Below are 60,948 nucleotides of genomic sequence, written 5' to 3'. Positions count from 1 at the left end.
CTCCTTATACCTTTCCATGAATTTCTCATCACCCGCTAATTCTACCTTGCTTTGACTTTGCCCCATTTTTTTTTTATATACAAAAAATAATAACCCCTAAGTGCAAGTCCCTGGCATGAGACCTCGGGAGGACACTGGCACGGCCTTCTACTGTCCTCTAAAGAGACAGCGGTGTCAGTTTTCAGGGGTGAAATCCGTCCTTTTTCCCTTGGTCACCAGTATGTTGTTGCACCTAGGTCGGGTGTATGGGGCCGCTGATGCCCTCTCACTCACACCCGCTTTCCCTGCTGCAGCGTCGTGCTTCTCACCTGGTCCTTCCTTTATGACGAAGTGGTTCTAGTTCTTGTCCGGGGACCCGTCAGGCGCCAGCCCAGCCGTCCGGGAACAGTTCTAACCACCGGCCTGTGGCGAATTCACGTCGCAGGTCTTTCACTCACTCCCTATGAGCGAGACTGTCGACAGCTTTCGGTGTCGTTCGTCGGCGGACTGGTCGGCGCCCTCTGGTATCTCTCTCCGGATCCGGCTCGAAGGACCAATTTATGTTAGGAGAAAGCGCCGTAGCTTTCACTCCTACAATCTAGTTATGTTGGAGAAAGCGCCGTAGCTTTCACTCCTACAATCTAGTTATGTTGGAGAAAGCGCCGTAGCTTTCACTCCTACAATCTCCTGTGTGAGGAAGCGCCGCAGCTTACCACTCACACACTTCCACTTCTAGGACCCAGGAATAATCGAGACAGCACACGTCTTTCTGTTTTACTTGCGCAAGGGTGCCCACTTCAGGTGCAACAGACAGTATCTGCGCCTCTGTTGAGTGTCACACCGGACAGTCCCTTGGCTTCTTTATTTATAGGGTAGGGGAGGGGTTACATGGGTCTTGTCTTTAAACTAGTCAATGCTGTGTGAGGCCTCCGTGAAACAGGGTTAATACAAAGCATTACATATCTCAAGGTGGGCCCCCTGCTATGTTGACAGAATCTGTTTCCTTTCTCAAGGTCTCTTATTCCTGCGTCACAATCTGGTAGGCCCCTGTGAGGACATCTTGTCTGCAACCCTTTCTGGGCCATGGGTTAGTTGTTAAGGGTTGCACGTACACATATAGGAGGATAATAATATGATAAAATACACAGATACACTCTAACAATGTCTGAACCAGTAAACACTGTGTTCTCCTGCACAGCTCCCAGTCTCTATCGTACACTGCAGACTCACAGAGTCTGTGTCAGACACAGTGTCAGACACAGGCTGCTGTACCACAGTCTTGCTGTTGGAGTCTTTACCTGAAAAGCAAAATGTTGATGATGACAGCGCTTTGAGAGTCACAATGGAAAACACAGATCCTGAAAAATATTTCTTGCCGATTTTAGAAATATTTTGGAATGGATGTCATGTTGTTCTATCCATCCATAAAATAAGTAACTTCTTGGAGAATAGTTGACATTCTTGTCTCTTTTTGTTGTATAACTATTTATTAGTATATATTCAGTAACACTTTACATTAACTGCACCTACATTATACATTTACAATGCATTCATATAACATTCATAATCACCATGTAATTCGTATACCTTAATATCCTAACATACCTTAACAGCTTTAATATACATTGATAACATTATATGATAACAAAGATTATATTATAACTGTAACACTGGCCCAAGAAGTGGAACGGAGATCTAGATTTGCACGCAGCCAGAAGTTTTATTGGCAGCACTAGTACGTAGCAATGAAAGGGGCTAAGCGAGGAGAATGGTCGAGGGGCAGAAGCATGTGTCCGAAGCCGAAAGAGGAACAAACACGGGACACGACAACACAGGGAAAGAGTACCAGGAGAAGCCGGTCTCAGCGGGGCAAGAGGTTCAGGTTCGGGAACGGGTCTGGGAAGAGGAAGAGGAACAGACAAGGTAAGTACACTGGGCGGACGGAACAGGTAGGAAGCAACGGGTAGACGATAGACAATAGATTGCTCGGTATGGCTCAATAGCATGGCTCAATACTTCGCAATGTCCCGATGGAGCTCAGTGCTTAAATCCATTCCGTCATTAAGCGTTCTACGGAGCACCTGGCTGGTCCCGCCCATGTGGGCGTGATCGAGACGGGCTATTCGGTGGGTTCCGCCTGCATGGGCATGACAATAACAAACATTATATGATAAGAACAAACATTATAATTGTATAATCATATGTTTCATGTTAGTGCATGAAGGTAGATGAATTTAATTAATTTCAATGTAAAGAAATGAAGTGTGTAAAGTGTATTTTATATTTTCATGATTTTCGTGACTATCAATATCCCTCTGGCTTATGTTGACCATTTTGTTTGTCTATTTTTTAAACATTAAATAAGAAGTGTGCACCGCAAAAGGAATTACTTGGTTTCATGCGGTTTCTACTATTTATTTTCTTGTGTGTTGAAAGGAAAGTTTTTCCTTTCTACCATAGCACTACAGCAAAAAGCAAGACATCATGGCAAATGCAATTATGCTTTATTCAAATAAACATGATTACATTTATTATTATATTACAGTTGATTAGCATAATATCTTCAAAGGTTTCATGATTTAATCTGCAATCGTCTGGCCTGAAATCTTTTCCTGCTACACTGAAAACTCTCTCAGCCTGTGCAGAGAAAGCTGCAGCCAAAGGGTTGGCATCCTCTGATAAACATGGTTGGCTCAGGTATCGGTGACATTATGTGAAGCTTTCATGGCAGGAATAGGCACTAGTTTGACTTTTGATCCAGGAAAAGTGTTTGGGACGTTTCTTAGGTTAGAAACTGCAGTCACTGCAGCCAACACTGACTTTTAAGGAGAGACACTCAGCTCTTCCTATGAGCAGATCCACCATGGTGCACAAAATGACAGTATAATTATTGTTTTAGGTGACACTTCAAATGTTGCATTATTTCATTCTGAATAAAATTATAATAGTGATACACAACAATGTTAATGTGCTTATGTGTAATTCATATTTAAATATTTGGCTGTATAGCTAAAAGCTATATTGTAGCTATATGTACTGTATGTATATGAATTTATTTGAATTCAAATACGTATTCATTCTGCTTCCTTAAATTCAAAAATGAATTGTAATTCTGCATCCTGTTTTCAACAGCGATTCAACTTTATTTCAGATGAACAAAATTAATTGAAATTTAAGGTCCATTCTCAAACCAGTTCTGAATGGTGCATATCCGACTCTTATATTATAGCATGTCTTTCTGAGACAATATACACTGACTGTTGAGTTAAAAAATTTTAAGAATATATTTTCTTTGTCGCCTAAGACTTTTACGCAGTAATATATATATCAACTCAAAACTGAAATGTAAACATTTTCCTTTAATTTATTTGAAAGAGGCTGCAATGTGTAACATTTTTCCAAATCTGAAGATTCCATATGGCTGAAGATTTCTGACAGCAAGCAAAATGTAACAAACTGTGAAATAATGTGATGCAGCGCATGTTCATGTATAAATGTAACAAACTGTATAATGATGTGATGCAGTGCATGTTCATGTATAAATGTAACATCAGGAGGGGTCCAACACATAACTGTATACACATAACTAAATCCACTTCACACAAGTAAGATGATACTTAATGCCTCCTATTAATTTGTATTCTTGTATACTTATTTTTACATATTTCAGCTATTTATGCGTGTAATAATAATAAAAAGTTTATAATTCTAATTGGAAAGCTTTTATAAATGTTTTTGTTTAATGCTGTATATAGAAAAACATTCAAGGACCAATGCTCGCAATCTACATCAACTATGTTGGTTAATTTTATATTGACACAGAGCTCAACTGTCAAAAATGTTTGTCAAAGGACAATATTATTGACACTTTAATAAAGCAAATATGAAAATAGTTGGAATCTCATTTATCTGTGATTATGACAAAGGTTCCATTTCCAAATGCGATTTCATTATAGAACAGAGCAGCGCAATAATACACTGCAGAATCTGACGGCTCCACGTTAGAAATAGTGAGGTTAAAACTCCCCTCTGCATTCAGTAAGGAGTAACGTTTTATGTTTTTATATTCCTTGTAAAATTCACCAGGTACGTAGAGAAGTGCTTTCGCGATGAGCTGGGGCTTCTGACCAGCAGCTTGCTAAAACCAAACTGCAAAAGAAATATCTTCTGGACGGAAGCATGTCAGGGTCACACTGTCTCCATGCTGGACCCTCATCAGGTAGCTGGGCTGAACAACATCCACAGCCAGTGAAGTGTCTGGAAAAAGAGAGAAACACAAATGAATAAACAAACAAACAAACAAACAAATAAATAAATATCATAATAATAATCAGAATACCTATTACATATGATGAAGATTAAATGGCCAAATACTTATTACACTAATCACATTGTACAGGATATATAAAAATCCCCCCAAAATATGATTTAATAGTATAGAACCCTACTAATGAAAATGAGAAGACCAAAGAGTCTGAACATCTTTGCGGTTCCACTGTTTAGAATAAACTGCTCTGCTGCTAAGTGAGAGATCATGGTCGTGGTCGGGATGAAAGGGCAGGAAACAGAGAGGAACAAGACACACATCAGGCTGATCTGATTGGCTGTTCACATGGGAACTTACGTAATAGTGAAAAAGCATCCTAATGTGCACTTATGTATTTGTACATAAGAAAAAACAGAAAGAATAAAATATAAGAAAAAAAGGAATCTTTTCTAATGTCTTACCTGCCTCTGCAGGCATCTGCTGTAATGTCCTCACATGCTGCATTCATGTCAGCCAGCAGGGCCATCTGAGCATGTGGCTAGCGATCGTAAGCCTTCTAACTCCATGCTGAGCAGAGCCCCTCGATCGGGTTAAGGAATGGGGAGTAGGGGTCCATGATGTTCTTTCATTGTCAGAAATTGCACCACTGTACTGTGCCCAGTCAATACATGCTTGGCAAATTAAGGTTCATGAGATGCACCTATGTAATATTACAAAAAAATCTTGAGGAAATGCAGAGTTCTGGAGGAGATTCTCATACTGTAGATGATGGCATGTGTTTATGTGCCATACTGAAGAAACTGTACAAATTGCTAGACATAAAACACAGGACTGGCAACTTTCAGCAGAAAATAGATGGTACGTTTTAACACCTTGATAAAAAACTTAAAATCCATAGTATGTGGGACAACCTTACAGAACCTTTAGTAGTCATTGTTCAGAACATTAACACGGATTAAAAACAATTACTATGAAAGTGCATTATTCAGTTAAGTTGTCCTTTTGTGAAGAGAAAAACTGTCTTTGAAAAAGCGAAACAATAGAACTAAGCTGCTGCGTTGGCACCCCCTCGTGGTGAATTGAGGATAGTTCTGTCTGAACCAGCTCAGCAGGAGATTTGGTGTCAGCTGTCGTGACAAACTTCCTGCTTAGTGAAGGAATCTAGCGGTTTGAAGGGCAGACATAAATAAATAGACGGTATGTACTTTTGATATATTGAGAGTCAGCCGAGACACATTTGGGGATGGCAAGAGGTTCAATATTTATTAACTTATCAGCTCCGGGAACAACGCACAAACACTCAACTTCCCTCTCTTGCCTTCTTCTACTTCCCTCCAACTATATGCTACTACTGCCATCTAATGGTTGAATCCAAGCTACTACAGTATTGCACAACATGCAACCCCGGAGGATGGTAGAGACACAGAAGGCAACGTACTGTACGGGGTTTATTGTTGGGAACACGCAAACAGGACTGGAATCAGCAAGTACAATCGAGTCCAAAAGCCAGTTCTACAGGTGGCATGCGAGACGCAGGACAAGTACAAGGGAGAGGTCCGGGTGGATCAGGATGGGATGGGATGGGATGGCAGCAAAGCAGGCAGATGGACCGGATCGGGGTAGACAGGAGGAAGACCGCCCTGTACTTCTTATGAAAACCCTCAACAGTACCTTGCATATAATGCAGCGCCAAGCAGAACTAAACAGGGAGTTGACGTAACTCAGGTGTGGCTGCTGCCGCTGCATTCTCCCGAGGGGGGCGTGACAATACAATGAATAATGAACATCTTTAAATCGGTAAAATACGATTTACGGATATATCATTATTCGTACGCCATAATTATTTAGAAATTTGACCGACATTTTCTGACCAATAATTGTACATTTTGCTCGATTAACCCTCTCTTACTTGATAATTTCAAGTGCGCTCTCATCTCCACTGCTGTCAGTGTATAATTCTCCTCAAGTCCCTCGGCCACGTCGCGCGAGCTGGAGGCATGTTTGGCGAGTCAGATTATCATGAGAAGGAAGAGATACATTGTGTTGTTCATATGTCATTGAAGAGACCTTGTTTCATGAACAATGAACTTTTATTTAACCACCAACATCTTCCATGCAAACCCACAACCTGCTCTGTGCCGTCGGTCTCCCTACCCCTTGTCTTTACCTCCTCCCAACCCTCCAGGTCTCTCTGCTGGTCACCAAAGGTACTGCACTACATATCAACACATCCCCCTTTCTTTAAAGCAGAGAACAAACATGCCTTAACATACCAAAATATTATATTGGCATTGTCAACGTCAGTATTCCCATTTTCATCATATCATTACTGTTTTTTTTTTTACATTTCACAATGCTTTCAAATAACACAAAACTCTTTAAAAAAAATAAACGCCCTAATTTTCACACCCTGCCAGCTAACAGCTCGTTCTAAGGCAATAACCGACACCATTGCTGCCTTTATTTGTAAAAATATCCAGCCTTACGGTGTAATAGATAACTGCTCCACATCTTGGAGCTGAGGTATCACATACCACATAGGAAGTTTTTCACCAGGAAATGAATCCCTGTTCTGTATGACAAAGTGAGACCGATAGCTGAGTGCCTAAAGAGCCGCAGTAACATATGATGTGATAGTCACTGCACACTACATAAAAGTCTTTATTCCTGAGCATGTGTTACTGCATTACCGAAACTGAATGTTTGGTGTACATAACGGAGATGGGTTTTTTTTCTTCAATGAAGTTGATTGTAATGAAAGTTTTTATCCGTGTTTTGTTGCAATGTCTTAGCAAGTTCACCTCTTTTTCCGTCCATGGAATTTTCAATGTGGTGATGTAATCCATCTAGCAAGTTCAAATTGCCCAGCTGTCTTGGCCGCTTTTGGGACAGGTGTGCACCACAAAGTTGTTGTTGAAAGTGATTACAGTTGATCTTTTTCTGCGGAGAGGAGATGCTTGAACAGGGTCAGTCAGAAATGCCCTTTATTGACATGTTCTTTAGGGTGCTTGTGGCAAGTGCTACAAGATGACCGACCTTGAAAGTGGTGACACCTTTGCTGTGATGGTCATACCTCCACATTCCTGGGGACTGGAGGAGGTATGTGGTATGGATTGTGCTTAATGTCATCCCTCTTTGCAGTTTATCTGCATTTCCCTGTTACAGTACTTGATGAGATGGTGTGTTTGATATTTCACTCAGGTGTGTCAAGAAGTGGAAATTTTGAAAAAAACCACGGCACAAGAACGTTGTGGGCTTCTCCCATTCTTTTGAAGACGATCTGTTCATGTATATTTTCATGGAGTTGTGCAGTAGGCAGGTGAGTCCCTGACTTTTATAGACGTCTTACTAAGGCAAAGACTTTGTGATGGATCAGGCTGCCCCTGTTTCTCCCTGCCCAGACACTTGGTGACATCCTGAAAGCTCGCGGGACTCTGATTGACCCCGAAGTCCGCTATTACATTCAACAGCTGATATCGGGGATAAAACACATCTACCGGCAATATTATGTCCATAGGGAAATCTAGTTCGATATGTGTACATGCACTCACGCTTTACTCAATTCTCTGTTTAATAATGCTGGCATTTCACATGGCATTGCGAGTGTAGCTCGTCTGGATTTCTGTGTAGTGTTCATTTATCAATTTGGTAAAGTCTGCAGTTTGGCAAAGTATTTGAGTCTATCCTTAATGCAAATTTGTTTGTCTTTCAGAAAACTTATTTGTCAGTGACAAAATGAAACTGAAAATCGGGGATTTTGGACTGGCGGTCAAGCTGGAGCCGAGGGACAAGTAGGTGTTTTTTGCAGAATTCCTGGCTAAGCTTTCAAATTTGTTTATACAGCAAGCTAAAGCACATGTGCGCTTAACGTTTTCCATTTGTGTGTGTTGTAGAAAAGTGTGTGGTACTCCATGTTACATGGCTCCAGAAGTGTGGAAACGAGAGGGCCATGGAACGGAAGCAGAAGTCTGGGCACTGGGCTGTGTCATGTACGTATACCCTATCAACCCTCCTCCCGGCCAAAGATCAGCATGGCTAATAAAATCTGTCTAACATTTTAAGAAGACATGCGTCTAACATACATAAATATGTTTTTTTTTTCTACTTGAAATAGAAAAGAAAAATGAATACTGGCACACAGTTGAGAGGAATTGCTCTTTTGGAAGCACAGCATTTTTATGTCAAATGTGAAAGACCTCAAACACCTTTGCTGCCTTTCTTACTACAGGTACCAGCTTCTGGTTGGGGAAATCCCATTCGATCACGACGATCGCTGTGAAATGATAAAGAACATCAAAGAAGCTAAATTTATTCTACCCCAGAACCTCGGTATTGAAGCTGGGAAACTGATGGGCAAAATATTTCAAATCGACCCACGGGATCGCCCGTCACCGCAGAATATCCGTGGCCACAAGTTCTTCACAAAGGTTGGTCCACTTGCAAACTGGTGGGATGTGGATGATTAGCTGGTCTGCTGAGGTCACTGGTATTTACCCTTCCTATAAAATTACAGTAACAAAAGATGGATGGATGGATGGATGGATGGATGTATGGGATTGGTTTGCTTAACTGATGCATGTTAAACCAACACCCTAGGGTTTCACTCCAAAGGCACTGCCAGCTAGTAGCTGTGATAAAGCGCCGCAGCTTAAAGCAGTAAATCGATTTGTGAAGATTTTCAACTGGTTCATGCACCTGCTACAAGCTGTAGAGGAAGTACTGAGTAAGTGCAGTGAAGCCCTACCATTGAGTACCTCCCCCAACTTCCTGTTCACGCCAGTTCCAGCTTTATGGATAGGGATGAAAAATGGAAAGACATACACAGAAAATAAAATGCACAACCAAACATAAAATACACATTAACTGAATCTGTGAGCTTCAGTTTTATACCCTTAGTTTCTCTGATTAAAACTAGATTTAAATTCCTCTTTAACCAATTTACCCTATTTTAGGTTTAGTTACTGTATGTTTAGACTTTCATAGCTAAATTTAGAATCAATAACCAATTATGTCAAGATTAAATTGTAATTGGCCGTAGATTAGACTTAGGGATGTTTTTAGATTTAGGTTCACCAGTTCCAATATGTTTTTTGATTACCCTTCTTAGTCCAACTCCACTCAGGTGAAGAAAGGGTAAGTATATAACAACTTAAATGAAATACAAATTAGTTACGTAAACTGCATAAAACAATTTAACAGTCCTACCACAAATCCGGTAGTTAAATGAATATGAGTTGTCAACACAAGAATCGGTTTAGTTCCTTGGGTGACTCACCATCGACATCCAACGATATTCGAATGCAGCTCCAGGAAGTTTAGGTTCCCGCTAAAAGGACCTGACCTGCGTAAGCAAACAGGTATTATAATACACTACAATATTTACTATATCAGTCACTCTGTCTAATCATTACAGTTATAATTAATCAAATATATGACACTATATCAAAGAAAATACTTTTACACATAATGTCCTTTTTTTTGGAGGGGGTGGATCAGGGGGGAGGGATTTTTTTTTTTATTTGATTGATTGTTTGAACTTTCAAATATGTAAGAAAATACATATTTGAAAATACATACCGAAGAGAGCAGACCTACTTAGTACGCCTCCTCAGTTCTTCCAGTTTGTTGCGTTTCAAATATATTAAATGTAAGAAAGTACAAGAATGTAAATTCCTTGATCCATGTGCATCTCATAAATGCCTTCCTAACCATGGATTTGGATACTGATGTTTCATTCGTGAATATAAAAATGATACTATTTGAAACCAATATTCTGTTTGTCATTTCCATTCTAAATGAACAACCAAGATTTTAAAATATATATCTAGAAAGAACGTGTATTAAAACATGTTGAAACACGAGGAATTTACAAAATGCAAATCTACAAACAAGTACGAGAACCAATTTTTTTTTTAAGTGGGCTAATCAACAAATAACCTTTCTTTAACAGGTACTCCGGAGAGATAAGTATTAGTTACCTTTCTTTTACAGCATAAAGAATTGTACATTCACTTCAATACCGAAATGTATTGAATTATATAATACACTCAAAATACACATATTTCTAAACCAAATTACTAAATTGTGCCTCTTTACTGCACACACGTTTAGCGAATAAGGAAAATGTACCTCTGGTCAAAATGTGCTCACGCGGCTGCTCCGTGCCTCATGGGTGACTAGTAGCAGGAAAAAACGTTCAGCCATCACAACCAATGTTGTCTCGCTCTCTGAATATTTCTTTAATATTTCGGTGTATCTCCAAAAGAAAAAACCTTTTGCTCTTTGTAATACAGCTTGTTCACCGTCTAAGAAAACTACGTGACTACATTTTTTCAGGCAACCTGGAAAAACCGGAATATTCCTGTTCTTCACTTATGAGAGGGCGTGGCTTCACTCAAGCCAATTGAGTTTAACCTCTTAAATCCCAGATGGTTTTAACTACACTATTTTTCTGCATAAAACGCATGTTACATATTCAACTGTGTCTTTCTCATCTCTTTAGTGTTGTGTCTGTCTTTATTTGAAAAATGTGCATCGTTAATGTGTTTGGCACTCTCCTAAACGTCAATAACCAGAGACAGACAAATGGGAGTAAAAGACAAACAAAAAAAGTATCAAAATGACAGTGTTGCATTTTTTTAACACAGAAAGAGTCATTTCAGCTTTACTGCCACCTATGAGTTAATGGCTGCCAGTGTTTGTGTTAAAAGTGTCTGCAAATAAGTTTAACTCCGGTATCTTACTGAAAACGCGCCGCCTTCTTGCCTGCTGTCATTCGGCTAAGATATAGGCGACTCTGGTAAGTAACAGGTAAAGTTGTCGTTTAAAGTAATGCAAATGTGCATTGCCGGTTAGTAATTGTTTTACTATATCACGTTACGTCATTTATAGTTGTAGTACAGTGCATTCTGAATCCATCCTAACTAGCCATCTAGCTCATGTGAACATGAAGCAGTACCGCCTTCCAGCTTGGTTTTGCAGAGGGGTTGGTTGCAAATGCAAACAATCCCTTAATGTCCGTGTGTTGTGTTCAGATGTGAAAATAAAAGATAACTGTCAAATTCACTGTTTATGTCCTATTATACAAGATAGCACTGTAAAATAATTTGCTATGCATATGGATGCCCTGCATTGGTGCTGGGACCCCGTGGGCCCCAACGGAAATCTCGCGGGAGCGGGCGGCTAAAAATAGACAGCGGATCCCAAGATTATTGGCAGGATGGAGAATGTAACTGATGTAATTTATTTTGTGTTATATATTCGTGTTTGTTCTGAGCCATTGTATTAAGTTGTGATGTTCAGCTAGTTTGAATGTATTTCTTTGAAATTGGGTTCAGGGTTATCTTTTGTTTTTAAGCTGATCTTGTTTGTTTATAATGATATTTAAACATTTGTTGTATCAATTTGGTTATTGTTTTTTTTAATAACTGCAGATATTTGCACATTTGATTAGTTTTTGGGCTCAGTTTACATTTTTTCGTGATTTTTTGTTGAATTTGTTTTATTTATTCAGTTCTTGTTCTGCTGGAATAAGAATTGAATGCATATAAACTTATTTAATCATACAGTATATCCGTTAATGGATCTGCGGGTGCGGGCGGGATTGGACAGAAATATTGCGGGGGCGGGTGGGAGTGACAGAGACAGCCTGTGAGAGCGGGTTAAAAAAAAAACAGTCCTGCGCAGGGCTTTAACACTAGCGTTTGTTTTTAGTTCTTGATGCCCCCAGTCGGTAGCCCATGTATGTAAATATGTGGGTAGGATAACGGTTAAACCCCCCGATTCCCATGCAGCATTTGATCACAATTGATTGCATTCATGCTGGGAGGAGTCATCCTGTCTTAGCAGAGTCTCTGCTGAAGCTGTGTGTCAGCTTATTCTCCAGGTCTGACTAGTTTTTGTGTCGCTCCCCACACTTCTGTCACAGTAGATAGTCCTGACTCCCATGCGGCTTAATTAATGAAGCGGCTCTTTCCTTGCATCTAATAAATGTAGCAGCTATTTACTTGCATCTCTCACAGAAGCAGATGCTCCCTTACATTTGATCTACTACAGTTTTTTATAAGGTGTTTCCTTTGCTTTTGTCAGCCCTAATTCCCAAGTTTCTTTTGCAGTTTTTCCTGATATCTCTGCCACAGCTTCAGCTTCATTTTTTGCAGCCTCTCCTACACTGTCTGCTCTGGCTGCATCTTTGGCTCCTTCAACCTCCCTCCTATAGCTCCTGCTGCAGCCAAAGCCCCCACAGCTACACCCACTATTCCTACTACTGCTCCTACACCTAATGCCCCAACCGCCTCAGCTTCTGCAGCTGCTGCCCCAAATGCCCCAGCTCACTCTCTCTTTCTCGTCTCTTGATCTCAGACTCCTCTGCTTTCTCTCCCCTCTCCTCCATCTCTTCTTTTGTCTTTTTTCACCTCCATCGCTATAGCGTCTGCTATTACCTGGAGTGATTTATTTGTGTAATGACAGGGAATCCTTATTCCCTGGCCTGCTATGTAGTTCAATGGGTTGTTTGAGCAGCTTAAAAGTTGACACCCTTCCAGTCATGGAAGAAGGCTGGACTTTGGTCTGTCTCACCTCTTTGTTTTAGGGTTTTATTTTATCCTTGACTTTTGGTGTATCCTGCTTGTGTCTTGTTTTTTCTGTGATAGCATAACATGGCACAGGCAAGGAAAAGAGTATAAAGTCTATATTCCTAGTATTTCGGTTTTGATTTTTTGTCCCATGAGCTGGGCACACACAGCATATGTCGCGTGAAACATACATGTACATAAACACACATGTGGTGTTAAACACTTATGTGCATAAACATACACGTCATGTTAAACATACATATAAGCTGCTAAATATTCTGATATTATGACAGCTGATATTTGGAGAGGCAATCTCACCTCCTCTGTCCATGAAGTCCTGCGCTCTGACTGGGAGGCTCACTCTGAATTTCAGTTTGGGCTGGATATTTCTCCCCACAGGCAACAGCCTGCAGGGCCCAGAGAGGAGGCAGTGCCACCAACTGGCAAAACAGAGGTATGGCAGAGATGAAAGGTGCATCAAATCTTACAGCAGTCCTGACCAGTCGTGAAGGTCATTAAATATTAAGTGTGTATTTCTCAGAAACTGGAATGGAAATTTCACTTGAACTGCTTAATTACACAGGTATCGCACAGGCTGGGGCGGTGTTATAAATGTTAGGGAAACACACACACACAGACACACATAGATATCAATACATTTGTATTCATATCTTTATGGGGACTCATTTCTATTGGCAAAACCCTAATCCTAACTATGACAACCTTAACCCCTACCCAGCCCTAACCTTAACCATAAGTAATACGGGACTTTTGGTATTTTAGTTCATCAATTGCATGGACAGACTTTTTATAACATTGAGTTTTCCATTGTGGGAACTGGAAAAATGTCCTCACAAGGTCAAAGTAACAGGTTTTCTCTCTCTCTCTCTCTCTCTCACACACACACACACACAGTCTACTTAAAAGCTGAACTTACCTGTTAAATTACATTGGGACAGCTGACAGAATATTGATATTCTCAGAAACAGCACCTTAATCATTCTAGTAAAATGTCAAACAGTTTGGTGTCTGGGTGCTATGTGACCCAGATCATAACTGTAATACTCCTGTGTCCTGACATGCAGACACTCACAGCACGGCATCTGTGCAGGGGGCTGATGACAGCCATTGGCAGCTGATGATGGACACACTGCAGGCTGCAGAGAGCAGCTCGCCCACACAGCGATGGATCCGAGCAGCAGCTGGTGGCGTGTGCGGTGCCCGATATGAACCTGCACATGCAGCAGACACTTTTACAACATGTGGTTAGAGGTGAGACAACACAGATCACAGGCGTATCAAACCTTTGCAGTTCGTCCAGTTTGTGCAGCACTGTTGCGCCCCCTGTTGCTTGGAGGACTGGATGCGGTTGAGTAATGCTCCCTTTTCCACTCTCTGGTGCATATGTTAAGTATTGGTTAGGGGTCTGGTCGCAGTAACACAGGTAGGAAACTGAGTCAACTTTTTTTTTATTTGAACTAATAGGTGTTAGTGAAACGCATGACGTAATATGCTACTGGAAAAACATTGATAAAGCAGATAAAACAACAGCGGCAAATGGACACACTCACTGCAGTCTTCTGTTTTCTTGCATGACCTCCTGCAGCAAGAGGACCCCTCTGTCGGAGGGTCAGTTTCAACCTTCCCTAGCAGCTCACTGCTGCCATCTACAGGTGGGAAGAGTCTTTAATGAATTAATTTATATAACAATCAATTCAGCTGCACAGTTTCACAAAAAAAATAAAAAAATTAAACATACAGCAGGCAGAAACGGGTACAGAAGATCTTCTGGCCGATTCTTCCACTGAGGAAAGATGTTGTCGAAGCAGCATGTTCTCCCTGCGCAGCAAACAGCAGTAAATAGTGGCATTACTCGTGATTTGTGTATTCAGATACCATCCTTCACCCCAAAATCTGCCGATATTATACTTTGCCTTTTTTTTTTCAAGAGTGAATAACAAAATAAAATAAATCACATAAGCAGGTTCAGCTAAGCTCATAATGACCGATCCCAGGAACCAAACCTGAGCAGTTGCCAACACACCGCGGAGCCAATTTAGACTCACCAGTCAACCTATCCTGCACGCTTTTGGATTGTGGGAGGAAACTGGAGCCCCTGGCAAAAACCCCCATGCACATGGGGAGAGTGTGCAAACTCCACACAGAGAGGACCCAGGACCAAACCCAGAACCTTCTTCTTGTGAGGCAGAAGCACTAACCACCATGCTGCCCACGATCATTACATCGCATGTACAGTAATAATGCTGAGAGTTGCTTCTCCTTAATTACACTGCAGAGACGTAAACTGTGCCTTATTGGCCCTTAAGCTCATAATCTCTCGATTTTCCTTTGAGAAGAGGCTTGGTCAGGCACCTGACAACTTGTTGCAACAGTCTCCTACAGTATGTATTCCATACCTATTATATCAGCCATTAATGCCACATACGAGTAGAATTCTGCATACACTGTTATGGTCCATATAAATAACTAGATAATTTTCAATAATTAAAAATAAGAACCATATAGTATATAGTGTTGGCATGGTGGCCTCCCATTTCCAGGTATACAGGCCACTCGAACCCCAGCCATGTTCTGTGTGTGTGTGCCTCTGTGCCTGTCTGTATAGACTTTGCATGTCATGAATACATCACATTAGAGATGGATTTATACCAAAATTTTGACTTTGATACTGATACCAGCTTTGGGATCTTTCTATTAAAATTAAATCAATAATGTAAAATATTCCCATTTAAAAGTTATGTTGCCTTGAAATAAACAGGTTGATTTATCAATTGGGGTGGCATGGTGGTGCAGTGGTTAGCACTCTTGCCTCACACCTCTGGGACCTGGGTTCGAGTCTCCGCCTGGGTCACATGTGTGTGGAGTTTGCATGTTTTACCCATGGTGTCGTGGGGTTTCCTCCGGGTACTCTGGTTTCCCCGCATGGTCCAAAAACATGCTGAGGCTAATTGGAGTTGCTAAATTGCCCGTAGGAATGCATGTGAGAGTGAGTGTGCCCTGCAATGGGCTGGCCCCCCATCCCGGGTTGTTACCTGCCTCGTGCCCATTGCTTCCGGGATAGGCTCCGGATCCCCCGCGACCCAGTAGGATAAGTTTGGGAAATGGATGGATAGATGGATATACAGACAAATTAAGTAGGTTTTTACATATATAATGACAGCATGCAGTTTTTAAAAGATAGCAAAATTCTTCTTGTGTGCATCCATCCATCACTTTTGTTATTCACAATGTTCAGAGATCGCATTGTGAGGGCAACTTATGCTCCTCCCTCCACTCAAAGTCAGCTATTTGTGAAATAAGAGACAGAACATTTGAATTCACAGCTTGTCTTTTTGCTCCTTTCTGGGTTAATTTGGTGATTTGCATATCTTTTCAAGCATGTAAATGCACTGTCACAAAAATAGCACTTAAATGCTGCAAACTTGACATCTCAAAATGTTGAAAGAACAGTTGCTTATTACAATGAACTTACTTTGACATTGAGACATTGACATTCATGATCATGAAATAAAAAGCTTGCTGTCAGAGGTAGGGGAAGAAGATGTGTAATTGTATTTCAGACAGCTGTACAATTTTAAAATAGTGTCTATAGCAATGTTTACATATTCTTTAGTGTCAGGTTCGCCGCGGGCGCTGGGGAGCGGGTGATCGCTTAGGCAGGCAGAGGGAGCACCTGCTCGGGAGCCGCGGGCAGAGGGAGCGCCTGCTCGGGCTGCGCTGGAGCCGCGGGCAGAGGAGGCGGCGGCTCGAGCTTCGTAGCAGGGCTGGTCCACCTCTGGGAGCCTTGTATGGCCGGCTCGTCCATTACCCTCCAATAAAGTCCCTGGAGGGTGAAGTATCGATTCGCGAGGGCCGCGTGCGTAACTGGAACCACCAGCGGAGGCGCAGCGGTTGCAGCTGGCAGAGGAGAAGGGAGTGCCTCGGGCTGGGCGGCTGCAGGCGGCGGGACCTCCAGGTCCCGCACAGGAGAGACGGGCGTGGCCCCTTTAAGGGTGCAGGGCACCCGCGGGATAGCGTCCCGCACCACTCTGGCCCCTCTATTAGCCAGCCTCTCGGGCCGGAAGTAATACCGCTCGAGGGGTGGCTGCAGCTCCTCGGTAACCGGCTCCCGTTCATGGAGCAGGAGGAAGCCTGACGAGAGAGGAAGCTCCCAGGCTGATCGTCGGCTCATCGGGTCTCCTTCTCCTCTGCTTTCTCTTCTTGTGGTCCGTCATTCTGTAAGGATCGGCGGTTAACGGGTGCGGCGAACAGGTAGACAGACGGGCAGGAAACAGGCAAGGCAGGCAGGCAGGCAGGCAGGCAGGCAGGCAGGATACGGGGAAAAACGGGGATTTATTTCGGTAACGGGGACTTGGAAACATCTGACGCAGACTAACATCAGTGACAGACCAGGAACCAATGCAAGACACGGACTGAAATACACAAGGCTGGGCAAACATAATCAGACACAGCTGGGTACGATCAGGGAAGCACACGTGGATAATCAGGGGGCGTGGCACACATGAGGATCGTACGAGCTGGGCGTGACAACTTAGTAAGTCTTGTCAGTTCTCCTTATGAGATATTCAGCTCGTGCGTTTTTGAAAAGCTTGATATTATATTAATGTTTGGATGAAGAAATAATTCACTGTAAAAATAAATGTTTTCAATCCAATATCAGATTGTGGCTTCAGAGTTTAAGGAAAACCTGGACAAAGCTGTTGAAAGATGTGAGAACCTCCTGATACTAGCTGGATGTCTGCAAAGCATCACTGTCAGCAATAAAAACGAACTGGTGCAAGACATCATTAATTGGTTTGTCCTTCAGCACAAGGACACACTTTGAAAGGTGTGTTCATCATTATGTATTATCCATGTTCAAAGTTTTTAGGCCATTCAAAATTAGTGTTTTTTTTCCCTATTTTATAGGTTCCAGGATGGTCTTTGTTGCCGTGGACTACTGGATGCTATCCAGAGCCATCCAGGCGTATTCAGAACAGTATTTACAAAGATCAACGAAAAGCTTGAGAGTATTGAACAGCTGTTTACAGAACAAAGGTCTGAGCGAGGGAGCGACACATACGAAAATGAAGCCATCTGCCATTGGGGAGACTATCTCTTGGATGCTAAGAGTAAGTATTCCTCAACCACAATTAGAACCAAACTTAGAAGGATGTGGAATTCTAAAGAATGATAATTCTTCATAAAATCAGCACTCTATCCATCCATCCATCCATTTTCCAAACCGCTTATCCTACTGGATCGCGGGGGGCCCGGAGCCTATCCCGGAAACAATGGGCACGAGGCAGGGAACAACCCAGGATGGGGGGCCAGCCCATCGCAGGGCACACTCACACACCATTCACTCACACATGCACACCTATCGGTAATTTAGCAACTCCAATTAGCCTCAGCATGTTTTTGGACTGTGGGGGGAAACCCCACGACAACATGGGGAGAACATGCAAACTCCACATACATGTGACCCAGGCGGGGACTCGAACCCGGGTCCTATGGAATATTATTTAGTACTATATAACGTAGAATACAAGTATTATGATATTATTAAAAAGTATGCCAAATATCCATGATGTAATCATTACAATATAAACATTATAATGTAATCAACACAATGTAATCAACTGAGTATGTATTTGCACCTTTTGTTAGTCTGAGATTCTGTTAGCTACATTATGTTAGTCCTGAATCTATGAATATTCACTTTTATTAGCGTATATTTTATCACTGTGTTAAAGGACAAATATATTATCAACCTTTTAGTTAGACAATGTGTAAAAGGCTGAAACTGCCTAGGTTTACTACTGAAGGAAGGGATTCGCCTGAGTTCACGGCTGAGTATTTTTAAAAAACCAAGTGGAGCTGCTCACGCCACCATTATGTTCAGCCGAGAGACCAAACGGTAAAAGAAATGATGGACAAACTTATCACCTAGGGGTGTGGATTTAAGGGAAAAAACAATTATTGTGAATGGCTGAAGGAATGATGATGCTTAAGTGACGAGATATTGTTAAATGATAAGAACTTATAAAAATTTGTGTAAAACAGTACTGGACACACTTTTACGTGTCTAGCCTTGGTTGTAACTTCATTGTTGCAATAAAGACTGAATTCTGGATACTGCACAAGCGGACCTCTGACTTCTGATTTGGCGGAGAAGGAGAAATAACCACGACAGTCCCAGAGGTGTGAGGCGACAGTGCTAACCACTGCACCACCATGCCGCCCCCTATCAGCACTCTAACCACATATATTTAAGTACCATTCAGCCTTATTTACTTTATACATGAAGCCTGGCAAAAGCAGCCAGCCTTTACGGACACTGGAGGACATCCTTATTTTTGCCACCGGAAGTGACAGCATTCCAGCTCTTGGCTGTAACCCTGCACCTACACTTGATTTTCTTCATCATTCTTCAAGGTTCCCTCAAGCCAGCACTTGTTCAAACATCTTAAAAATATCATGCCATGCCTCATATGGAGATTTCAAATGCGACATGGACTTTGGAATTAAGAATTCGCCTGGTTTTGGAATGGCTTGTTTACGCGTAGTTGATGTTGCATTGTATGAAATTTTTACAGTTTAAAGCCCAGCAGTATTCTTCACTAACACTACTGGTTCACAGATTCAAGAAAGTTTTTAATAACTGAGGCTTTGTTATTGGTGCCAGCTTTTAGATACATGATTTTTCTGCTGTATCCACCAATTCTGTCACGCCCGGCTCGTCCGCTCCTCGTGTGTGCCACGCCCCCTCATTATCCACGTGTGCTTCCCTGATCTTGCCCAGCTGTGTCGCCCAGTCCCGTCTATTTCAGTCCATGTCTTGTCCGTCATGGATGTTAGTCGATGTCAGATGTTTCCTGGTCCCTGTACCGTGAATAAATTCCCGTTTTTCCCCGTATTCCGTCTGCTTGCCTGCTTCCTGCCCGTCTGCCTGCCCGTGCGATCACCCCCTTCACCGGCGATCACAACAAATTCCTCCTTGGATTATAATCCTCCACCTATTAAAAAATAAAGAAATCATTTAATATATATATATTTTATATTAATTTTGTAACTATATTAAGATGATCTGGTCAAATTGAAGCAGCAGTTTGATTTTCAGTAATAGAAATGTTCATAATATTTATGTAAATTGTTTATTACTAACTTGATTAACTTGTGATTGCCATCAATGTGCCAGAGTGCCCATGGCGATGGTACACTATAGCCTCCTCACTTGATGGTGTTAATTGTCAGGCCCCTTAAGAAAACACCAATGGGATTGACAGCCCTCATAACTTCCCTTAGCCTCTTTTTCTGCACCCTAAATTTTGAAAGACATAAAAAAGATGAATTGGTAATTCAAATTACTACAGACAGTAGTGAATGTACAGTATGTGCTGCAGTTACCTGCATACGTTCTGAGGCAAGCAAATATATATATATTTATAAAAAACTAAATTTGTTGTTTGATTATAGACAAATATGGTTGATGCTTAAGATTTATCTAAAACTTACCTCACTCCCATACTGCAAAGAAACCCTGACACGTTATTGTAGCCTGAATCTGGAAACTCTGTGATCACATTTGTCACCAGGTTATGCAGGTCTTCCTCAGATATTGATAAGTGCTATGGATTGAAAGTCCATGTTCTTCCATTCTTCTGTGGACAGTTCTTGTACTAATACCCAACATTTCTTCTATCTGTGGAACTGAGAAGTTATGGTCCAGGAAAAACTCCAGCTGATCTTTGGTGACATTCATTTTAGGTTGACCTCTAGTACCTGTATGACTTGGTGTTACAACAAAACCTGTGCAGACATTTTTGGGTTCACACTTCAAGAGCAGCTTTGCTCTTGACAAGTTTTCTAAAACTAAATCAGTTTCACGTTTCAGAAAAGATCTGATTAGAGTAGTTTCTATCTGTTCTATTCTATAGTAAATAAAATCACTGTCGTCAAGAATTGGATTCTCAAGGTAGCGGACTGTGTTTTTAAGGACATCTGCAATACTGTCCAAATAATCTTGAGGAAGCCCTTGGAATCTGTAACAATATAGAACATATTATTAATTAACACCAGTATACCCCCACACTGCTTAATTACTGAATTTACGTCTCCAATCACCAAATGCTGCCAAATTATGGGAAATAGATTTTCCTGCTATTATTGGGAAACTATTCATTGATATAGCTTATACCAACATTCCAGATTAACGGTGTGAAATGAACTTAAGAATGCAAATCCTTTTCCCAGGAACAAAAAGTAGACTAGGCCAATGGGTGAAGAAAACAAAGACAAATATAAACCTAATGTCAGTGTATTGTCATTGAGGTTTTGTACTCAGGCACCTCGCTGTAGACAAAAACAGAGACAGAAGTAAACACTGAGGCTCAGAGAAATAATCCTTATTCTTAGATGGACATCAACAGAGTTTGCCTTTCAGCGGGTACAGATTTATTCATACTTTATCCAGCGATGTAAAATATCTGAGCTGTGTCTTCAGGTGCACATTCATCCAGCTTCTAGCCACTTATGCTTGTCAGGGTTTTGAGGTGCTGGAGTCCATCCCAAGAGGCACAGCACTGGAGGACAGGATGCAGGTCCACTTCTAGGCTATTAAAGGTACCACGCAGCCTGTGTACATGCCATTGGACTGCCAGAGGAAACCCACGCCACGGTCAGCAGAGGTGGAATTTTAGGGGCCTTGATCAGGGACCCAATGGTAAAACCACACTGCCAACTCTGGGATTTGGACCAATAACTTTGTCACGGACGCAGTGCACAGACCTGCTGAGCCTCACACCACCGCTGAGACCATGAGCCAATTTACCATAACGATGTCTCATACAGCATAATCAGCGGCCCCATCTATGCAAAGAGCATGACAAGGCGTGCAGCACATCGGCGGTTATTCTGCTAGGATCTGTAGTGTGTTTTGACATTTATATGCTGGGCTTAAAAGCATCCAGCAGTCGGACAGCAGGGAGGCGTGGCAACAGACAGCCGCGGGGCACAAACACATCGGCTGTGTGTTTGCTGGAGCTTAAAAGGAGAAAGAAATCACCCTCATCTCCGTCATACATCAGAAGTGACTTTATTCATTCCCATTGTTTAAGGCACCTGGAGGATCTGACAATGCAGACAACTGCATCTCACGATTATCTACATTCCAAATCCATATTTCAAACATTCCAACCACAATGTGTCCTTAGTACAGTTTTTATCTGTAGAATTGTGTATACAGCCGTCACGACAAGATGTCCCAGTATAATACACACCATTGAGAACATGATTTACGATTAGATATATACAGCCATGTGAAAAAAATAGGGCACCCTATTGAATATTTAATTCTCAAATAATCAAAGATATCAAAATATCAATATTAAATCTCCTTTCAAATTATATCTGTAGATAAAGGTGATGTAATTACATCAGCTATGCAAAAACAAGAAACAAATTCACATATTTCTTGTTTTTGCATAGATGATGCAATTCCATCACGTTTATCTCCAGATATAATTCAAAAGAAGATTTAATACTGATATGTTGATATTTCTTAATAAAGAACTAAATATTAAAACTAATTTTTTCACATGAATGTACTGTAGATGCTAGGGCCATGCTCAAGGGCCCAACTATGAAATCACTCATCCATTGCGGGGATTTGAACCAGCAACCTTGTGATTACGTAGTGCAGTAACATGGACCAGCAGAATATTACATGTTCAGTACACTCTTATGTCAAGTTACACCTGATCAAGCCACATTCAATGGCATTTAAATCTGAGGCCCATAGTGATTAGTATATGTAGATTGAGAGATGTGAACGTAGGTCAGCAGGTGTATCGCTTAGTATAACAGGAGCAGGAGAATGGGCAGCACTGCCAGCCGTATAATGACGCCCAGTCCATATCTAACTTGTAATACAGTATGAATACAGTAATGTGATGGACAGCTCCTATATCGAGATACGCCCAGATTGACTTGCGCCCGGTGGTGCCGACCCCAAATGCAGACAGACGCAAGCCGACACAAGATTATTTCACCAGCACTTTATAGAGCTTATAGTTATTCAGATTTTATATTCAATCTGCTATAGTAACGAGATTTGAGCAAAAGGTGTGTAAAAGGGGCGACTGACGTGGGTATTAATGTTTAACTTGAAAATACACTGCAAATATTATAAGAAAAACTCCGTAATGAGAAAAACACAAGGAAAATTCCAGCTCTTATGTCAATGCTCAGCCTTTGTTCAGCCTGTCACGTGTGGAGACTGACTCGTGAAGACCTGTAGAGTTTGCGTAACCCTCCATTAGAAACAGTTCACAGGTGACATATTTGTGAAGCTAGTTTGTCAGAGGTAGCTGAGCATTAAGCTTCATGGTTATTGAGCAGGCTCTGCTGCCTTTAGATGGATAAATATTTGTTACTGGCTCATTCATTTGTCCAAATTTGTAACACAAACAATACAACAGAGAGATGTATGAATGCATAAACTTTAGACTTACACAGAAAGAAGCCCTGAAAAGTGAGCCGTTTCCTGTCAATAGACTTCAGGCATTAACTATAGCATCCTCAGGGGAATTAACCTTCTAATTGGTCCATAAACGCCATTACTGGCAGACATTGTGTTAAATGAAGGGCAGCTACAGGCCAATTGTGGTAATTTCAAAGGCCTGGCTGCCGGCCTAAACATGCATCACTCACGTTTTCCCTTGTCATTACCACAGCAGGGACACGGCCAGCCTCCTGGGGGAGCTTGTGTGGGCATGAAGTCTGAGGCATGCCATTGTTTATTTCCAGGTCCAAAGAGCGAGACATGGCATCAGTTACCCTCATCATTAGTGTAACAGTACCACAGCTGACCTCTAGGGGGCGACGGTGAGGGCATGAGCGCTGAGCAGTGCTGTCGATCATGCAGACACGGCACCAGTCACCCCCGCACACCAGGGGGAGAACTCAAGATGCGGGAGCCGTTGAGATGATAAGGAAGACGTGCCAGAGTGCAAGAAGGTCGGGCAGACAGGAGTCAGGGGACATTAGCCTTCAAATGAAGCTGGCAGCTGAGCGGGGCTGCGAGATAATTAGCCTCGCGTCTGGCGTCTGAGAGGGCTGTGAGGCGCTTTAATTAACGCAGAAAGGTGAAGGAGCCTCGGCGGAAGCAGAGTGCAAGAGGAGCTCGTCAAATTCACCATGCGCGGCCCATCTCACTAAGGGAACTAACCTTTTTTTATATCTCTTTTTATATTCTTCTGTGAGCCGAGGAAATGGAGGATATCACCTTAAAGACTCACGCTGTGGTCAGGTGACTTCAGGCGGAGCAGAACAAATGGTCAGAACCGACTCCTAAACTACACCTATGTGCTCAAACAGAGAAACTAGCAGGCAGCTCTTAGACATGCTGCTACGGCACTACTGCAGAAATTGCATTTTGTATGTGAGAATTTGATCAATATCAAATTAAGTGATGTTTATTTGTTACTTCTCTATGCTGTACAGAAACGTTTTTTTTTTTGTGATTACAGCGCAGGAAATAATAATAAGCAGACGTGGTCGATAGATGCCTTCAGAGCCTAATAACTTAAACCTCACCTCTCTGGCAGTTATTCCACCCCTTTAAATCCCAGCCTGCTTTGTACTGTTATGTGTTAAGCATTCAGAAAGTCAGATGTGTAACTATGATACTGTACATTACAGATGGCACAGACCAGCCATGAAGTGCTCTTCGCTGCTCTCTCGCCTGAGCTCTGATATGCCATTTGGTATTATATGGTACCCAGAATGCTGGCAAAGCACAGGAATGCTCTGAGGTGGCAGATCTATGGCTTGTTGGGTTAGGGTGCTGTACTTATGATCGGATGGTCGCTAGTTCACAGCTCACTGGTAGGCTCTTTAGCAAGGCCCTTAACTCCCAATTGCTCCATGGACTAATTGACCTTGTTTTCTCAGAAATATATCACTTGGTAAAAAAGCATCTGCTTAATAATAAATACAATGCTGTATGGAACGGGCTTCATGTTGTGTTTAATGGGATCTACCAGCATGAGACCATGCAGGGCCAGAGGGTTTGAATATGGCATTTTGTGCAAAAACACACTGTCAGGCACAAGTCAGACAGAAATCATTCATTCACACATCCGAGTGCCATTGATGATCAGGGGGACCCCTGCTGTTACATCCAGTCCACCATGACTGCAGGTGTCGAAGATAATCTACTGGCTTGAGCATCATCCTTATCACGTTTCATCTGAAGCTGAAGGGAAGATCTACATCCTGCAAGCGGCGGGGGGGGGGCAGGACCTGGGGATCTTCAGGGCTGCTTTCGAAGCTTGCTGCCTAAAAAGAGGGGGCACTCTGTAGAGGCATCCTTCATGTAATCATAACCCTCATGTAATCATCATCATCATCGTCATCATCCCTCATTTAGTCATAACCCTCATGTAATCATCATCCCTTATGTCGCCAGCCTCATGTCTTCATTGTGATCGTCCTTCATGTAATCATCACCCTCCTGTAGTTATTATTGCTTTCATAGTGTTTGACTTTGTGTATTATATACTACAATTGTGCTTCTGCTAATTTGTTGATTACCCTATATTACTTGTACTGCCCAAGGCTTTGGTGAATCAGCTTTTACTTGAAAAGTCCATAATTAATCTACTCTGGCTGGGAGTATATGGGGAACATACCTGAAATTATGTTTATGTTTGGTAGCGATAAGCTCATTTTGTCCACCTCCATTTGAAAATCCCCAATACGCCAATCAGCACAGAACAGAGATCCTGCCGCTTCTGCTTTGCTTTTCTTGTTCTCTGTTGGTCTGTGCGGAGGAGGTCAATGCCAGCAGAATCCACTATGTGGCAGCAGAGCGCAGCGATACTGGGGCTGCGAGAACGATATGCAGGCAGGACAGCGTTGAGCCTTTCTCTGTTTCCGAGTGAAGGCATCCAGCATCTCTGAATCTGGAACTACACAAGGCAGTGAAGATCTATTTAAAAGAGCCTCCAGACTTGATTATCCTTCTCTAAGCAGGGTATGGATATCTCAGAAGCGAAAGCTAAACCCTTCATCTGGTGCCTGAGAGAGTCCATGGTGCTGCTGTAGTAAAGTATAGTTGGTTGCGTGTGAAAACATAGCATGGTATGTGTGACATAGCCCACCCCCCTTGTCCCAGGTGTTTCAAAACCTAAATAGAGAGCTAGCGAGTAGAATCAGAAGATAGTAGCTAGCTAGCCGGTTAGCAGTATATTCTGCTTCATCCATCTGTTCATCAATGCATCTATTATCATTTGTCCTATTCAGGGTCACAGAGTCCAGAGCCTATCCCAGAGGCTACGGGCACAAGGCAGCCCATCACAGTGCATGCGTGCTGCTTCAGCGTCTCCTACATAAAGAATGTGGTTATTTAATATTTATTGTGGTGACTGTGGCCAACAGGGGGCCCTCCAAGCCTCCATCCTCCGGTGATCTTCTGTCCCTCATCCAAACCACACCTGTGGTGAGAGATTGACGCCCACCAGAGCAGATATTCAATCAGGAATTTACAAAACAATCGTCCTGTTATATCACTTTTGGTTTAAGGAACAATAAATTATCTTCCCAATTGTGGGGAGGGGAATATTGGGGGGGTGGGGGGGATGCCGTTTGTCACCAAGTCATATTGCAACGGGAGATGGTGCAGTCCTAACAGCTCAGATTAATGGATGATAGGATATACAAACAGGCACTCTTTGGACGCCTGCCTGGGACGTGAAGATGGTCTGAATGATAATGGACCCTGCGGAGCAGCGGAGAGGAGCAAAGGAAGAAGGGAAGCAGATGCAATTAGCGCCACCTCACTTCTGGAGAGGCTCTAGGGACAGAGCAGTCTTACTCATCCGTTTATGCCGTCTGTTAATATCGATCTGTCTAAATGATGTGCAGCTCTGAAATTCATCAGTCTGAACACAGTCTGCCTAAGCATTTATTGACAATGATACCACTACCAATGTCTGCAAACTCACTGATTATTCAGCTCACAGTAGCACAATCACTTAATATCACACTGAAATACACCCTGTCAGCATGTAAACGTTTGCTTGCTACCCTGTTCAAAACCATCAGGCCATTTAACAATACGTATATTTAATGTAAAAGCTGTCATGCCCCGATCGTCCGACCCTCCTGTGTGCCACGCCCCCTCATCTACCCCGTGTGGATTCCCCGTGTTCACCAGCTCTTTCTGATTGTTGTGATTAGTCCTGTGTATTTCAGTCCGCGTTCCAGTATGTATCCCCAGTTCTGCCATTGACGTCTTTCTGCCTGTTTGCTCCGTTTTCTGATTAAAACCCTTTTTATTTATCCCAGTCCTGTTGCCCTTGCAGTCAGGGCAAAAGTAGCTATAATCGCTCTTCGAATCAGTCTTAGTTTTGTGAATATTTCACATTTAATGGATGTGTAAACGTTTACCGAGCAAGTTTTACATCTCCATGGATTTGGAAGGCGTGCAGCTTTGCGGAGTGGGGGTGTCAGGCGAGTGGGGTCCCTGGCTCCTCAGAGGGCCCCCTTTCACTCCTCCATCTGGCTTGTTCCACATCGGCTTTCTTAACCATGTCACATGAATTGCTTCCGGGTCCTTCTGTAGTTTCGCTACTGCCCTCAGTTACGTAATGGATCCTTCTGATTGTCATCACTAACGTCATGGTCCTCGAGGCCGCGCTGCTGGAGACGCCGGACCCCTGTGTGGTGTGATGCTGTGGGTAAGGCTGCCACCTCCCACCTCCACAATGGAAAGGAGTGGGTTCCATTCCCGCCTCCCCGTCTGTGTAAGTGCAGTTTGTAAGTTACCATCTATTTTTTCTCCCTGGTCAAATAGTCACTTCCCCCCCCCCCCCCCCCCATGTTTGTTAAGCTCAACGTCTGCAATACAAGTATTGCCCCTAAAGTGAAGTTTTACAGGGAACCACTGAACCTTGACTCTTCTACGTTTTGCTTAGAAAATAAAATAATCCATATTTCGTTTTTGTCATTTTAATGTGAGGTGAATACAGGAGTGGTCAGAAATTTATGCCCCGCCACTGTAGTAACAGTTCATGGCCAACAGGAGGCCCCCAATCCCCAATGTGTTGTTTGAATGGAGGTGAACGCTGCCATGGCCTTAAATTTCCCATCGAGTGTTAATGTGTGAGCATATGTGTCTTGAGATGGTCTGGCATCATACCAAGGGTGCACCTTTGCTCTGGGATGGGCGCCATGATCTCGGACTGGTTTGGAAAATGAATGAACAGCCTGTTTAATTGAACTACATTTGTTAGCGTGGAAATCTTGGACAGCTGCGGGTACTGAGGCTTTCGATGTACAGCTGTAAGAAAAGAGCGAAGATTTCAAATGGTTTGATCCGCAAGTCGAATATCTTCAGTGAAACATCCTCTGAAAGAACATGGATATGGTAATCTGTGGGAGGAACTTTCAGCACAAAGGTCTGCTTAGCAATTCAACATAAATAATGGACACAGTGGCATTTGTTCTGAAATAAAAATGGACTCTGCACTCCCATCAGTGCGTTTGGTAAGGTGCACCTCAAACTCCTCCGCACTCCAAGCCCAGAAGATGAAACGGAGGTGGCGGTACTTTACGGTCCAGCTGGCCGCGACTTTCCAGCGCTCTTTGATTTAGAGCTGGCCTTCGACCCGCCATAGATCGGCACTTAATCAAGCAGGCTGGTGGGGGAGAAACTTTTTGAGAGTTAAACAGAAAATGCAAGGTAAGTCAATAATGCATTTGTCACAGCTGTGCACTAACCTCAGCATGAAGAGCTTTAGACCTCCTGACACACCTCTAAACCTTCCAAACAATGTGTTTAAACTCCAAGGTCCATGATACAAACAAAAAAAAACATTGGCATGCTTTTGTGTCAGACATTTCTAATAGCTTATTTCATCTTCCTGTGCCTTTGTTTCGGGTATTTGGTGATGTCCTTGAGGGAATGTTAGTTGGTCATTATCAAAACGTTTTTAATCACAATCCCAGACTCCTAGTTGAGACTCCTAGCTGAGACTCCCAACTGAGACTTTCTGTACCTATCTAGTAGATATTCGTACCATTTATCAAATACATTTGGGGGTGGTGCTTCCTGTGAACATCATGTTACCGGTGCTCATTAGTCCCACCTCTCCTCTGGTGTGATCTTTTTTTTTTCACAATGCAGTAGCCTGGATATCAGACGCTACCCCCCCAAGCCCTATAAACCTGACAGCCTTACATAACTCTGCTCTTTCTCCATAAACCTAGATTTGTGTGTGTTGATTTAGCTCAGTACCACCTGTTCCCTTCGAGTCCAAAGAGGGAAGCCTAACAAATGAAACAGTTTCTCACTGTCAAATCCCCGAGTCAGATGGTTTCAGTTGCAGCCCGAGAGATGTTCTCATACTCAATGGTACATGTAACATGCTAATGACCTTCGGCCTGATATTGTAAACTGTTAAAATCACAACAAAATGTACAGTCTTAATTAGCTCTTTTGCTGTGGGGCACCCTGTGTCACTCTGCTTCTTAGAACATTTTTAAAATCCAGCTGTTGTTTGGCTTGCTTTTGATTTGTGGGTCCGCAGCTTTCGCCAAGCCAGCTTCCCGTGTGTGGCGGGGGTCACCCCAGACAGCTTTATGTTTTTCTCCAGCCCGTGTCAATAAATCGTCCCACAGCAGAGCGCAGGTTAGCCGCGCAGAATACAAATCAGGCTAACGAGAAATTAATTATCGGCAGAATGAAATCCCAGAATGGCGGCACCGCAGCGTAACTTCAGCTAATGGATCCTGTGAGATCCTCTTCTGTGAGTCAGACTCTACAAACCGTGTTTTATTGCAGTCAGGGAACCCCCCAGTCCCAACCCCCCCCCCCCCCACAGTGCCTCAGTGCATGCTGGGCAGGACCAGCCACATCCAGCAGCAACGCTGGCAATGTTCTGCAGATGTGTGGGAGTGTCCTGCCATCCTGTATGGCAGCAGAGGAAATTACACTCCCCACAGTAACGCATGATTAAAATGGAGGGGGGGGGCGTATAGCTATCAATGAGTGAGGAGGCTTGAGGTTCTTGAGGTTCTTTGCAAACATAACATATACGCAATTACTTACTGAGCTTTAGCTGGAATATTTTAAAGTTATACTTGGTTTTTATGTTATATATCTTTATCTCCTGACTTTGTTTTCTAACCTCGAGATGCTGAACTGTAATTAATAGACTGTGAGCGCTAATGACCAGGCCTAATGGTGTGAAGTGATTTTTTTTTTTTTTTTAGAGTTTTTCGAGGAATAGTTTTCTGGAGCAGCTTTCTGCCAGCCTATCATGACACACTCTGAAATGGTCCTTTACAAACACCAGCTGACCTACAACACCTGTGATTGGACCAGGGGAGAAAGTGCAGACTCCACACAGAAGCAGCTTAGGGTAAGAATTGAACCCAAAGCCCCGAAGCTTGAAAGCCTCAATAGTTCCAAGCAACATCACTGGCCTTAATGTGATGCATGAACAATGATCAGCTACTTTACTGACTTTGTCAAATGTCTTTAGAAAGGGATCATGCGATGCTAATGAAGATACAGACCGACCTCTGTGTCCTGAAGCAGATCTCCATTGTTATGCGGAACGCGTCACACTCGCAGCATGCTGGTGCTTGCTTGACTCTTCCACATCTTCTACTCTTTCTGCTAATGAATCCGTTCGGTGGTCATCCCATCTGTCAAACACTGATCTAGGCCGTGTGTGTGGTGTGTGTGTTAGGATTTTTTTTTGAGACGTGACCCCCAGGATGCAAATAAATCATTATGTATAATGATTTACAGGCAGGGATGCTGCTAAATCAGTGCTTTAAGACTCAGATGCAGGATGCATTATTCTCAAGTGCACAACTAAATAAAAATGTGCAGAGATATGGGAGCTCGCTGGATTGGTGTGCTGAGGTGTCTTTCAAAAATCTGCGTCATAGACAAAGAAAACCAGCTTGGATTTGACTGCCATGTGTAATCAGCAAAGAGGGAAGTTTGATTTTTACGTTGGTAGGGACCAAATCAACCCCGAAGCCCCCGATCCCCCCTGAACACACACAATACTCTTTCAATATTGGTACAGTAACCAACATTCAGCTCTTCTAGTTTGTAGACAAAAGAAAATGTGCTCTGCAATCCAATGTGATGCATTTTAATGATCTGTATCTTGAGTGATTTGTCTTGGATTTGATTGGCTACTGGGTGCAAACAGCAAGGCGGTAGTCTGTGAGGCTCCAGGACTGTGTGTTAGTGATGGTGGCAAGCAAATCAATCAATCAATCAATCAATCAATCAATCAATCAATCAATCAATCAATCAATCTATCTATCTATCTATCTATCTATCTATCTATCTATCTATCTATCTATCTATCTATCTATCTATCTATCTATCTATCTATCTATCTATCTATCTATCTATCTATCTATCTATCTATGCTGTGTCCATGAGGCCCTTCACCCTCAGTCACTATAGGGACTGTCTGACCCTGGTTACATCACCTTGGATAAGAGCATCTCATAAGCGGAATGTGAATGAATTGTCCTTCATTTGCCGTAGGAAATGACATACCCCAGTATGTCAGTGTGCAGGAACACGGCCATTTGTGGCGGACTAGCCGCGCACGTGTGTGAAAATACAGGATTTGTATCTTTAATGATGATGACAAAATATGTGAAAATGATTTGAATGATATAGCTTTGGCCAATACTCCATGCCATCATATTTTCCACATTTTCCCTCTTCTTTTTATAGTAATAACTACCAGGATAATGTACTTCCTGGGTCCTTTTTTAATTAAGTAGTAAGATTGCAATGATCATTTTAAATTGTAAAATAATATAACAGCCTATAAGAACAGAGAACAATGGTTTCAGCTGTGTCACTGCATGACGCTGTGAATCGATAATTAAAAGTGTTTGTTTCTTAATGCGTCCTGCAAATCGTTCATCTTGAGAAATGCACCTTGGATTCTGACTAAGGAGCACACGCTAACCGGTACCATCTCTTTCTCCTGATGTTTCCCAATCTGTGCAGATCTCTGTGACGGTTTAAACTCTGCAGTTGAACGTCGTTCCTCCACCGGTTATTGTAGTTGCTGAGCATGATCTATATCTCACTGCTGGCTCTGGTATGCCTGTTTTTTTCTCCGTCAGGAAGGCCCCATCCTCACACTCACAACGTCAGTCATCATATCAGTGGAGATGCCCCCTAGGGCATGTGGCTAATACTGCGCTCAGACCCCACACCCTGACTCTGCGCTGAGGCCTCACACTCTGACTGCGCTCGGACCCCTGTGCTCGGACCCCACACTCTGACTCTGTGCTTGGACCCCTGTGCTCGGACCCCACACTCTGACTCTGTGCTGTGACCACTGTGCTCGGACCCCACACTCTGACTCTGTGCTGGGACCCCTGTGCTCGGACCCCACACTCTGACACTGTGCTGGGACCCCTGTGCTCGGACCCCACACTCTGACTCTGCGCTCAGACCCCAAACCCTGACTCTGCGCTGAGGCCTCACACTCTGACTGCGCTCGGATCCCTGTGCTCGGACCCCACACTCTGACTCTGTGCTTGGACCCCTGTGCTCGGACCCCACACTCTGACTCTGTGCTGTGACCACTATGCTCGGACCCCACACTCTGACTCTGTGCTGGGACCCCTGTGCTCGGACCCCACACTCTGACTCTGTGCTCAGACCCCACAGTCTGACTCTGTGCTGGGACCCCTGTGCTGGGACCCCACACTCTGACTCTGCGCTCAGACCCCACAGTCTGACTCTGTGCTGGGACCCTTGTGCTCGGACCCCACACTCTGACTCTGTTCTGGGACCCCTGTGCTCGGACCCCACACTCTGACTCTGTGCTGGGACCCCTGTGCTCGGACCCCACACTCTGACTCTGTGCTGGGACCCCTGTGCTCGGACCCCACACTCTGACTCTGTGCTGGGACCCCTGTGCTCGGACCCCACATTCTGATTCTGCGCTCGGACCCCACAGTCTGACTCTGCGCTCGGACCCCACACTCTGACTGCGCTCGGATCCCTGTGCTCGGACCCCACACTCTGACTCTGTGCTTGGACCCCTGTGCTCGGACCCCACACTCTGACTCTGTGCTGGGACCACTGTGCTCGGACCCCACACTCTGACTCTGTGCTGGGACCCCTGTGCTCGGACCCCACACTCTGACACTGTGCTGGGACCCCTGTGCTCGGACCCCACACTCTGACTCTGTGCTGGGACCCCTGTGCTCGGACCCCACATTCTGATTCTGCGCTGAGGCCTCACACTCTGACTGCGCTCGGATCCCTGTGCTCGGACCCCACACTCTGACTCTGTGCTTGGACCCCTGTGCTCGGACCCCACACTCTGACTCTGTGCTGTGACCACGGTGCTCGGACCCCACACTCTGACTCTGTTCTGGGACCCCTGTGCTCGGACCCCACACTCTGACTCTGTGCTGGGACCCCTGTGCTCGGACCCCACACTCTGACTCTGTGCTGGGACCCCTGTGCTCGGACCCCACACTCTGACTCTGTGCTGGGACCCCTGTGCTCGGACCCCACATTCTGATTCTGCGCTCGGACCCCACAGTCTGACTCTGCGCTCAGACCCCACACCCTGACTCTGCGCTGAGGCCTCACACTCTGACTGCGCTCGGATCCTTGTGCTCGGACCCCACACTCTGACTCTGTGCTTGGACCCCTGTGCTCGGACCCCACACTCTGACTCTGTGCTGTGACCACGGTGCTCGGACCCCACACTCTGACTCTGTTCTGGGACCCCTGTGCTCGGACCCCACACTCTGACTCTGTGCTGGGACCCCTGTGCTCGGACCCCACACTCTGACTCTGTGCTGGGACCCCTGTGCTCGGACCCCACACTCTGACTCTGTGCTGGGACCACTGTGTCGGACCCCACATTCTGATTCTGCGCTCGGACCCCACAGTTTGACTCTGCGCTCGGACCCCACACTCTGACTGCGCTCGGATCCCTGTGCTCGGACCCCACACTCTGACTCTGTGCTTGGACCCCTGTGCTCGGACCCCACACTCTGACTCTGCGCTCAGACCCCACACCCTGACTCTGCGCTGAGGCCTCACACTCTGACTGCGCTCGGATCCCTGTGCTCGGACCCCACACTCTGACTCTGTGCTTGGACCCCTGTGCTCGGACCCCACACTCTGACTCTGTGCTGTGACCACTGTGCTCGGACCCCACACTCTGACTCTGTGCTGGGACCCCTGTGCTCGGACCCCACACTCTGACTCTGCGCTCAGACCCCACAGTCTGACTCTGTGCTGGGACCCCTTTGCTAGGACCCCACACTCTGACTCTGCGCTCAGACCCCACACTCTGACTCTGTTCTGGGACCCCTGTGCTCGGACCCCACACTCTGACTCTGTGCTGGGACCCCTGTGCTCGGACCCCACACTCTGACTCTGTGCTTGGACCCCTGTGCTCGGACCCCACACTCTGACTCTGCGCTCAGACCCCACAACCTGACTCTGCGCTGAGGCCTCACACTCTGACTGCGCTCGGATCCCTGTGCTCGGACCCCACACTCTGACTCTGTGCTGGGACCCCTGTGCTCGGACCCCACACTCTGACTCTGTGCTGGGACCCCTGTGCTCGGACCCCACACTCTGACTCTGTGCTGGGACCCCTGTGCTCGGACCCCACACTCTGACTCTGCGCTCAGACCCCACAGTCTGACTCTGTGCTGGGACCCCTGTGCTGGGACCCCACACTCTGACTCTGCGCTCAGACCCCACGGTCTGACTCTGTGCTGGGACCCTTGTGCTCGGACCCCACACTCTGACTCTGTTCTGGGACCCCTGTGCTCGGACCCCACACTCTGACTCTGTGCTGGGACCCCTGTGCTCGGACCCCACACTCTGACTCTGTGCTTGGACCCCTGTGCTCGGACCCCACAGTCTGACTCTGCGCTCAGACCCCACACCCAGACTCTGCGCTGAGGCCTCACACTCTGACTGCGCTCGGATCCCTGTGCTCGGACCCCACACTCTGACTCTGTGCTGGGACCCCTGTGCTCGGACCCCACACTCTGACTCTGTGCTGGGACCCCTGTGCTCGGACCCCACACTCTGACTCTGCGCTCAGACCCCACAGTCTGACTCTGTGCTGGGACCCCTGTGCTGGGACCCCACACTCTGACTCTGCGCTCAGACCCCACAGTCTGACTCTGTGCTGGGACCCCTGTGCTCGGACCCCACATTCTGATTCTGCGCTCGGACCCCACAGTCTGACTCTGCGCTCGGACCCCACACTCTGACTGCGCTCGGATCCCTGTGCTCGGACCCCACACTCTGACTCTGTGCTTGGACCCCTGTGCTCGGACCCCACACTCTGACTCTGCGCTCAGACCCCACACCCTGACTCTGCGCTGAGGCCTCACACTCTGACTGCGCTCGGATCCCTGTGCTCGGACCCCACACTCTGACTCTGTGCTTGGACCCCTGTGCTCGGACCCCACACTCTGACTCTGTGCTGTGACCACTGTGCTCGGACCCCACACTCTGACTCTGTGCTGGGACCCCTGTGCTCGGACCCCACACTCTGACTCTGTGCTGGGACCCCTGTGCTCGGACCCCACATTCTGATTCTGCGCTCGGACCCCACAGTCTGACTCTGCGCTCAGACCCCACACCCTGACTCTGCGCTGAGGCCTCACACTCTGACTGCGCTCGGATCCTTGTGCTCGGACCCCACACTCTGACTCTGTGCTTGGACCCCTGTGCTCGGACCCCACACTCTGACTCTGTGCTGTGACCACGGTGCTCGGACCCCACACTCTGACTCTGTTCTGGGACCCCTGTGCTCGGACCCCACACTCTGACTCTGTGCTGGGACCCCTGTGCTCGGACCCCACACTCTGACTCTGTGCTGGGACCCCTGTGCTCGGACCCCACACTCTGACTCTGTGCTGGGACCACTGTGCTCGGACCCCACATTCTGATTCTGCGCTCGGACCCCACAGTTTGACTCTGCGCTCGGACCCCACACTCTGACTGCGCTCGGATCCCTGTGCTCGGACCCCACACTCTGACTCTGTGCTTGGACCCCTGTGCTCGGACCCCACACTCTGACTCTGCGCTCAGACCCCACACCCTGACTCTGCGCTGAGGCCTCGCACTCTGACTGCGCTCGGATCCCTGTGCTCGGACCCCACACTCTGACTCTGTGCTTGGACCCCTGTGCTCGGACCCCACACTCTGACTCTGTGCTGGGACCCCTGTGCTCGGACCCCACACTCTGACTCTGCGCTCAGACCCCACAGTCTGACTCTGTGCTGGGACCCCTGTGCTAGGACCCCACACTCTGACTCTGCGCTCAGACCCCTGTGCTCGGACCCCACACTCTGACTCTGTGCTGGGACCCCTGTGCTCGGACCCCACACTCTGACTCTGCGCTCAGACCCCACAGTCTGACTCTGTGCTGGGACCCCTGTGCTAGGACCCCACACTCTGACTCTGCGCTCAGACCCCACGGACTGACTCTGTGCTGGGACCCTTGTGCTCGGACCCCACACTCTGACTCTGTTCTGGGACCCCTGTGCTCGGACCCCACACTCTGACTCTGTGCTGGGACCCCTGTGCTCGGACCCCACACTCTGACTCTGTGCTTGGACCCCTGTGCTCGGACCCCACACCCTGACTCTGCGATGAGGCCTCACACTCTGACTGCGCTCGGATCCCTGTGCTCGGACCCCACACTCTGACTCTGTGCTGGGACCCCTGTGCTCGGACCCCACACTCTGACTCTGTGCTGGGACCCCTGTGCTCGGACCCCACACTCTGACTCTGTGCTGGGACCCCTGTGCTCGGACCCCACACTCTGACTCTGCGCTCAGACCCCACAGTCTGACTCTGTGCTGGGACCCCTGTGCTGGGACCCCACACTCTGACTCTGCGCTCAGACCCCACGGTCTGACTCTGTGCTGGGACCCTTGTGCTCGGACCCCACACTCTGACTCTGTTCTGGGACCCCTGTGCTCGGACCCCACACTCTGACTCTGTGCTGGGACCCCTGTGCTCGGACCCCACACTCTGACTCTGTGCTTGGACCCCTGTGCTCGGACCCCACAGTCTGACTCTGCGCTCAGACCCCACACCCTGACTCTGCGCTGAGGCCTCACACTCTGACTGCGCTCGGATCCCTGTGCTCGGACCCCACACTCTGACTCTGTGCTGGGACCCCTGTGCTCGGACCCCACACTCTGACTCTGTGCTGGGACCCCTGTGCTCGGACCCCACACTCTGACTCTGCGCTCAGACCCCACAGTCTGACTCTGTGCTGGGACCCCTGTGCTGGGACCCCACACTCTGACTCTGCGCTCAGACCCCACAGTCTGACTCTGTGCTGGGACCCCTGTGCTCGGACCCCACACTCTGACTCTGTGCTGGGACCCCTGTGCTCGGACCCCACACTCTGACTCTGTGCTCGGACCCCTGTGCTCGGACCCCACACTCTGACTCTGCGCTCAGACCCCACACCCTGACTCTGCGCTGAGGCCTCACACTCTGACTGCGCTCGGATCCCTGTGCTCGGACCCCACACTCTGACTCTGTGCTGGGACCCCTGTGCTCGGACCCCACACTCTGACTCTGTGCTGGGACCCCTGTGCTCGGACCCCACACTCTGACTCTGCGCTCAGACCCCACAGTCTGACTCTGTGCTGGGACCCCTGTGCTGGGACCCCACACTCTGACTCTGCGCTCAGACCCCACAGTCTGACTCTGTGCTGGGACCCCTGTGCTCGGACCCCACATTCTGATTCTGCGCTCGGACCCCACAGTCTGACTCTGCGCTCGGACCCCACACTCTGACTGCGCTCGGATCCCTGTGCTCGGACCCCACACTCTGACTCTGTGCTTGGACCCCTGTGCTCGGACCCCACACTCTGACTCTGCGCTCAGACCCCACACCCTGACTCTGCGCTGAGGCCTCACACTCTGACTGCGCTCGGATCCCTGTGCTCGGACCCCACACTCTGACTCTGTGCTTGGACCCCTGTGCTCGGACCCCACACTCTGACTCTGTGCTGTGACCACTGTGCTCGGACCCCACACTCTGACTCTGTGCTGGGACCCCTGTGCTCGGACCCCACACTCTGACTCTGTGCTGGGACCACTGTGCTCGGACCCCACATTCTGATTCTGCGCTCGGACCCCACAGTTTGACTCTGCGCTCGGACCCCACACTCTGACTGCGCTCGGATCCCTGTGCTCGGACCCCACACTCTGACTCTGTGCTTGGACCCCTGTGCTCGGACCCCACACTCTGACTCTGCGCTCAGACCCCACACCCTGACTCTGCGCTGAGGCCTCACACTCTGACTGCGCTCGGATCCCTGTGCTCGGACCCCACACTCTGACTTGTGCTTGGACCCCTGTGCTCGGACCCCACACTCTGACTCTGTGCTGTGACCACTGTGCTCGGACCCCACACTCTGACTCTGTGCTGGGACCCCTGTGCTCGGACCCCACACTCTGACTCTGTGCTGGGACCCCTGTGCTCGGACCCCACACTCTGACTCTGCGCTCAGACCCCACAGTCTGACTCTGTGCTGGGACCCCTGTGCTGGGACCCCACACTCTGACTCTGCGCTCAGACCCCACAGTCTGACTCTGTGCTGGGACCCCTGTGCTAGGACCCCACACTCTGACTCTGCGCTCAGACCCCACGGTCTGACTCTGTGCTGGGACCCTTGTGCTCGGACCCCACACTCTGACTCTGTTCTGGGACCCCTGTGCTCGGACCCCACACTCTGACTCTGTGCTGGGACCCCTGTGCTCGGACCCCACACTCTGACTCTGTGCTTGGACCCCTGTGCTCGGACCCCACACCCTGACTCTGCGCTGAGGCCTCACACTCTGACTGCGCTCGGATCCCTGTGCTCGGACCCCACACTCTGACTCTGTGCTGGGACCCCTGTGCTCGGACCCCACACTCTGACTCTGTGCTTGGACCCCTGTGCTCGGACCCCACACTCTGACTCTGCGCTCAGACCCCACACCCTGACTCTGCGCTGAGGCCTCACACTCTGACTGCGCTCGGATCCCTGTGCTCGGACCCCACACTCTGACTCTGTGCTGGGACCCCTGTGCTCGGACCCCACACTCTGACTCTGTGCTGGGACCCCTGTGCTCGGACCCCACACTCTGACTCTGCGCTCATACCCCACAGTCTGACTCTGTGCTGGGACCCCTGTGCTGGGACCCCACACTCTGACTCTGCGCTCAGACCCCACAGTCTGACTCTGTGCTGGGACCCTTGTGCTCGGACCCCACACTCTGACTCTGTTCTGGGACCCCTGTGCTCGGACCCCACACTCTGACTCTGTGCTGGGACCCCTGTGCTCGGACCCCACACTCTGACTCTGTGCTGGGACCCCTGTGCTCGGACCCCACACTCTGACTCTGCGCTCAGACCCCACAGTCTGACTCTGTGCTGGGACCCCTGTGCTTGGACCCCACACTCTGACTCTGCGCTCAGACCCCACAGTCTGACTCTGTGCTGGGACCCCTGTGCTCGGACCCCACATTCTGATTCTGCGCTCGGACCCCACAGTCTGACTCTGCGCTCGGACCCCACACTCTGACTGCGCTCGGATCCCTGTGCTCGGACCCCACACTCTGACTCTGTGCTTGGACCCCTGTGCTCGGACCCCACACTCTGACTCTGCGCTCAGACCCCACACCCTGACTCTGCGCTGAGGCCTCACACTCTGACTGCGCTCGGATCCCTGTGCTCGGACCCCACACTCTGACTCTGTGCTTGGACCCCTGTGCTCGGACCCCACACTCTGACTCTGTGCTGTGACCACTGTGCTCGGACCCCACACTCTGACTCTGTGCTGGGACCCCTGTGCTCGGACCCCACACTCTGACTCTGTGCTGGGACCCCTGTGCTCGGACCCCACACTCTGACCCTGCGCTCAGACCCCACAGTCTGACTCTGTGCTGGGACCCCTGTGCTGGGACCCCACACTCTGACTCTGCGCTCAGACCCCACGGTCTGACTCTGTGCTGGGACCCTTGTGCTCGGACCCCACACTCTGACTTTGTTCTGGGACCCCTGTGCTCGGACCCCACACTCTGACTCTGTGCTGGGACCCCTGTGCTCGGACCCCACACTCTGACTCTGTGCTTGGACCCCTGTGCTCGGACCCCACACTCTGACTCTGCGCTCAGACCCCACACCCTGACTCTGCGCTGAGGCCTCACACTCTGACTGCGCTCGGATCCCTGTGCTCGGACCCCACACTCTGACTCTGTGCTGGGACCCCTGTGCTCGGACCCCACACTCTGACTCTGTGCTGGGACCCCTGTGCTCGGACCCCACACTCTGACTCTGCGCTCAGACCCCACAGTCTGACTCTGTGCTGGGACCCCTGTGCTGGGACCCCACACTCTGACTCTGCGCTCAGACCCCACAGTCTGACTCTGTGCTGGGACCCTTGTGCTCGGACCCCACACTCTGACTCTGTTCTGGGACCCCTGTGCTCGGACCCCACACTCTGACTCTGTGCTGGGACCCCTGTGCTCGGACCCCACACTCTGACTCTGTGCTGGGACCCCTGTGCTCGGACCCCACACTCTGACTCTGTGCTGGGACCCCTGTACTCGGACCCCACATTCTGATTCTGCGCTCGAACCCCACAGTCTGACTCTGCGCTCGGACCCCACACTCTGACTGCGCTCGGATCCCTGTGCTCGGACCCCACACTCTGACTCTGTGCTTGGACCCCTGTGCTCGGACCCCACACTCTGACTCTGTGCTGGGACCCCTGTGCTCGGACCCCACACTCTGACTCTGTGCTGGGACCCCTGTGCTCGGACCCCACATTCTGATTCTGCGCTCGGACCCCACAGTTTGACTCTGCGCTCGGACCCCACACTCTGACTCTGTGCTGGGACCCCTGTGCTCGGACCCCACACTCTGACTCTGCACTCGGACCCCACACTCTGACTCTGTGCTGGGACCCCTGTGCTGGGACCCCAGAGTCTGACTCTGTGCTCGGACCCTGGGCAGTGTAAGCAGACTTTCCTGCAGCCCTTATCTCTACTCCTCAGGTGTGTTCAATGGAACATGCAGGAGGCTCCTAAGGGTCTACTTATACGCATGCTTGGGCCATCTTCATTGTGTGTGTGTGTGTCACAGAGGGGCTCGCTGGAATATCCCAGCCTTGCTGGCATGGATTTTAAGCCAGGCTGTCCAGCCCCTGCTAAGGATGCTTGACATAGAAATCGTTTTGTAAGAAAGGACTGCTCCAGCTGGGAATTAGCAACAATGACGTTTCATGTACCACAAGAGAACCTGTCCAAGCCTGGAGATGTACAGGATGGGGGCGGGGCTTCTGCGGGCGCTGGCCAGAAGTCCTGCATTACAGCTCAGTCTAACCCCTACAGGCCAGGTGTGGAACTGCAATAGATCAGCGGTTAGGGGAAGGTGTGAACAGCAACAAGAATAATAATAATAATAACACCGTGACTCCTTACCTGACACAGCTAGAGTTTTATACAAAGTACTTATGACAGTCATGTAGGTAAAGCTTTTTGAATTCAGAAAAGACAACTGATAAGAAGAACTTAAAACCAAAGGAGTGTGTTAAAGTGTGGAGAACATTTCAGGACATTAAAAACCCACAACCCCATTATTGCAACTTCTGTGATGGATCCCTCCATGACCGGACAAAAACGTCACCCCTGCCGGCCTCATGAGCTTCAGAGAGTGTCCACAGCTGCAGGAGGATCTCTTTGTGATGCTATATTTCTTTTTTCTCCGCAATCTTCCCTTATTTTCAAAAGTAGAGAAACGTCTTCTGACACCCTCGCCTACCTCCAAGTGTCATCGATTCCTGGGAAGGTGATCCGTAATTACAGCCGAGCTGTAGTTTGTCCGAGTGAGATTCTTCACCTCACGGGGAACCATGCTTTGAAATGCTTGTTCTGCTGAGTGTGTGATGGAATGCAGCATCCGCCATCCTAAAATGAAGCAGGATGCAAGCAGCAGTGCTAATCTGGAAAGCTAGATTATTACATTTCTGGAAAAATGTTAACCTTCACCTGCAATACAGCAAAAACATCAACTTATGGAGATGTCCTCCTGATGAACTCCCTCGTTTCCTACTGCATGGCACTGTGTGTTTTCTTCTTCACTGTTCACACCGTACCTGAGACATGGGTCCTCTTTGTTGGTGCCCCAGAGTATTCGTTAAAAATTCTGAAAGCAACAAAGGAAACTGACCTGCAGCCTCAGGTATTTGGTTGACAGCCCTCGAAAAGACATTAAAGTGCACTGTGCAGTCGAGTCATGCAGAAAACAAGGAGGAAATTAGGTTTGTTATTTGTCTGTTTCCGCATGAGCAAATTACCCATGATGCTCATATGAAATATTTAAATACAGGATTTTGTTATTTGCTTGTTGTGTCTTTATTTTATTACGTGTTGTTGTGACACGTTGATGTGTTTGTGCAGGCGAGGGAGCAGGTTCAGAGTGCACTGCGGAAATCACGGGAGACAGATGGTGTTAGAGACACCAGATAGAAGGAGAGGCGCATTTGGGAAACTTCCATGTCAACTCATCTAACAGAACTGAGCTTCCTGTACGGGCCGGAAGTCACGCGGAGACTCGAAGACTGAAGGATGAGAAATTATTCCATGTTAACTCATCAGATGGAATTAATCTGTGGCCTTCTGCCACATCCTGGACATTTGAAAACATCTGAGAAAAAAAATGTCTTCTGTGCTATTGTGGGATTATTGAATAATTTGATGCTTCCTTCCTCCCAGGTGGCAGAGCGATTGAGATGCCAGGGGATTCCTCAGTGGGCCGTCAGTTTGACCGCAAACTGCCAGGTACGAAGGGCAGCCGCGGTCTCCGTCAGGCCCCCGAGGAGAGCATCTGACAGATCTGTAGATAGGTCTCTGACAAGTTCAGCGCTACGTCCTCATCCAACGGGCGAGAGGAGCGGATGACTCAAGAGAGCGATCACATATGCTGACCCTCAGACTCCACCTTTATGAATGACCCCAAACGGTCAAACTCACATGCTGGAGATCATGTGGCTGATACCCTCAAAGGGATCCTGATCCTGTGGGCCTTGAACTGGGAGCAAACTGAGTACATATTGTGCCTGTAGATATCACTATATTGGCCAAAAGCCAATCCTGTGAGACGATTCCGAATGAATGAGTTTAGCTAAACATAGGAAAAGCCTGGAAGTCATCAGAGCAGCTTGAATTATCTGGAGATACAACTAAAAGATTCTAATGCAATTGCTCAACTATATAAAATGGAGTCAGATTAAAAGAGCAAGTTATTTTTCAAGAGCACTCAAAAATACCTACCCACATTTAGAGAATACTGCCAACCAATCGGGTTCCATTATTGGGCCACTGGGCGGCTTCTTACACACCCAGTGCCGCTAGCATCTGCCAAATTGTGAGCTACCCTCACTGCCCTCCTCCAGCCCAGGAGCTGTGGCCTTTCCTCTGCTTTACGTCCCCCATCCTGGGCACCTCGATCGCGCCAGGTTACCGTCGGCCAGTCTGGAACCCACTGGCTTCCATTTCCATCATTTCCATGGCGTGTGAATGCAATCAAAAAAGTAAAAATGCCAAAAGTCTTGCATTTTGTTTGGTTTCTTAGAGTTAAGGTTGCAGCTGTGTAAGCGTTAAGGGTTTTTCCCGTAGAAATGAATGGAAGGTCCCCATTTAGATAGGTACGGCAACATTTGTGTGTGTGTGTCTGTGTGCGTCTGTGTGTGTGTGTGTGTGGATCAGGATTATAGTCCATTGTCGGGACCAAATGTCCCACACAATGTAATAAAATTTTGGCATTTTCATGTTGTGGGGAGCATTTTTAAGGTCCCCACAAAGATCTGTGCATGCAATCAAAAAAACAAATAATGCGAAAAGCCTCGTGTTTTGTTTGATTATTTATGCTTAAGGTTAGGGCTGGGTGGGGGTTAATGTCGTCCTGTTATGTGTGTGTGTGTGTGTGTGTGTGTGTGTGTGTGTGTGTGTGTGATGGACAGCATCTTACACCAAGCCCTGTGATTCTATTTGCCTCTAAAACACTTACAGAAAGATCTATACACTCTTTTTTGAGATGTTTTTCTATATTGACTCAACAAAAGCTAAAATGTCACCAAACAGCATTCTAAACTGACCGTTTATCAAAATGTCAGTTTGTTATGTTTGGGAATGGAGAGAGATGGGGGAGGGGGGCTGAATCAGCTTCCAGCGATTTCCATTTCTGTAAGGGATTCATATCACAGTTTACAGCTCGGCTGAAAACATCACGCTTTTCTCCGCTCCCACTTTCTCCAGTGCAGGTTAATGGCTGTGTCTGATTGCAGGTCTTCCTTCAGCCAGACGAGTGTCACTGCGAAAGCTTTCCATTATTCCTCTGGCTGCTTCTTTCGGGAGATGAGCTCTCGTTTTATGATTTACCCCCAGCCACAGCCATATTTTGTTTTCCTTATAAACGCTCGTCAGTCCTTTTGGAGTGACACAGCGATACAATCCTTTGCGAATCCAGAGCATTATGTCACTTATTTTTGGTCATGTGATCTTAATGTGGCTGATTTTACTGGTTACACTATAGTACCACAGTGCACTCTAATGCCTCCTTAATATAGAAATCTCTAGCATCCTGAGTTAGTCAGCCAGTGAGGAGGATGGGTATGTTCAGGCATCAGAGAGTCCATCCTGGGTAGTACATGACAGGAGCACACTGCAGACAGCCTGCCAGACCACCAGGGGGCGCACTCACTCATTATCATACACTGCAGGTGATTCAAAGGTGATGTTCAGCCTGACTGCATGCCTATGCACTATGGAAATGTGCCAGGGTACCTGCAGGAAACCTGGTGGAAAACATGCGAGAGACACACACACATAGACACACACGCGAACCCCAAGCCTTAGAGTTGCAAGGGAAAGGTGAGACCCACTCTGCCACTTCAGGATGCCATTCAAGATTAAATATATTCTGATAAATGACCAGGTATGCTTCTCTTTCAGTTGGCATTCTGCATCCAACACCAGCTGTAATTGGTAAGTTACACATTCCCTAAGGAATAATAAGCTGTTCCCACATTGCTGTTATATATGATGCGAGCTAATGTTAGCATTTTGCAGGAAAGCATGTTGATTCTCATTAGAGCTGGCTAATGGTTGCTTAACATGTGATCTCCATGAGAGAGAGAGAGAGAGAGAGAGAGAGAGGATGAGAGAGAGAGACAGAAAACCAATGAGGCTCAGCTCCTCCCACCTTCACCTCCTGCTACGGCCTGAGCCTCCCAGGGCTTCACCTCCTGCCACGGTTGCTCTTCTTGTTGGCTTTCTGATCGCTGATCCCAGGCAGATCTATGATTGTTTTCCAGATTGTCGTTCCTTCTATCCTTCACAGGCCCACCTCTACACTCCCAAGCAAGGGTAGGCACTGCCGTCTACAGAATCCTTTATGAAATTGCAAAGTAAATTGGAGGGGATTTTACCATGTTCTGTCAGTAGAAGCGGAGGGCGCAGGGCACAGCCGGGGCTGCGGTGCGCGTCTCCCCCTCTCACGTCGTCTGGTGATCATAGCTTCCTCTGCGGGCCTCTTTTCAGACGACTCGCACTGGAATAATCGAATGTCGGATTCCCAGCTGGCAGCAGGGAAATCTGAGGGGCAGTGACTCAGCTTGCCTGCTTGGGGTGGACGGTGAGGCCAAATCGGCACACGACGTATCCTGGAGACACGCTGGCGGAGTGTCTGGGAGACGGGGAGACAGTCGAAACAGAGTCCCTTTGGAGACGATGGCCTCATCTCCAGCCACGTTGGGCCCGGTGAGACACATACAGACCCCCATCCACACGGAGCCCAGCTAGCATCCAGAAGTGTTTATTTATAGGACATGCATATACTAAAGCACGCCTGCTGACATTCTTCCCGGGAAACTCCAACTCTCTGCTGAATGTATCTGTGGGGGCCGTGTATGACTCAGTAGCATAGGACTGATTGTGATCAGAAGGTCGGCAGCTCAAATCCCAGAGTTCCTTGAGCAAGGCTCTTAGCTTCCAATTGTTCCAGGACCTTGCTTTCCAACAAAAATGTGAATATCTGGAGAGGTATGTATAGAGGAGACACAATGGAACTGTAGACGAATAACCTTAATTTTAATGTCAGTAGCTGTGCAATAAGACTCTTTTCTTCCATTTCGCTCCATTTTTCAGTTAAACTATCCCAGACAAAAATGCATTCACCCCTGTCACCTCATGTGCACTCTCAGCTGTTATGCATGTTGGTCTTATTACAATTTCATTAAATAAGGCTGTAACATTCATTCTCAAGATAATTTTCTCGCTAAGAATTTTATTGTACTGTGTGGAAAAACCACCCACCTTAAAGGGGAACGTTCCTCTAAACAGCACAAGTTGAACCGTATCGGGTCAACTGCTTCAGCGTGCTGCCGCTCCACCCGATTTAAAGCTTCGAGAATATTCCGTGTGTAATAGTCTGCGGATTTGAGGATACGGTATCAGTTCGCTAACTTTACGAGACGTAGTGAACCAGATGATTAACGGATGCCAGCATGCCCTTGCTTGCTTACAGTCTGGTAGAGATAACAGATACATACCCTTGATGGACTGACCCTAGACCAGCTGAGAAAATGCCAAATTTCCTCTATCGTCACTCTGATCATCCTTGGTCTCCTTTGAATTAGTTTTCGGCAGACTGTCAAGCGCAGGATAGTGAGGTGACAGTTAATGACTGTCATTTCAGACCGTTGCTATCAGTTAATCGATAATCTGGCCAAGAGGAGGTGGAGGAGGTGCTGCAGCCGGGAGCCGATCGCATGTCCAGTGCAGGTTTAGTGCAGGTCTGCTTCCAGAGTGAAGCAGCCCGTCAAATATGCATGTGCGACCATGCAGACTCTCACAGCATGGACATGGGGGGCTGGGGGTAGCGTGTGGCTTAGCGGGCTAAGTCTAGCTGGTTTCTGTGGTGAGCCGAAAAAGTAGTAATCCGCCAAACTGCAAAGAAAGCAGAATTTGCAAATTAGAAGACTGAAGACACAATGAGTTCTTGTAGAGCTTCGAATTTGTGGAAATAACGCCATGCTGAAATTTGAGACATGGATCTTAATCTTACGGGACGATACATGGTGATTGTTATTCACATGACATCCAATAATGGTGTTTCCACCCTATTCACATTTTGTCGCATATACATAGAACTGTAATGGAAACATAGCTAAAAGTTCAGTTAGGGGCAGACACTATACACTGTGAAGCATCACTCTGTTTATACTGTGGGTATAGATACATTATGGCCAGAAAAATGTAGAGTAGAGAGTATCGTATGATAATAACACAGGGGCTCCCTGCTCTGGTGCCTCTGCGGCTGGTCGTAGGTGAACCATTGTAAACTTGAGGGTCTGACGACGCCTTTGCCTCCACCGGAATGTTGTGGTTCCAGCTATATGGGGCTCAGCATACTAGTGGATGCATAGCACATCTGCACCTATACCATCTCTCACCTCCCCCAGCAGCATGGCCCACCTCCGCCTGCAGCATCTCTCACTTTCACCAGCACCATCTCTCACCTCCACCCACAGCATCTCTCACTTCCGCCCACACCATGGCCCACCTCCACCCTCACCATCTCCCTCCTCCTCCCACACAATAACCCCCCTCCGCCCACACCATGGCCCACCTCCACCCTCACCATCTCCCTCCTCCAACACAATAACCCACCTCCACCCACTCCCCGCCTTTGGCCGCCGCCCAGATCACTTCGCACCCGACCCCTATGGCCCCTCCCATGGGTGGTGAGCCCATTGGAGGGGGGACCCACGTGCCTTGTTCGGGCTGCGCTCGACCAGGCCCCATGGGTGTAGGCCTGGCCACCAGGCGCTCGCCATCGAGCCCCACCCCCAGGCCTGGCTCCAGGGGGGGGGCCCGGTGACCCGCGTCCGGGCAAGGGAAAACGTGGTTCCAAAATTTTCTTCATCATAAGGGGTTTTTGAGCCGCACTTCGTCTGGTTCCTCACCAAGGACCTGTTTGCCTTGGGTGACCCTACCAGGGGCATAAAGCCCCAGACAACATAGCTCCTGGGATCATTGTAACACGCAAACCCCTCCACCACGATAAGGTGTCGGCTCCAGGAGGGGTATTATTATTATTATTATTATTATTATTATTATTATTATTATTATTATTATACAATTTGTTGCATTTTGCTTGCTGTCAGCCAAAACGCCTAACCTTCTCTTTATACAGATGTTAATGTTACACATGGCAGCCTCTTTAAAACAAATAACATAAAAATAAAATGTTTGAGTTGTTATGTATGGTATAGGACTGTGCAAAAATCTTAAGTAACCAAAGAAAATTATTTTTGACATTATTTATCTGAGCAGTCAGTGTGTATTCACTCTGAAAAAAAAATGCATGATTTAACATATGAACTAGGGATGTGCACCAATCAGAAATGATTTGAGAATGAAATTCTCAAATACGTATCCTAAAATTCAGAATTTCAGTTCATTTTGTTAATCTGAATTAAATTTGAATTGTGGTTGAAAACAGGTTGTGGCATTGAAATTCATATTTGAATTTAAAGAAGAAGAACGAAAAAGGGTTCGGATTCAAATTCAAGTTCATATACGTACTGTCGGTGTAGCTTTTAACTATACAGTCTATTATTTAAATATGAGTTATACATAAACACATTAACATTGTTATACGTCATTGTTATAAAAATGTCGTTTTATTCAGAATTAAATAATGCAACATTTGAAGTGTCACCTAAAATAATAATTAAACTGTCATTTTGTGCACCATGGTGGATCTGCTCATAGGAAGAGCTGAGTGTCTCTCCTTAGAAGTCAGTGTTGGCTGCAGTGACGGCAGTTTCTAACCTAAGAAACGTCCCAAACACTTTTCCTGCATCAAAAGTCAAACTAGACCCTATTCCTGCCATGAAAGCTTCACATAATGTCACTGATACCTGAGCCAACCATGTTTATCAGAGGACGCCAACCCTTTGGCTGCAGCTTTCTCTGCACAGGCTGAGAGAGTCTTCAGTGTAGCAGGAAAAGATTTCAGGCCAGAAGATATTGAAGATATTATGCTGAATAAATGTAATAATAATGAAAAATTAGCAATGTGTATTGGAATAAAGCATAATTGCATTTCCCATGACGTTTTGCTTTTCACTGTAGTGCTATGGTTGAACGGAAAAACTTACTTTTGTGCACATAAGAAAATTAATAGGAGCAACTACCAAACCAAGTAATTCCTTTTACTATGTATACTTTTTCTTTAATGTTAAAAGATAGACAAACTAGTAATGGGCAAAGAGCTCTTCGGCTCTTTAATTAAATCATGCAGGTACTACAGCAAAATGCTCAAAAATACCAAAACACATCAAGAGCTAAATATGCAAAAACAATAAATACCTTCCTGTGGAAAAGGGGCAACATAAACCAAATGTAAAGTCACGAAAATCATGAAAATATAAAGTACACTTTACACACGTCATTTCTTTGAATTGAAATTAATTATATTCATCTACCTTCATACATTAATACAAGACATTATATGATTATAATGTTTGTTATTATCATATAATTTTTATTTAGGTATTATGTAGGTGCAGTTAATGTATAGTGTTACCGGATATATACTAATAATCAGTAATACAATAAAAAGAGAAAAGAATGTCAGCTGTTCTCCAAGAAGTTACTGATTTCTTGGATGGCTAGAAGAACATCGATTCAGGATTTGAGGATCTGTATTTTCCATTGTTATTCTCAAAGGGCTGTCATCATGACTATTTTGCTTTTCAGGTAAAGACTCCAACAGCAGGACAGTGGTACAGCAGCCTGTGTCTGACACATTGCAGCCAGGAGACTCTGTGAGCCTGCAGTGTACGATAGAGACTGGGAGCTGTGCAGGAGAACACAGTGTTTACTGGTTCAGACATGGATCAGGAGAATCCCTTCCTGGAGTCATTTACAGCCACGGAAACAGCAGTGATGAGTGTGAGAAGAGCCCTGAGGCTGGATCTCCTACACGGAGCTGCGTCTACAGCCTCCCCAAGGGGAACCTCAGCCTCTCCGATGCTGGGACTTACTACTGCGCCGTGGCCATGTGTGGGGAGATGCTGTTTGGGAACGGCACACAGCTGGATATAGATGGTAACACCCAGTGAGGGGAGATGCTGTTTGGGAACGAAACACAGCTGGATATAGATGGTAACACCCAGTGTGGGGAGATGCTGTTTGGGAACGGCACACAGCTGGATATAGATGGTAACACCCAGTGAGGGGAGATGCTGTTTGGGAACGAAACACAGCTGGATATAGATGGTAACACCCAGCGTGGGGAGATGCTGTTTGGGAACGGCACACAGCTGGATATAGATGGTAACACCCAGCGTGGGGAGATGCTGTTTGGGAACAGCACACAGCTGGATATAGATGGTAACACCCAGTGAGGGGAGATGCTGTTTGGAAATGGAACACAGCTGGATATAGATGGTAACACCCAGTGAGGGGAGATGCTGTTTGGGAACGGCACACAGCTGGATATAGATGGTAACACCCAGTGAGGGGAGATGCTGTTTGGGAACGGCACACAGCTGGATATAGATGGTAACACCCAGTGAGGGGAGATGCTGTTTGGGAACGGCACAGAGCTGGATATAGATGGTAGCACCCAGTGTGGAGAGTACATTTGCTTCAAAGTTTTATTTAGCTTATTCTGCTATTAAGACATTTATTTCTTATTTTAATGTATTGAATTTTCTAATTTAAGTGCTTAAATTTAATTACACAGATGTTAATTTAATAATTATTTCAAATATTAATAGAAATTGTTAAAATGCAAAATACTAGAAGTTCATGTTAAAAATGGACTATTTACAAAACAACTGCTGTAATGTATTATAGATTTTATCTTTAACTAATGTAATGTAAGCAAATGGGAAATGTGTCTCTATATCATTATGCTGAAATCTATCTCTTTGTTACAGGCTTTCAGAAGCTGCTGGATCCTCTTCACTCTGGCTTGCTGATAGTTTTATCTTGCAGCATTATTCTGAACGTTGCTCTCATTTGTATAAGATGTAAACTGACCTGTACACACTGTGCAGGTACGCTGCCCGGCTTTATGCACTCAGACGAAGGACAAAATGTAGATTTTCACAAATTATAGAAATATAAAATTGTTTTATGATAGATAAAATGTTCATATTAAAACCACTCTTGCAGGTTGTCATGCCCGGCTCGTCCGCTCCTCCTGTGTGCCACGCCCCCTGCTTACCCACGGGTGTTTCCCGGATCGTACCCAGCTGTGTCCGTTTGCTTTCAATCAGTCTTGTGTATTTAAGTCCTGGTCTCCCCAGTTTTCCTTGTCTGTCATTGATGTTCGTTGGCGTGAGTAGATGTTCCCCGTATCTGTTTCCTGTCCACGAATAAATCCCCAGTATTTCCCGACTTTGCCTACTTGCCTGTTCCTGCTCGCCTGCCGACCCGCACGATCGCTGCTTCGCCCGACCGCGGTCGTGACACAGGTAACCCAGTTTAAAAATCCATTATTAAATCTCACCTTATTTACATAAACCTTTTTCTACTGTAAGATTAACATTTTTGTATTATATCTTTCATATTTTGCAAAATCTATTGAAATATACATGTTGCAATAAGTTGCATATCAATAACTTTTATTACCAAGATCTCCTTTATAGCAATTTTATTATATATGATATCTGAGAACAAATAACACATATCCAAACATGCACACTTAAATTGACAGAAGTCATTTTTACTTTCATTTTTGAGACAAAAAGGATGTTGATGGCTTGAAAATTCGGAATGTTATCTGACCACTGTATGATACCGCGTGAAATTAAATAATATATTGATGTGTTATATATTTTAAACAGATGAAAAGAACAGTGATATATCAAAAGTGGAATGGTCACGCAAGCAAGTATGTAATAAATATTTCAAATTACAAATCGTCAGTAAAACAAATGAACCTCAGACTGATTTCCATCCTGGGATCAGCATTTTAAGTGCTATTTGTGAAAATAAGTAATAGCAAACCAATTTGATCCATCCAATTCTGCCATCTTTGTCTCCACAGTGCAATGACGAGGACACACTGAATTACGCTGCCCTGAACCTTAAGAAGCCAAAACCCAGGAGACAGAAGAAAGACAGGAATAATGACACTCTGTATTCTGACCTCCGCTACAGAGATTATGAATAAAGATGCTTCTCATTCATGTCAGTCACACAGAGTGTTCAGGGTGTAGCTTTAATAATGTTCAGAAGGAGGGCAGGGGAGCCAGTGCTTCTGAGACTGAATCACAGGATTTTACGGAGTTTGGTGTCAGTGTGTTTGGGGCGCATTTTTACTGGAAGTGCAAATGTTCAAGCCAGACTGGGGGCTGAGGGAGGGGGAGAGGGGAGCCACAGAGATTATTTCTTCATGGCATGGGGGGAATAAGCGGCTTTAATGTTGTGGAAAGGCTGAGTTGTTGCAATCAGTTCTTTGATGTGACACATGCTTACTTGTCTCCCTTGTGTACCATGCTGAATGGTTTGGGGCAAACGCACAGGGACTGATCGATTATATTAAACAGATGAAAGAAACTGAATGAAAATTTCAAGTGTTCTTAAATTACGTTTTTCATTTAATGTTGTGTACTGTATGTATTTTTGAGTATATACATGTACCTGTATATGTACCTGTATATATACCTGTGTCGTTAATAACGATGTGGATAATTAAGAAAGAGGAGTTTTGTTTCTTGCTCCCTGTCCTGTTACTTGGCTCACAAACATACACACACATAGACACACACACACAAACACACACACACACACATACACACACACAGACACACACACACACACGCACACAAACATACACACACAGATACACACAAACACACATGCACACACACACACACACACAAACATACACACACATAGACACACACACAAACACACACACACACACACATACATACACATAGACACACACACAAACACACACAAACACAGACACAGAAACACACACATGCACACACACACAAACATACACACACATGCACACACATATACACACACATACACACACACACAAACATACACACACAGACACACACATGCACACACACTCACACACACACTGCTAGGGCTCTGTAGGAACACTAGCATGCTCTTTTGTGTGAGTGGGGTGGGGGGTGTTAAATAAGATGAAAATGACAATGGCTGTACTTTTGTTATGCCAGTTGTGTTTCTATCGTCATTGTATCATATTCCACAAGCTTTTTATTCTACAAGATGTACAAGCCAGTCAGTGTATTCAGTGGGGTGTTCAGGAGTCATTAGGTTCTGAAAAATGTCTTGCATTTAAAACATTATGTACTTTTGAATACTTAAGTATTTTTAGATGCAAATACTCCAGTACTTTAACTGAAGTAAAAAATTAACTGAAAAGCTTTGAGTATTATTTGACGAGGAGTATCTATACTTAACTCAAGTAGTGAAGTTGTGTACTTTGTCCACCTCTGTCCAAAAGTGACATACAGCTGTAAGCTGTTTTGGTTTGTTTGTCTGCTGAGTGCTTCTCTGCAGTGCTGCAGATGTTTCCACTGGTTAGATGCAGCTCAGGAAGACTGACCCACTGACTGCACTGTGCTGGGCTCACTTTGCAAAGAGTAAAAACTACACAGAGAGAACAATACCTGCTGCTTGTAAGACCCTGTTTCCTCTCTACCTCACCCAGGTCACGCTTTGAAGTATTCAGCCTAAGTTATTTTATCCAAACAAGCCACCATTATTATTCATGCAGCTGAACATTTGACTGGAGCACATGATTGCTACATATCACTACCCTGTACATGGAACAGAATGTACAGCTTTCACAACAGAACAAAATTCTCATCAGTCCACATCTGAAACCACCACACATCTTAGGGATCCCATTTATAATGGTACATTTTTGTTTTATTCACATTCTTTTTCATCACACAGATAAACACCATCCATTAATCTTACAGCATGTATCCTGGTCAGGGTGATGGGGACGACACCACCTATATCGAGTGTGATTTAAGGCCAAGACCTTAAAAGGGAGAGTCAAGACTGAGGCTTGTTACAAGAGCAGTGGGGCACAAAACAACAAACAACATCATTATGAATGTAAAAGAAATGTATGTATTTATAAATATAGGGTAATAATAGAAACAAAATATAAGAATATATTACATACAGGAATATTATAGGAATATTAAAATTAACTTATGCACAATCCTTAACTTATACACAATCCTATTGCATGTAACATTATTGCTCATGTGCAAGATATTAGCCTCCCAAAGGAAGCTGCCACACAGGGGAATAATGCACTGGCTCAATGCAACACTGCACATCAGTGAATAAGGAGGAACAATATTGCAGATCAGCAGCAGATAGAAACTGTATCAGAAGACAGTGAACAGAGGAAAAGTTCAATGAGCAGAGTGCAGATTATAAAGCCTGACTGCTGTGGGGCCCAATGACCTGCGGTACTGTTCTGTCACACGCCGGGTGTCTGAGTCTCTTACTGAAGGAGCTGCCCCGGGCCTCCATAGTCTGTTGGGAGGGTGAGAGGTGTCACATAAAATTGATGACAGCCTTGTTATCTCATCCATCTACTCTACAGTGCCAAGGGACGCTCCTCCCTGATGATGAGAGGAGTTTAAGCATGTGGACATTTGGGATAATGTAAGTTCATAACTGGATAGTCAGCTGTACGACTTCCAGTCTGTAGGCAGACTCATCGCCTTCAGTTATGATGGCAAACGTAGTAGTATCACCTGCAAAATTCAGGATCTTCACTGGAGCAGCAGTGATTTGTGTAGAGACTGAAGAGGAGGGGGAGAGCACAGAGCCTGGAGGAGCTCAGTGCTGAGGGTCAGCGTGTCTGATGTGTGCTGTAAGCATACAGATGTCCTGCATTTGTGGAACATTTTGTTTGTGCTGCTGTTTAAATGTGTTGTTGATGCTGCAGTCAGTAATTTTCCACTAGCAGTCTCACCTCCACATTTTACAGGAAGACTGACCGACTGAGAGCAGGGTGTTTGTGTCTCTCGTCTCAGTGAGCGAAAACCACACAACCGTCAGGTCCTCAGCTCAGGCCCTCTGCTTCACTAGAAAAACCACAAAGGGTATTTTTATCTAAAAGGCGGTGAGCAAGTGAGATGTTATTGACAGCATGAATTTGTCTACTAACATTTTAAATCCAAACCTAAAAAGCAGTATGTCCAGGATGTCAGTAATTACATTTAGTCAGTATGAACAATTTGGGTGCAATAATATAGAATAATGTAGAATTTTGCATAATTCAGTTAATACCAGTAAGATACCGATCATTAACACTATAAGGTCATGTTGCTGAATCTCATTGTTAAAGTTAAATGAATCTACGCATTTTTATACACACAAGACTGTGCTTAGTTCATCTTTCAGTCAAAATCACACAGTGAGGCAAATCTGAGCATCTTAATTGTTTTTGTCTGTGTGGAATGGCATCCCATGCAGGCCTGTGCTCTGTGCTTCCTGGGACAGGTCCCACCCTCTCCAGAGCCTGACGAGAATTAGTAGTCGCTGGATAAAAGAATGACAAAAGATAAAAATACAAAAGTCATTTTTGCTGTCTAACCTCTGATTACTGCATGACATTTCTGATGACTGATAAGTAGAAGATACGTTTAGTCTGTTTCTTGGTGGTAAGATGTTTCCAAAAGGAGAACCACAAAGAGCACAGTCATTTTCAAGGTTATTTCTCACTGGTCAGTGTGAAAGGCTGCATCATTACTATAATGCCGGGCTCAGCACAGTGACTGCACCTGCTCTGCACTGTAGACCACAAGCCAGGCTGCAGACCATCAGCCCAGAAAGTTAAAACAGGACTCGTATGTGTGTCATGTGTTGTTTAATAAAAATTTACAGGACAGAACATAGTGGATTCAGTTTCCTTTGCTCTTACACTCCCAGTCCAAAGTGTGGCCACAACTGCTGTCAATGCATCTGTCTCTTTTTTCACTGTGTTATTCACCTTAATATCAAAAGACTCCAAACCGGTACAGTAATGCAGAACAAATATTGTAACTAACAAGAAAGTGGGGAGGTAATGGACAGAAGTGTTGGTTTTTGGTAACTCCACTCCTCTGACCTCCACTCCATTTTAGGTTCCTTGGAAAAATATCAAACACCTAGGGGTTAAAGTCGACACCAACCTTAAGTTTGACACTCAGATATGGTCAGTTGTCAAGTCAAACTTTTTACAATTGAGGCAGTTGGCCAAAATAAAGCCAATTCTTTCTAGGCAGCACTTTGAGACAGTAATCCACTTTTTTGTCGGTACTAGTTTGGACCACTGTAATGCCCTCTATGTTGGAGTTAGAGGCTCCACTATTGTTCACCTCCAGAGGGTTCAAAATGCTGCCGCACATGGAAATATGAGGATGTCTCCCCCATTTTAGCCTCACTCCACTGGCTGCCCGTACATTTTAGGATTCATTTTAAAATTCTGTTATTTTCTTTTAAAACCCTCAATGGTCTTGCTCCACCTGACCTCTGTGAGCTGCTTCACCCTTACACCCCCACCCGCTCTCTCAGGTCAGCTGATCAGCTGCTCCTGACGGTTCCTAAGACTCAGCGTGAGCTTAGAGGGGATCGAGCTTTTGCAGTCGCAGATCCTAAAATGTGGAATGACTTGCCTTTTCACATTAGAGAGGCCTCTTCTCTGTCCGTTTTTAAATCTCTTTTTAAAACTCATCTCTTCTCCTTCACCTTTGACACGTTGTGAGATGTTAATTTTAATAGTAAATTTTGTTTTAATCTTCGCCTTTTCTTTATTAATTGATTTTTTTAAATTTTATTAATGGCCTTTTACTCACATTTAATGTTTTGGTTCTTATTAAATTTCTTTTACTTCGTTTTTAAGTGTGTGAATGTTATTATTTATTCCTTTGTGCAGCACTTTGGTCCATAAGGTTGTTTAAAGTGCTTTTCAAATGAAGCTGGATTGGAATAGATTGGAAGATGTCTCAACAAATCTCTCTCCCAGTATGTAAAATTCGACAGAGGGGCGCAAGGTGACATTCTGTCAGGGGCCCAGAATTTTTAGCTACACCTCTGTGTTACTGTGTTTTTTTGTCCTAGCCATCAATAACTCTGGAGTTGCTATATCGCCACCTGGTGGTGAAAAGATCAGACAAAAATATGTACACATGTGTCACGATCGGGGTGGTGCAGGCAGGCGATCGTGCGGGTAAGGCGTGCAAGGAGCAAGCGGACAGGCAAATACGGGGCAAAACGGGAGTTTAATCAAAGGACTTCGGACGGGAAACATCAGATGCCAACTTACATCAATGACGGACAAGGGAAACAGGTCAGACCAGGACTTAAATACACAGAGTAAGCAGACAAAGCTGGCGACGATCAGGGAAGCACACGTGGATAATCAGGGGGCGTGGCACACACGAGGAGCGGACGGGCCGGGCATGACAACATGTTACCAACAGTTTGAAATTGAAGTGCAGAGTTAGCAGGTTTAATTAATCGTCCCCACGGATGCCAGTCATGAAATTTGAGAATTGCAAGTTAAAACACAGGAAAAAATCAGGAACACTACAAGATAAAATATTTACCAAACACTCAATGTGCATCCAGGGTGACAAGGGACAACTGGAGGATGATGTGACAATCTGACAGTGACATTCACAGCACTTTATATGTTGCCAAAAAAAGAAAAGGGGATTAAAATCAAAAATCTGAAATCATGTATTAGGGTGGGGCTGCTTGGTGGTGCAGTGATTAGCACTGTTACCTCCCACCACTGGGACTCGTTTCGGTTCGAGTCTCCGCCTGGGTCACATGTGTGTGGAGTTTGCATGTTCTTTCTTGCTAAATTGGCCATAGGAGTGCATGTGTGTGTGAATGTGCCTTGCGATGGGCTGGCCCCCCCGTCCTGGATTGTTCCCTGCCTCGTGCCCATATCCTTCCAGGATAGGCTCCGGACCCCCCCGCGACCCAGTAGGATAAGCGGTTTGGACAATGGATGGATGGATGTATGAGGGTGAGTCACAATGACAACAGCTGCTCTGTTGACTTGGTCCCAGGAGTCGTCAGCGTTGGTCTGCCGGGGCCCCCGTCCTGTCTGTGGAAGCACCCGTCTTGTTGGCTGTTCTCTCTGCCTGGGCCCCCTCTCCTGCTGCCTCATGTTTGGGTTGAAGTGGCTCCCCAGTGCTTCTGTAAAGCGCTTTGTGTATCTTAGGAAAGGGCTGTATAAATGTAACATTCATTAATTTATTCAAGGTCCCAGCCAGAAGAGTGCAGTCCCACACTGTCCCCCGCATCACTTCACTTTAGCACCTGTTACCAGTAAAAGTCAAGTCAAGTAGGTCTTTAATGTTATTTTTAACTTTACACGGTTGAGTATAGTACAGAGTTACAAAAGAAACAGCGTTTTCCTTGGATCAAGGTGCTACTTAAATTAACACAAGACTAACACATAACAGTCTAGCAACATACTGTATGGTGCATAATGAGCAAAAACTGCAAACATTGCTGGACAGTGCAAAAAGAGAGGACAACTGACACCAACGAGCACAAACAGCACAGTAAACCCAATACTGATAAGGTGCAGTTTGGTTGTGCAATGAGGTAGCAATAAAAATAAATAAAAGTAACTGTAAACATGGCTACAATAAGATAAAAAATAGTAGTTAAATAATAAAGTGTGTTAATGAGTGTATGTGTGTGTTGTATCAGATTAGTCCCTGAGAGTTCAGTAGTCTGACGGCATGGGGGATAAAGCTGTTTGAGTCTGGCTGTGAAGGCCTGAATGCTCCGGTACCTATTTCCAGAAGGCAGGAGGGTGAAACGATAATGTGAGGGGTGGGTGGGGTCATCCACAATGGTGGTGGCTTTGCGGATGCGGTGTGTGGCGTGAATATCCGTGATGGAGGTGAGAGATACTCCAGTGATCTTCTCAACTGTCATCACTATCTGTTGTAGGGACTTGCGATCTGAGGCGACACAGTTCCCAAAGCAGACCGTGATGCAGCTGCTCAGGGTGCTTTCAACAGTTCACTGATAGAATGTGAGGATGGGAGATGGGCTTTTCTGTGCTTCTGTAGAAAGTAGAGGTGCTGCTGTGCTTTACATACTATGGAGCTGATGTTGAAGGACCTGGTGAGATTCTCCGCCACAGTGCACACAGTGAGTACATTGCGCCTGCCAGTCCATGTTACATCACAGGAATGACCTGAGCAAACTTAGGCATCTTGGGTGTGAACTGGATCATTAGCACCTAATAGCTGTGCTTTTATTATAGATGCTCTACATTTTATTTACATAAATATTTCTCCTCTTTCCATATTTAGCAGTGAGGTCTGCAATGCCACTCGTTTTGTGTCACACTGTTGGGTGTCAGCAGGAGCCAACTGACCTTCTATTTAGTTCTCTCACCTCGTCTCAGTGTCCTCCCATCATCAGCAAGGAAAGCTGAGCTATAGTCTACTTCTTATGTTCCTCTTCTCTTCAGGTAATGAGCAGCTCCCTTTTTGAAGCTTGAGACTTGGTTAGTCTGTTGTTTGACTAAAGTGTTGTTAACTTCCACAGAACTGGCCAGGGATGGTGAACTTCCTGTGCAGGGTCACAGGGGGTCTGGAGCCTATGCAGGATGATATGGGCACAAAGCAGGGAATAACCCAGGACCAGGTGCCAACCTGTTACAGGGCACACACACCACTCAGACATGGGCAATTTGGCAACTCCAATTAATCTTGGCATATTTTTAGACTGTCGGGCAAAACAGAAGAAACCCCATGACACCTGGAGAACATGCAAGATCCACAGACGTGACTTGAACCTTCCTCCCAGATGTGTCAGGCAACAGGCCTAACCACTGTGCAGCTCCTATGTACAAACAGTGAAATTAAACGATGTTGCTGATGTAGTCATGAAGACTGTAAAAATTAACAATGGCAAAAGTAATCAAGCAGATATTCAGATTCCTTCATGAATGTTTTTATGCATAAAAAGGAGAAACAAGAGGAATATCTCATCACAACCTTAATTTTGAACAGCTTTATTACAGGACATCATGGGGTTCACGTAAAACAGCTGAATAAAGGTCATTCTAACTGGTTCAAGATTTATTGTCATTAAGTGCAGGATGTACCAAAATACAATGAAATCTGTACTTGTGTTTAATCCAAGACTGATGCCTTAATTGATAATACATACAAGTATCAGGTAGCAGAAATGAAAATGTACATAAACATGATGTCACGCCCGGCTCGTACGACCCTCGTGTGTGCCACGCCCCCCTGATTATCCACGTGTGCTTCCCCGATCGTACCCAGCTGCACCCTGTTGTTTTGCTCTGTCTTGTCTATTTAGTCCATGTATTGCCTTAGTTTCTTGTCCGTCATTGATGTTTGTTAATGTCAGTACCAGCGTTCCGTCCTGCCCTGCTCTTTCCCTTGAATAAATCCCCGTTTTCCCCGTACTTTGCCTGCTTGCCTGCTCCTTGCCCGCTGCTCTGCCCGCGCGCTCACCCGCATTACCAGCGCAAATCCTGACACATGACATAAATACACACACATAAAATATATTCACTTAAAAGTGTCAGCAGTATGACATGTAGATGCTATTGGGTACGGAATAGGATGAAATAAATAATGATGTCAACTAGGGCTGCCACTGAAAATCTGTCAGCATCAATATTTTAAATCAACATATCAGTTTATGTATTAAAATAATTTAATTTTTAATTTCAAGTTATTTTTAATTATTTTAACAAAAAGATGGTTGTACACTGTGTAAAGTTTCGATGGCAAACCACACAGCACTGGTGCTATAACAAGGGAAAACATACAGGCACTATTCTGGATGATGGACCACCAGAATAGGCAAAACTCCACCGTATGTGTTGTCTATTAATGGTTATTAAAATACCATTAATACAGAGAGCTTTGTGTTATGTTTTGCCATTATAGTTCCTAAAT

The 60,948-nt window shown here is 45.8% G+C and overlaps 1 protein-coding gene and 2 long non-coding RNA genes across 6 annotated transcripts; 1 reads left to right on the top strand and 2 right to left on the bottom strand.

Annotated features, from left to right (window-relative positions):
- Positions 1 to 745: 745 nt before the first annotated feature.
- LOC125722723 (uncharacterized) lies at positions 746 to 10,668 on the bottom strand. Of its 4 annotated transcripts, none has more exons than XR_007386528.1 (7): positions 10,376 to 10,668; positions 9,522 to 9,587; positions 8,991 to 9,032; positions 6,401 to 8,745; positions 4,708 to 6,235; positions 1,826 to 4,236; positions 746 to 1,277 (listed from the first exon to the last, which is right to left on the bottom strand). It is a non-coding gene; the product is annotated as an uncharacterized LOC125722723 (long non-coding RNA). The 4 variants fall into 4 exon arrangements; XR_007386529.1 differs by having other exon boundaries at positions 746 to 2,116; positions 4,063 to 4,236; XR_007386530.1 differs by having other exon boundaries at positions 746 to 4,236; positions 6,401 to 8,519; positions 8,624 to 8,745.
- Positions 10,669 to 13,133: 2,465 nt separating this feature from the next.
- LOC125722685 (uncharacterized) lies at positions 13,134 to 17,011 on the bottom strand. Its single transcript, XM_048998885.1, has 6 exons — positions 16,790 to 17,011; positions 14,579 to 14,658; positions 14,391 to 14,419; positions 14,124 to 14,214; positions 13,913 to 14,051; positions 13,134 to 13,259 (listed from the first exon to the last, which is right to left on the bottom strand). Exons 1-6 carry the CDS (start codon positions 17,009 to 17,011, stop codon positions 13,134 to 13,136), a joined length of 687 nt encoding a protein of 228 aa, XP_048854842.1.
- Positions 17,012 to 51,259: 34,248 nt separating this feature from the next.
- On the top strand, positions 51,260 to 52,110 carry LOC125722742 (uncharacterized). Its single transcript, XR_007386564.1, has 3 exons — positions 51,260 to 51,444; positions 51,817 to 51,863; positions 52,020 to 52,110. It is a non-coding gene; the product is annotated as an uncharacterized LOC125722742 (long non-coding RNA).
- Positions 52,111 to 60,948: the final 8,838 nt, after the last annotated feature.

Source organism: Brienomyrus brachyistius, unplaced genomic scaffold (assembly GCF_023856365.1).
Source record: "Brienomyrus brachyistius isolate T26 unplaced genomic scaffold, BBRACH_0.4 scaffold41, whole genome shotgun sequence".
Lineage (NCBI taxonomy): Eukaryota > Metazoa > Chordata > Actinopteri > Osteoglossiformes > Mormyridae > Brienomyrus > Brienomyrus brachyistius.
The sequence above is the reverse complement of the archived record's forward strand: the minus strand, read 5'-3'. Positions and strand labels throughout refer to the sequence as shown.

What these genes read in the sequence shown, in the direction of transcription:
- LOC125722685 (XM_048998885.1), bottom strand. Translation starts at nt 17,011, where the DNA reads ATGAGCCGACGATCAGCCTGGGAGCTTCCTCTCTCGTCAGGCTTCCTC. An exon ending in CTCCTGTGCGGGACCTGGAG is followed by an intron (nt 14,659 to 16,789) that starts GTCCCGCCGCCT and finishes TTTGCTGCGCAG; the next exon opens with GGAGAACATGCTGCTTCGAC. An exon ending in TGTACCCGTTTCTGCCTGCT is followed by an intron (nt 14,420 to 14,578) that starts GTATGTTTAATT and finishes CTCTTGCTGCAG; the next exon opens with GAGGTCATGCAAGAAAACAG.